Source organism: Lepidochelys kempii, chromosome 6 (assembly GCF_965140285.1).
Source record: "Lepidochelys kempii isolate rLepKem1 chromosome 6, rLepKem1.hap1, whole genome shotgun sequence".
Classification (NCBI taxonomy): Eukaryota; Metazoa; Chordata; order Testudines; family Cheloniidae; genus Lepidochelys; species Lepidochelys kempii.
In genome coordinates, this window is record NC_136385.1 from 105,561,270 (window position 1) to 105,624,437 (window position 63,168).

Sequence of the window (63,168 nt, forward strand, 5' to 3'; positions counted from 1 at the left end):
CCTCCGAAATGTCGCCAAGAAGTGGGAACGCTTTTTGGAGGCATTTCGGCGGGCAGTTCTCCGGTGCGGCGGCATTTCGGCAGCGCAGTGTCCTGCGGGTGCACACAACTGCCCCGGCGGGCGCCATTGTGCCTGCGGGCACCGCGTTGGGGACCCCTGCGTTAATGGCTGCCATCCACTGATTCTTTGATCTGTGGACTATTACATAGGTGGTTGATAGACAAACAGAGAAATGTCCTCAAGTTAAGTGTGAGACCTCACTTCACTCAGGCTGGTCTGCACCAGAGGTGAAAGTAAGCCGGTACGCCCCAGTACGGCGTTCCGGCAAGAGCCCATGCGCCATACCGGGGGTGGATCGGCTTCCCCAGGCGAAATTTAAAGGGCCTGCGGCTCCCAGCAGCGGCTGGAGCCCCCGGCCCTTTAAATTGCTGCCAGAGCACTGCTGCTGGAGCCCTGGGGTAGCGGCGGCCAAACCCTGGGCCCTTTAAATCAACCCCGGAGCCCCACCGCCGCTTCCCCAGGGCTCCGGCAGGCTCCGGGGACGATTTAAAGGGCCTGGGGCGGTAGTGGCAGCCGGAGCCCCGTCCCTGGAGCCCTGCTGCCGGAGCCCTGGGGAAGCGGTGGCGGGGCTCCGGGGACGATTTAAAGGGCCCAGGGCTCCGGCCGCCGCTACCGCCCAGGGCCCTTTAAACCGCTGCCAGAACCCCCGGCTGCGGCTGTTACCCCGGGGAGGGGGAAGGAGGCACTCGCCGGTACAGGGTGGGCCGGGGCTGGCTCTGACCCCCCCAGCCCTGCCCCTTCCGCCCGAGGCCCTGCTCCTTCCGGGGGCCAGAGCCAGCCCCAGCCCAGCCCCGTACCGGTAAGTCCCTAGACTTACTTTGACCCCTGGTCTGCGCTAAAACATTAGGTTGACCCAGCTACATAGCTCAGCGGTGTGAAAAATCCACAGCCTGAGCAACATAGTTCAGCCAACCTAACCCTGGTGTAGACAGTACGAGTTGAGGGAAGATTTCTTCAGCTGACCTAGCTACTGCCTCTCAGCGAGGTGGATTGCCAACACTGACAGGAAAACCACTCCCGTCGGCACAGGTAGTGTCTACACTGACACGCTACACACAGTACTGCCGCCATAGCATGTCAAGCGTAGACAAGCCCTCAGGCTGTGCCTACAGGACAGCTGCCGCTGTGCCACTGGAGTGTACAGTTGCTACCGCAACAGAAGCGATTTTTCCTCACTGTAGTTCATCCACCGTCTTGAGAGGCAGTAGGTTGGCCAACGGAGGAATTCTTCTGTCGACCTAGCAGTGTCTATACTGGGGATTAGGTTGGCTTAACTATTACTATGACTTTGGTCCCTCAGGGGTGTGGACTTTTACACTCCTGAGCAACAGAGTTAAGTCGATCTAAGTTTTAGATGTAGACCAGGCCTCAGTCAGCTGCTGGATTGGATGCAGCCTTCTTCATACCCTCCCTCTAGAGCTAAATCAAGCCAATAAAGATTCTGTTGCTTACTTGCAGCTTAACTTCTCTCTCGTTGCTATTCTTTTTCTTTGGCATTACGGCACTTCTCCAGGTAGGTTTTTCTTTTCTCCAAACCGGCTCACATAAGGGAGCCAGGCTAAACATCCCTGAACATTTATGGCTGCGGCAATGATTAGAAATATTTGACTACAAGAAAGAGTGTTCCTGACCATATTACCATTCCTACCAGGCGCCCCCTTTAGTCTCTGTAAGAGGCACATTCTGTTTTCTGTAACAATAATAAATAGTACATCTCAAAGAGCTTTATGAAGCAGATCAGTATCATCCCCATTTTACAATAAACTGAGGCACAGAGAGGGGCTGTGACTTGCACAAGGTTACCCAGCAAGCCAATTGCAGAGCCAGGAACAGAAGCCAGGTCTGCTGAGTCCCAGTCCGGTGCTCTATCCACAAGGCCTCACTGCCTCTTCTTATCGCTGCCTAAAGCGCTCAGTGCTATGATGAAGATGCCTTCCTCTCCAGTACAAACACGTTCTCTTTGTAAAACACCACTTACTGTAATGTGCAAAAAGTTTTGACCTCCTAAATACAGAGCAGGAAAGCACAAAGTCCCTGGGTCTTCCCTGGGCATGGAGGAGAGTAAGTTGCTGCCCGTCCACACCTCCCTGCTGGGCTGAGCAAGGGCTCCTCAGATTGTGACGGGCTCCAGAGGTGAGAGCAGGGATCGATCACTTGATACTCTTCCCTGTGAATGGATGGGGAGTGGAAGGAGGCTTGGCTCTGCCCCGACTCACTGCCTAGCTTAGCTTGTGGAGACCAAACTGCACCCCAAAAAGGGGCAAGTAACTTACTCCTGTCCCTGAAACAAAGGATGAGCAGGGCAGAAATTGTGCCTGTCTGAGAAAAAATTCCACCCTGCACTTACTCCTTGGCTGGTGCAGCTATTCACTGCCCCCTTCTCTCAGCTGAATCTAATGGCCCTAGCTACCCCTACAATACTACAGGTATAGGAAATGTGCCTTTTGTTATTGCAAATCAGTTGGCCATTGCTACTGTATTGAAACAATTGGGAGGAGATGTAGGACTTCAGGCCTAGATGACATTTCCATTTCCCAGCTGTGGGTAATCATGCTGTGGCAGGGAAGAAAAGAGTGTGTGTCTGATTCCTTGTAGCCTGAGACCAAGCACGCTTGTGTGTGTGTACGTGTATGTGTACAAGTGTGATGACTAATGTAGGCTGTGCAGCAGCAAAGCGAAGAGCATCCACCTTCTGCACAAATGGCTTCTTACGGGTGGGAGGAAAGAAGTGTTATAATGCGGGAGTGAGAGTGGGAGGCTGTGAAAAGAACTGGTGCAGAGAGGAAATGCAAAGAACAAATGTAATGAAGAAGTCTGATCTGTGAAGCCGCAGCGAGAGATGATGGGAGAGAAGGAGTAAAGGGTGGGGAACAAAGAAAAGAGAGAGAGAGAGTTTATGCAGCACAGTATGGACATAGGCAGCAAGAGAGAGATCTATTGCTCTTTTCTGCTAAGCGTGGTGCCTGTGTGCACTTCCACTCTGGCTCTCATGAAGAATGCAATGGAAAGTAACAGTGAGCTGTCAATAAACCAGGAGCTATAGTTGGTGACTCCATGGGTGCTCTGGGGCTGGAGCACCCACAGAAAAAAATAGTGGGTGCTCAGTACCCACTGTCAGCCCCACAGATCAACTCCTGCCCCGCAACCCTCCCGCCCGCCAGCAGGCCTGCCAATCAGCTCCTCCCCCTCCCTCCCAGTGCCTCCTCCCTGCTGCGATCAGCTGTTCAGCTACCTTCAAGAGGCACTGGGAAGGAGGGGGAGGAGTGGGGGCAGGAAGAGGCAGGAGGAGGGGGCAGAATGGGGTGGGAAGAGGCGGAGCAGGGGTGGGAAGAGGCAGGACAGGGTGGGAGTTCTGGGGAAAGGGATGGAGTGGGGGCGGGGATTGCAGCAGAGTGGGGATTAGGCATCCTTCGGGAAGTCGGCGCCTCTTCCAGGAGCTGTTGCCTGATAAAGCAAGTCTGGCAACCTCATTCTCAGGACTCTGTGATCTTGACATTGGCAGGAAATTGACTGATGTGGTGGCATTCCCCCTTTTTCATTTTGTTCTCTGGTGTCACAGTTTGGAAGCCACAAATTAGCCTCTCCTTCCAACGCCTTTGAAACCTTTGTGAGGCACAAAGGGGTTAATTTAGAAAGAAGACCAAGTGGAGGTCTTTTGAGCAAATCGGGGCATCATGTGTCTTGGATCCCAACAACATGATCCAGTCCTGATTGAGGTTGGGTAAGCTTGACCCTACGTCAGTTTGAAAAGTCCTCCTTGACCTGAAGGTTTTTACGATAGCCATCACTGCAAGCGATGTGTGCCCCAAAACATATAAAAAGAGTGGGATCAAAAGGAGATAATCCCATGGAAGCGGTCTCAGCCCTTTCTTTGAGATAACAGTTGGAAGGTGCAGATAGCACCAAGTCTGTTAGGCCTTGACACGTTCATGGCTATACTTAATAGCCCAATGAACACTCATTATACCTCATCCACACTTGCACATCTGACACATTTCCATTCCCATACATCCTCGCAGCATTTCTAAAATAAGAAGTCACATCTTCCCTGCAACCATCACTTCATCCCTCTCCCAACCAGGAGCTGAGAACTAACTCATTATGGATTAACTAGGTGAAGGGTCACATTTTACTAAAAGTAACTTTTAACCTAGAGACAGAAAGCTGCTTTTGGCCTTGTTCATGTAAATCCCATATAAGATAAAGAAAACTGAAAGTTTATACATCCCAAGCCCTACTCACAAGGGCCTATTCCCCTCATGGACGGTTCCTCACACACCTCAGCCCCCTGCCCCCACTTATTACATGCATACAGATAGGGTTTGCTAGGATGTTTATATATATTTTTTCCTTACTGTTCTTTTACAACAATCATCTGTTCCCATCCATATAGAAATCTAGATTCATTCTCATGGAGCAAGCAAGAAAACCCATTAAATGCTCCAGAAGTTCTGGATCCCACCCTTGAATTGGGCTTAAAATTATTAGAGAGCTGTGATATTGTGGATGGAAGAGAGCTTTGGGCCTGATTTTCTTCTCACGTGCCCTGGAGAAAACAAAAAGTCACTCCATTGAAATCCACTGAGCCAGATTCTCAGCTGGTGCAAATTGATATAGCTCCATTGAAGGCTATTGGGCTCTGCTGAACTACCTGGCTGAAGATCTGGCCCAACTGAGGTGCACCTGTGTAAGTGAACAAATAAATCCTGTGTCTCTGTCTGTTGTCTTTTTTTGTGGCCAGGTTTTTAGCAATGAAATATCAATAGCTGAGATGAAACAGGAAGAGACTGGTGATATCAGTGCTACGCAGTAGAGGTTTCTTTCAAAAAGATATGGTGCTTGCGGCATCATGTGGGCTGCTTTACAAATGGTTGCTGTGTATGCCCTAAAGCAAATGATCCTAGCCAGGGTGCCATTCAAACAGATGGGTGTGAGTGCGAGAAAGAGACAACAAGACTGCATAGCATATGTGCATTAATTGTAGGTGTTGCTGGCAAGAATCCTAGTTAGGGAGGTTCATATTTTTTGTCTATCTGTAGGTTACACACCTATAGTTAAGAGAAATAGTGTCAACCTGGAAAAGTGACATTTAACAGCTGTTTCTCAGTTAGCTTTCCTGTTGGGAACATACTCCACGCTCAACCAGCTATACCCCTGTGTTGCGGTTCAGTGATGAGACAGAACACAGCTTTATGCAAGCAAGCAGGCTGGTCAGCGGAGATGTGCTGTTCTGCCCCCCCTGCCTTCCACCTTCTCCTTTTATTATATTTCTCCCCCTAAGCATTACACACTGCTACACAAAGGAATGTATGACGTTGATTCATATGCTTAGTTACCATCCTCTATCTACTACAATCCTGGTTCTCAGGCCTTGAGCCCAGGCTAAAGAAACCTCCCACAGTTGCTGTCCAAACAATCAAGTTCTCAGGGTTCATATCTAGCCCTTGTCCTTGGATAGAGCAATGTGTGCATTGCTCCTAGGAAACAGTCAGGGTGTGCCCCGCCTGCTTCCAGGTGGAATAGCTAGACATTAACCCTTCACCCCTGCACTGACTCATGAGATGGGTGCACCCTTAACAGAGCTGAAGTTCAAATACACACCCAAACTATCCAGGCTTGCTGAATTTACATCTTGTGGGAACAACCTTTTTCATGGTGTAGTATTAGCACTTCCAGTTCCACGTGGAGCTGCACGCTCATTTCAGACCCTAAAGGAAGATTTGGTACCCACTCAGTTCTACTAATGGGCAAAGGCTTGAGGTGGGAGGGAAAAGTTTCTTATGTACTTTTAAAAAAGGTTTGCCAATCCCCAATGGTGACCCTAGTAAAAGGCTAGCCTCCTACTCCCCTTTTCTTCTCTCCTTCCTTTCCCAACCTCCAGCTCTCTTTACTTCCCAGAACAGTGCTATGTCTCCAGCTATGACAGAATGACACCACTTCTCCTCTGTTAGCAAAATTGTTCATCATTTCATCCAAAGAACATTAGCTGACAGCCAGAAATTAAACAAGAAGTTTCTATTGTGATGCAAATCACTATGACTGTGTGCTGGAGAATCTGGAAATCTTACTAAAGTCTCTTCATTCTCAGCTGTCAGAAATGTTTTTTGTTTGCTGTCCTAATTAAAAAAATACTTTTTCTGCCCACATCAGATAACGATGCTGCATAAGCCCAATTTATCTTTTTCAGCACTAGTTGCTACTGGTTCTGATGTTGTGCGAAAGTATTCACTAAGGAAGCAAGTATACTTCTAACCAGTTAATTCAGGTGGCAAAGCTTCTTTATTTAGGAATAGCCATCTGAATTGATAACACTTAAGGCTCAGCAGGGTTATTTATCTTTCCAATGAAGAGTGTGCTGTTGGTAGCTCTATCAAAAATCAGCACCAGGAAGGGAGAGTTGAATTCAATGATGTGAGGAAAAGACATTGGCATTATTTCAATGGCAGTGGCTGCTGCCGCCTCTGTGCCTCTCTCATCGATGTTCAGCACGGCCTTATGGACAACCTGTGGGAGATAAAGCACATATTGCCATTCTGAGCAGAGAACAGTAGCTTGTAAGTAAAGATGAACCTGATGGCTTTTAGAGCTGTTTAGAAAGTCTCCTGGGGAAGAGTGGGCAGATGGACAGGACTGAATGGACACTACAGAAAGAGAGGACATTTTCTTATTCTAGCAATTGTTGCATATCTGAGAAACAAGATCATCAGATCATAGAAATTCAGGGCTGGAAGAGACCTCAAGAGGTCGTCTAGTTCACCCCCTGTGCTGAGGCAGGATTAAGCATACCTAGAGCATGCCTGATATATGTTCACCAACATGTTCTTAAAAGACACCAATGATGGGTATTCCTCAACCTTCCTAGGTAACCTGTTCCAGTGCTTAACCGTCTTTATAGTTAGAAAGTTTTTCCTAATATCTAACCTAAATCTCCCTTGCTGCAAACTAAGCTGATTACTTCTTGGTCTACCCTCGGTAGACATGAAAAACAATTGATCAACGAAAATTTTTTGGTTATAAGTCTATACCTCCTTATAGTTATAACACATTTTTACATATTTGAAGACTATCATCATGTCCCCCGCCATCTTCTCGAGACTAAACATGTCCAATACTTTCAACCTTTCCTCAGGTTTTCTATGCTTCTTTTCATTGTTGTTGTTCTCCTCTGGACTCCAGTTTGTCCACATGTTTCTTGTGTGGAGTGTGGTGCCCAAAACTGGACATGATGGATCTGTTTGACCCTCCCCTCTATGAAGGAGATTTTTCTTTCAGTCTACAAAAAATAGTCTCAATTGCAGATCTCCAAGATCTCTGAAGGGATGGAGAACTGGTTTCTGAGGGATTATGGCTGAAATTCACCTGTGTGCAGAGGACCAGCACAAGGCATAAGTACCTCTTGTGTCCTCTAAGACCAATAAATATGGGAGAAGCATCTAAATTGCTTTCATTAGTCTCTTTATGCCTGGGGGAAAGGAAATGACTGAAAGTATTTGGGCAAACGCATCTAAACAGCTAATATAAATGACATCCAGTTAAATTCCAGAAATCAGTCCAAAAACATAGATGCTTATCTGAAGTGTTTCCCTTAACCCTGAGATCTTCTCTTCCTCCTCTACGACCCACCCCTTCATGATATCCCCACCTTGAGTTGCCATCTTGTGAGGAATGGGATACCCTTTAGTTTCCTATCCACTGCCTGCACCTCCTCCAGACTCACTGGGGTGGCCAGCCTGCAATCCAGTCCTGCTTTCCTGGGGCAGGAGGCTGGGCAGCATCTTCCAAGTACCTTTGGCAGCTTCTGTTGAGAATCAGGCTGCCTGCTCACCATCTCATTCTTCTGGAGGGGAACCTACCCTGATATGCTCTGGAACATCCAGTTGCTCAGTACTGGTTCAAAAAGGGTTAAAGGGCTATTGCAGAAGATGCACCTTAGAGTGCAATGGGCTAAGCTGAAATCCAGGTTGACATTCGGCCAAATTCATCCCTGGTGTAAACCCCCGGATCTGAGCAGAGTTAAGCCAGGGATGGATCTGTCCCATTGTGACTGACAATCAGACGCTCTGCTAAGCAAGGTACATTTTAACATGGCATTTTCAAAAGGAAAAGAGAACCCCCACATTTGCAAACTTACTCTTGAAACCTGCAACTCAGGCTCCCCAGTGATTCCAGACAGATCAGCTTGTTTGGTGAACACATCAGTAATGCCCATTTTGGTGAGATGGTCCTTTAAATCATAGGTAGCAGAGATTGAAAATTTTGGAATGTACAGGATTGCAGAGCTGTCAAAAGAAGAAATACAACAAGATGCTAAAATATTTCACTTAGCTCATACACTGTACTCTGACCTATTTAGCTTCTGTGACTGTTACAAGAAAACCCCAGGGAGTAGGCACACTCCTTTGTGTACAGTACTAACTGTCCCTCTGCTTTCCAGAGCTTTCAAATGGTGATGCAGATAATGGGTCGAACTCATCTCTGATGTAACACCTCTGGCTTTGGTGATATTACACCAGGTCTAAAATTGGCCATTTAGTTCAAGTGGTCTCTCATATTTTTTGTTGCTCTTCAGTGGACTTACACCAATGATGAATTTAGCCCAGGATGCTCCAGAATATGCTGCTGAGAATTGCATGAACTTTTTTTTGTGAGTATCACATTGCCAGCTGCTATCCAATTTACTGCCCGATATCTCTAACTCCACTGTGACGCTTTATATTTCAGTATCCTCAGTAACTTCTGCAACACCTCCCCCTTTAGTATCATCTAGCTAATTAGCACAAGCAAACCAAATTAGTGTGTTTTGTCCATCCTCTTCCAGATTGTTAACCTACTTGTTAAATATGACCAGGACTAACACTGATCTCTGCCTCAATGGACTCCTGGCCCAGCTTGACTTTGGACCTGATCCAAAGCCCACTGACACATATTGAGAGATTCCAATTAACTTCAGTAGGCTTTGGATCAGGCCCATATTGCTCTTTATCAGCACATTTTGATTACACTCCTTCAACCCATGCCCATATTCAAACCAATGTGAACTAATTTATCTAGTATGATTTTATTCGATGTGGCACCAAATGCTTCACAAAACTGCAGCTATTTTAGCAAACACAAGACTTTGTTAAAAGAGAGTTCAGGCAGATGTAGTGAGAACCCTGGGTGCAAATAGGCTTATCTTGATTATTAACAGTGAATCAATGGGGAACTCAGAAGTAGGCTGACTTGACTAATGCAACTTCTCTAACGGTTCTAGCATCTCTTCTCTTGCCAGCAAGTTGCAGCAGTGGAAAGTTGTAGCTGGTGTTGATTCCAGCAGTGGGAGCCAGTAGAACTTCATCAGAACATTATAGCTTGAAAAATAAAATCCTAGAAAATCAGGAAATCCACAAATAACCATAAATCCTGTTGATCATGGAATTCAATGATCCTTGTAATGTATATACAGGTCAAAAGCAAGTTTTTCTAGTATTCTTCGGATTTAGAAAATGAATAAGTAATACATTTTGAGCCTGTCATTTCCCTTTGTCTTCTAGGTGAAAGAGTTTAAGTCATAATTTTCTTCACTTGTTTCAGAGAATAAGGTTCTTGCGGTCTACAACCATGTGATTGAATTCTCTGTTAGTTGTGATTCTGGTTTATGAAAGGTGTTAATACCACTGGCAATTTGTCAAGATATTTCAAAATGCAATTCTATCCTGAAAAATGATTGTGGAAATTGCATCTTCTTGATCAAGCAAACTGATTACATTAGTGACTCAAACACACTTTTACTACTTTTTATTCCTGACAGCCCTGCAGAACCGATGCAGTTCTAAGAAAGAAAGCTGAATTCTATTCCAGCCCATGCACCACTGGCAGAATGATTAAATACATTCCAATTGCAAGATCTTTATTGATGGGAATGCCTGAGCGAAAAAAGAACCCAACTTGACTCTAAAAGCAAAGGGTGAGTTTGCAGGGTTGGCAATTAGGAGAAAAAATTGTTAAACTGAGCAGGTCTGATTAGGAGTCACTGAGAGATATAAACCCCACAGTGTCATTTTCACAGTTTCACTTTTCAAAGTACATCAGCACTTCAGACGTGCCAGGCCCCCATACTTGAATTGGCGACTCCATAATACTTTGAAATGGTACCTGATTGCCAAAAGATTACCTTCGATGGAGTGAGGTTGCCCATCTGGACACAGTTTCTTTCCGCAGAGCATCTTCTACCTGCTTAATTTTTCCTTTATTAGGCAGAATAAAATATGCTGTAGCACTTCCATTGTAATAAAGTTGGACCACTGTGCAAGACAGCTCCACATCGAAGTGGTGGACAAACATGCCCATTCTGCGCATCATAGGAACTTTAACAATTGTTTCCTCATCCACAAAGAAGTCTCTTTCTTTAGTGTCCTCTGGCATAAAAGGTTTTTCCCACTTGCCTAACAGAAGGAAAGAGAATGCGGTTGAATATTCTGGAAAAGAGGAATTACACATACAGTCCAGGTGAACCATGTAAGGTTATGTGTGTATGTAATTCAAAAGCTAATTTTTATTTATAAGGGATTATTGGTTTTGCAACATGTATTTATTTGTAGGCCACAGAAATGCCTAATCATAGTGCAACACCCCAGAAACATTAAAGAATTACAGGTTTCAGAGTAACAGCCATGTTAGTCTGTATTCGCAAAAAGAAAAGGAGTACTTGTGGCACCTTAGAGACTAACCAATTTATTTGAGCATGAGCTTTCGTGAGCTACAGCTCACTTCATCGGACGCATGCCGTGGAAACTGCAGCAGACTTTATTTATACACAGAGAATATGAAAAAATACCTCCTCCCACCCCACTGTCCTGCTGGTAATAGCTTATCTAAAGTGATCATCAGGTGGGCCATTTCCAGCACAAATCCAGGTTTTCTCACCCTCCACCCCCCCACACAAATTCACTCTCCTGCTGGTGATAGCCCATCCAAAGTGACAACTCTTTACACAATGTGCATGATAATCAAGGTGGGCCATTTCCTGCACAAATCCAGGTTCTCTCACCCCCTCACCCCCCTCCCAAAAACCACACACACAAACTCATTATCCTGCTGGTAATAGCTCATCCAAAGTGACCATTCTCCCTACAATGTGCATAATTAAGGTGGGTCATTTCCAGCACAAATCCAAGTTTTCTCACATCCCCCCCCCCCCCCATACACACACAGACTCACTCTCCTGCTGGTAATAGCTCATCCAAACTGACCACTCTCCAAGTTTAAATCCAAGTTAAACCAGAACATCTGGGGTGGGGGGGTGTAGGAAAAAACAAGAGGAAATAGGCTACCTTGCATAATGACTTAGCCACTCCCAGTCTCTATTTAAGCCTAAATTAATAGTATCCAATTTGCAAATGAATTCCAATTCAGCAGTTTCTCACTGGAGTCTCGCTGGAATTCATTTGCAAATTGGATACTATTAATTTAGGCTTAAATAGAGACTGGGAGTGGCTAAGTCATTATGCAAGGTAGCCTATTTCCTCTTGTTTTTTCCTACACCCCCCCCCCAATGTTCTGGTTTAACTTGGATTTAAACTTGGAGAGTGGTCAGTTTGGATGAGCTATTACCAGCAGGAGAGTGAGTTTGTGTGTGTATGGGGGTGGGGGAGATGTGAGAAAACCTGGATTTGTGCTGGAAATGGCCCACCTTAATTATGCACATTGTAGGGAGAATGGTCACTTTGGATGAGCTATTACCAGCAGGATAGTGAGTTTGTGTGTGTGGTTTTTGGGAGGGGGGTGAGGGGGTGAGAGAACCTGGATTTGTGCAGGAAATGGCCCACCTTGATTATCATGCACATTGTGTAAAGAGTTGTCACTTTGGATGGGCTATCACCAGCAGGAGAGTGAATTTGTGTGGGGGGGTAGAGGGTGAGAAAACCTGGATTTGTGCTGGAAATGGCCCACCTGATGATCACTTTAGATAAGCTATTACCAGCAGGACAGTGGGGTGGGAGGAGGTATTTTTTCATATTCTCTGTGTATAAATAAAGTCTGCTGCAGTTTCCACGGCATGCATCCGATGAAGTGAGCTGTAGCTCACGAAAGCTTATGCTCAAATAAATTGGTTAGTCTCTAAGGTGCCACAAGTACTCCTTTTCTTTTTATTAAAGAATTACAATAAGCCTTACAATGCCTAGAGCCTTACCAAATTCACAGTCCATTTTGGTCAATTTCAGTCATGGGATTTTAAAAAATTGTAAATTTCATGATTTCAACTATTTAAATCTGAGATTTCATGGTGTTGTAATGGTAGAGGTCCTGACCCAAAAAGGAGTTGCGTGTGTGTGTGGGGATTGCAAGGTTATTGTAGGGAGGGTTGCAGTACTGCTACCCTTGCTTCTGCGTTGCTGCTTGTGGTACTCCAACTGCCCAGCTCTGAAGGCAGAGCCGTTGCCAGCAGCAGCGCAGGAGTAAGGATGGCAAGGTATGGTATTGCCGCCCTTCCTTCTGTGCTGCTGCCTGCAGAGCTGGGCGGTCAGAGGGCGGCAGCTGCTGACTGAGGGCCCAGCTCTGAAGGCAGCAGCGCAGAAGGAAGGGTGGCGTGGGACGGTATTGCCACCCTTACTCCTGTGCTGCTGCTGGTGGGGTGCTGCCTTCAGAGCTTGGTGCCCAGCCAACAGCCGCCGCTCTCTGGCTGCCCAGCTCTGAAGGCAGCAGTGCAGAAGGAAGGGTGGCAATACCATGACCCCACAAAAATAATCTAGCGACCTCCCTGCAACTTCTTTTTAGGTCAGGACCCCCAATTTGAGAAACTCTGGTCTCCCCGTGAAATCTGTATAGCAGCGGGTAAAAGCACAGAAAAGACCCGATTTCACGGGGGGAGACCTGATTTCATGGTCCGTGCTGCATTTTTCATAGTTGTGAATTTGGTAGAGCCCTAACAATTCCCCACTGAGATAGGGAAGTATTAACATCCCTATTTCATAGACAGGGAGGCACAGAGAGGTTAAAAACCATGGGAACTGGACTCGGACTCCTAATCCTGTGTGCTAATCACAAGACTATTGTTATTCCTTTATTAGAATAATGCAGGGGCATCTCTGTATTGCCCAGACGTATAACTTTGAATGACCGGTTAAATGTTTTTAAACCTGTAGTTTTGAGGAACGAAAAATTACTCTATTTGCGTGGGTTTATGAATAATTGGGGCCAAATTATGTCCTGTCAGGAAAACCAATTGTGTTTTAACTTGCTCATTTTTTCCCTAGACTTGGGACCTGGTTTACTTTCTTTTGAACCCACTTGAATTCAGATAGCACAGGCTCACATTCTGTTGTGGAGAGCACACGTAGTTTCACTGCAAGGTAAATGCAACACTTTACATTTGAAGCCCACTTTAGCTGTGTTGTGGTCAGAGGACCTGATCCAAAACTCATTGACTTCAATGGAAAGACTCCTATTGACTTCAGTGGGCTTTGGATCAGGCCCATAATGGGCATTAAAACTCACTTTACTCTGCTTACACTGACTAGTTCCATTGTACAATACCATATAGTAGCAGCATCAATGTTAATGCTGACAAGGCATGAAGCATGTCTGAAAAATATTTGTCTGCACTAGATTGACCACCCTTGAATATTTGTCTGCAGTAGATTGGCCAACCTTTGAAAGAGACAGATAAGAAGGATCAGGTAGTTGGCTCATCCCTTAATGCTTACAAGCAAAAATGGGAGGAGGTGAGTGGTGCAACATTGTACTTATTACTAACTCTCTCTAAAGAACACTCTAGTTCCAGATGAATGATGCACCTGTGGGGGAATCATATGGGCCTCCCTTTGCCCCAAAATTCAATGATGATGCAAGTTTTCTGTGTGCCTTGTGCTACAGGGTGGGGTTTATGTTCCCTCTGATAGCGGAGTGAACCTGCAGCCACTTTTCACAGCTAGGTGAACAGGGATGTGGGCGTTTGGTTTTCCACCCATTTCTTTCTACATCAACCACACTTATTTGAAATCATAATGGAATGACTTGATAACTGTCAAGATAGGTCAGTTTACAAGATTAACAATCTGTACAGTTCCCTATAGATTGTAAAAAAAAGAACTGTAGTTTTCTTGTCTTAGATTCTAAGACTGATCATACTCAGCCATCTAAAACATATTAAACAGAGATCTGTCTGTATATATCTACTTACCTTTAAAGAAGATATAGCTAACCAAAATCATTGAAGTCTCCGGATCAAGACCCTTGACTAATTCAACAATTTTCCCATGTGTTTTCTTCTCTACATAATCATTGATCTGTTTCTGAGCCTCTGCAGTATTCTTGAAGTTGATACTAAAAGCTTCTGCTTCATACAGGTTTTTTACATCAGCTAAAAACTTCTCTAGTGTTTTCAGTTTTTCTTTTAGGAACAAGGCGTTTCCCATATTGAGTTGCAGCTCACCATCAGGATGGTTTAGAATGCGGATGAGAGCATGGAAACCATGATGTATCTCCTTTTCCTGAACTTCTGTCAGATTAAAGGCAAGTCCTTCCAGAATCTGAGTCAGAGTGGCTGATTTAGCACCTAGGGCCAGCATTGCAAAGGCAGTGGAGATGCTAACAGGAGAGAAGAAAATGTTCTTCTTAGGGGCTTCTGAGGTAATCTGCTTGTAGAGTCTAAATGCAAAATCAGCATTGCTGGGAGCTAGTTTGAGGCAGTCACCTTCATGCTGATGTTCCTCATGGTGTTCCTCACGAGCTATATCTTTATGGTGGTCATGTCCATTGTGGTGATCAGGCCTGTGATTGCAATGGACAACAGCATGAAGCCCAGCAAGTAACAAACACAGATAGAGGACGGGCTTCATCTTCCAGTGGAACTACTGTGTGTGGCAAAAATGAATTGGTTAGTAAGTGGAAAATAAATAAATAAACCTAGTAGTGAAAATTACTCTCTCATCCCCATATAATAGGTGATCCTGTGATTATCTCTTCAGTGATTAAATTTTTGTGTGGCCTAACTCGGTTCTTAATGGTGTGCTTAACCTTCCTGCAATTCTCCTACATGATCCTCCTCTGCTCCACATCCCTCATCCCCATGACTACCCAGTGTTATTGCAGAAAAAGCAAGGGTAGCTCATTGAAGGTGCTGTGTATTTAATTTAGGCCAAAGGACATAGAGGGGAGACTATGCAGTGGATGCTACTTTACTCGTATGGACACATGTGCCTGTCTAAAGTATGGCAACTCTTGTGAGCCAAAATACTGCAATGCTGGAGATTGCTTTTGACTCTAAGGCTCTAAGATTGTTCACAACAGGAGGACCACTGGGTTAGGAGATCCAGATATCTTCTGAGCCAAGAAAAGGGGAAGAGTTAGGCAGGAATCGCTATCCAAAGCTGAATACAAGTTGAGGGGATATGTCTGGACTGGTTCTTATTGCCTCTGAGCTGATTCCTCTATCCCTGCTTTTAAATACCCTAATTATTGTCAGGTGTCCAAGATGCTGCATTTCAACGAAGGATGCCTGGCTTTTTATAGCAAACCCCAAAACTCTTACACTCTTTGTAACAGTGAGATGCCTCAGTGAAAAACCTCTTCTAGAAAGAGTGTGAAATAATGTTCTTTCCTTCAGAAACCAGTAAACCCACTGGAATGGGTTCATTTTTTTCAACACTACAAAAAGTGTTTTTTTTTCACACTCAGGGACATTTTAGAAAGTTAATTTCCTTTTACAGGCCTCTTTAACTTCAGCAGGTGCTCTCTTGGTTAAGAATAATATTTCAGTTCCCAACATACCATAGAGATGATAACTAGGGTTGCCAGCTATCCTGGTTTTCTTGGAGTCATCCCTTTTTTTAGGTAGCTGTCCCAGGAAATCCATAAGTCTTCTCAGGACATGAAAAGTCCCATTGTTGTCAGTCACACCCCTGCAGGCTCCCTCAGGCCCTAGAGGCTATGTGGGGGGGGGGGGGAGCCAGGGGGCACCAGTGCCTGCACAGAGTAGCTTTGGCTCCAGAGTGTCTGGGAACTGCAGGGATGGGTTGGCTTGGGACCCGCAAGCAGAACAGGAAGAGCTTGGGTCCAGGAGTGGACAGCTACCACCATGCAGGTACTGTCTGTGGGGTTGACCGCGGCTGTGCCCTGCTAGGTGAGGTCAGTAGCCATGGCAACCCCAGGAGCAGAAGTTCCTGGAGGCTGTGCCATCTCCCATGGGTGGGATGGGCAGGTAGTACCCAGGGTGTATGTGGTAGGATGGGGGGAGAGGGGGAGGGCAGAAAGATGTCCTGGTATTTCATACCTCAAAGGGCAGATGTCCCAGGACAACACGGGTGAACATAATCCAAAGCTCATTGAAGACAATGACATTATTTTCTGTTGACTTCAATGGGTTTAAGATCAGATCCATAGGAGTCAACCCATTTCTGTTTGCCTTCTTTCCTTCTGGTTGCAGGAAGTACATTACTTTGTCCACTAATGACTGTATAAACCCATCATCAAGTGAGTTTGGAATCAGAGCTGAACTCCTTTCTAAACATCAATTTACCTGCAGCTGGACCAAACAAATGGCATGAGGGTTGTGAATTGGTTTGAGAAATACTAGGCCACATTCACTAAAGTTCACTCAGGAAGGTGTAAATTGAAGGTCCCTGCACCAACAATGGCCTTGCATCCCAGCAGGGACTCAACTCCAAAGAGTATTATCAAGGGTATTTGCTCACTGCTGTCTCTTGGCTCTCTCACTGCAGGGAGCAGGTTTATTTTGCCCCATTAATATCCACTTTCCATGATGTTACATTCCACAAATAGAAAAACATTTCAGCCAGGACTGGGCAAATATTGCAAAAATATTTTCAGTGAATAATCACTCAAATTTTTAAAGGAATATGCTTCACTTTGTGTTTGTATCTTTTTATTGTCTTTCTGCAAATATCTGATCCTTTGGGTTTTAGAAGCGTGAATATTTGTAAAAACCGGACGTCTGTTTGCAAATATTGCAGAAAAGCAGAACATCTGCAAGTGTTCATAGCAACCAAGTTTAAAATTCACATACATATTATTTAAGATGGCTATTCTTGTGTTCTCAACCAGTCAAGACACAGAAACAATACCTCATGACTTATCTGACTAGTTTTACAAAGCTCCTAATTTGAATATTTGGCACAAATGCTCTCCAGACAATATGAATAAAACCATTTGAAAATAAATCAACTCTCATAACACATGAACCAGAGCTAAGCCTAATCTGCTCACAGATTCTCTGCAAGCCTACGCTGTGGATACATTTGGATAAATTATTCATTGTGAACTATTTATTCAGCTCTAGTCACAATTTATCTAGTTATCATAGATACCAATGAATATTTCATTTCACATCAAAGCCACCACCATTCTTTGTTCTCATCTCTTTTAGTGCCTAACACTAAACATACAATATTGTTGGAATTTTACATGGGCAGATTTATTAGCCAATTCATATTTCCTTGGAATGTGAGATACATATTGAGTTTGAATGTCCCTGTTCAAGAAGCCATTTTAGTAGCTCAGACAAGATGTTTCAATTACCGCTGTATTTCTATATGAATTCCAGTTTTCTGTATTGTTTTAGTGCATATTGTTTTAAATTTTTGATTAGTTTGTTTTGTACTACACAATTATAATAGGTATTTTTTCTTGGCTTGGTTGTTTTTGTGGCAGACTGATTAACTTTCATAGAGTTAATCATGTTGCATTTCAATTTTCAATTCATAGTCAGAATCTAATATAATATGGGCCTGATTCTGGGCTAGAGATTTACTTTTTTTAAAAAATTGAAATCTGAGATTCTCACATATTCATAGAAATGTAGGGTCAGAAGGAACCCTGAGAGGTCATCAAGTCCAGCCCCCTGAGCTGAGGAAGGACCAAGTAAATCTAGACCATTGCTGATAGGTGTTTGTCCAACCTGTTCTTAAACACCTGCAATGATGGGGATTCCACAACCTTCCTTGGAAGCCTGTTCCAGAGGTTAACTATCCTTGTAGTTAAAAAGTGTTTCCTAATATCTAACCTAGCCTCCCATGCACACAGATTAATCTCATACCTTCACCTGACTCCAGGAGCTTGGACTTTAAGAAACATACCAATTATTGCAAGACTCACAATAAAATCATGCAAGATGCCAACACTGGTTACTCTAGCTTCAGGCTAGTGTGGCTGTATTCTAGTCAGTGAAATTATACCAGAATGAAACTGGTGTAACACAGTAGAGTCCCAGGCTGTCTATATCAGAATTGTAAAGGACAAGGCAAGTGGGGGCCTGACTGTGCAATGAACTCTCTTGAGGAGTGAGCCCTGTGTTTGAATGGAGTGCATGACAAAACTGAGGCCCAAAGAATTACAAATTAGGGCATTTTTCAAGCATTCATTATAAATTTTAAGGACCTGATGGTGCAAAGTGCTCAATTCCATTGATTTCAGTAAAAAGAACATGAGTACTTGTTGCACCTTAGAGACTAACAAATTTATTAAAGCATAAGCTTTCGTGAGCTACAGCTCACTCCATCGGATGCATAGAATGGAACATATAGTAATATATATATATATATATTATATATACATACAGATAAGTTGGCAGTTATCATACAAACTGTGAGAGGCTAATTAGTTAAGATGAGCTATTATTAGCAGGAGAAAAAATACTTTTGTAGTGATAATCAAGATGGCCCATTTAGACAGTTGACAAGATGGTGTGAAGATACTTAACTTAAGGAAATAGATTCAATATATGTAATGACCCAGTCACTCCCAGTCTCTATTCAAACCCAAGTTAATGGTATCTAGTTTGCATATTAATTCAAGCTCAGCAGTTTCTCATTGGAGTCTGTTTTTGAAGCTTTTCTCTTGCAAAATTGCCACCTTTAAATCTTTTACTGAGTGGCCAGAGAGGTTGAAGTGTTCTCCTACAGGTTTTTGAATGGTTTCAGAGTAGCAGCCATTTTAGTCTGTATTCGCAAAAAGAAAAGGAGGACTTGTGGCACCTTAGAGACTAATAAATTTATTTGAGCATAAGCTTCCATGAGCTACAGCTCACTTCATCAGATGCACGAAAGCTTATGCTCAAATAAATCTGTTAGTCTCTAAGGTGCCACAAGTCCTCCTTTTCTTTTTGTGGTTTTTGAACGTTATGATTCCTGATATCAGATTTGTGTCCATTTATTCTTTTGCATAGAGACTGTCCGGTTTGGCCAATGTACATGGCAGAGGGGCATTGCTGGCACATGATGGCATATATCATATTGGTAGATGTGCACGTGAACGAGCCCCTGCACATCTTCAGCCCCCAACTAAAACCTCTCCAGTGTGTCATCAAAGATTTACAACCTATCCTGAAAAATGATCTCTCACTCTCACAGATCCTGGGAGACAGACCAGTCCTTGGTTACAGACAGCCCCCCAACCTGAAGCAAATACTCATCAGCAACTACACACCACACAGCAAAAACACTAACCCAGGAACCTATCCTTGCAACAAAGCCTGATGCCAACTCTGTCCACATATTTATTCAAGTGACACTGTCATAGGACCTAATCACATTAGCCACGCCACCAGGGGCTTTGTTCACCTGCACATCTACCAATGTGATATATACCATCATGTGTCAGCAATGCCCCTCTGCCATATACATTGGCCAAACCGGACAGTGTCTACGCAAAAGAATAAATGGACACAAATCTGACATCAGGAATCATAACATTCACTACAAAAGTTTTTTTCCTCCTGCTGATAATAGCTCATCTTAACTAATTAGCCTCTCACAGTTTGTATGGTAACTTCCAACTTATCTGTATGTTTATATATATATATATATATCTTACTATATGTTCCATTCTATGCATCTGATGAAGTGAGCTGTAGCTCATGAAAGCTAATGCTCTAATACATTTGTTAGTCTCTAGGTGCCACAAGTACTCCTGTTCTTTTTGCGGATACAGACTAACATGGCTGCTACTCTGAAACCTGTCACTAATTTCAGTGGATGACATGGGACATTTAGTACCTTGCAGAATCAGGCTCTTGTGTGAAAGCATTGGATAAGTATAACAGCAGAATGTGTGTTCTTAACTATGCTAGAAATACTCTTGAATACTCTTAAACAGAAGACCCAGGTCAGTCTGCTATTTCTGTTTTAGGGCTGGTCAAAAATTTTCCATCAAAACTGTATTTCCATGAAAATGGGTTTAGATTAAACAATTTATTTTCAAAAGATGCCTGCTTTTCCCCCAATAATTTTTTTCATTGAATAAACAAAATATTTTAGCTAATAATCAATATTTTTTCTGCCAAAAACTGTTTATCCCATCAATATGGAGTTCAATTCAGTTTCCTCATATCCACATTCTCTCTTATGGGCCTGGCTCCCCAGCCTGACTACATGTCACATGATGTACAAAGGCTAAGAACTCTTATAATGCAACCACCTTCCCTCACCTTGAGGGGAGACCATGGTGCATCATGGGAGATGTAGTCTGATCAGAGAATCTGGCCTATAGAGGAGAATGGGAGAGTGAAGCCGTCAAACTAGAACTCCCATAATGCACAGTGGTAGCCTTTCCAAATAGAAATATTTCTGCTTTTGAATAAAATATGTTGGTTTTCAGACAAAATGTTTGGGGAAGAATAACTTTTTTTCTTAAAAAAAAATTGTTGAAATTCTCCACACAACTTTTTCCAGTTATAATCTGTTTTCTCATTTGGGAGAAGTTATTCTTATGTTGTCGAGTGCCACCTATTGGAAATAGTTATGCAGATGGCTGATGAGCATGGTCAAATACACACTTCAGGCAAGTTAAACAGACATGCATATATTTTGTATTATGGCATTAGTTCCTGTAGGCCAATGAATGGTGCAAGCTTTGCCTGAACTATTAGTGATTATGTTATGAGTGGGATCTTCTCAAACACTTTCAGATACTAGATTTAAATTTTTATGCTCATTTAATTTTACAATTATTTTAAAATGTAGGGTTTGGCATTCCTTCGAAAGTCCTGCAGTTTGGAAACCTGGACTGATCTTTAGGGGTAGAAAGAGAAATTCAAATATAATTGTTTGGACTATAATTTAGTTTTTCAATATTATGGGCCTAATTCTGCACTAAGATACACTGTCTCTGATTCTCTATTAGTCTATCATTGAGCTGAGACAAGAACAGAGGTGGGGGCAAAGATGGCTATTGATTTCAATGAAAAAAAAATAATTTAGAATCTGAGAGACACAAGATGGGTGAGGTAATATCTTTTACTGGACCAAATTCTGTTGATAAAATAGACAAGCTTTTGAGCTGCATAGAGCTCATCTTCAGGTTTGCAAAAGGTGATTAGAGTGTCACAGCTAAATCCAAGGTGCAACAGATTATTAAGCATAAAGAGTTAACACATGTTGCAAGAGATCATTGAAGATAAAGTCGGCAATTAACACCTCTGCAGTCATTTAAAATCTGACATTTTGTCCCATAAAAGAAGGATAGTTCCAAGGATATATATTGATTGAAAAGGGATTTTATTTAAGGCGTATACAGTGTGAGAAGCAAGCCACTTAATGCATTCAGGAATATGATTTGAAAGCTCCATGGATTAAGGGAATATCCAATGAAATAGTCTTTGTAATAGAAGCTTTGCCCTGCAAGCTTTGAGTATTTTCGCCTCACCCCCACCCCCAGTAAGACTGGGAGCCATTGCTTTGGACTTCATATTTGATGTGGTTGCTGTATTTGCCTTTCACAATTTGCAAGGAGATCAGATAATTATAATTAGCAAGAGACACTGTTTAAATCCGAATCTGTTATAAAGCACAAACTACAATATCCTACACATACTTTATGACTCTGGGTTTCTGTTACCAAAGACAATTCCTTACAATTTCTTAAAATGCAAATACAATGCAACCTGCACAAAATTAGAATAATATTTCACTATTTTATAGTGCTTTTCATCAGTAGATCTCAGTCTAGTTTAGCCTGGATATAAACACAGGATTCAAAGTCAGGTGTGCCTGAGTTCTTGTCCCAGGTCTGCACTGACTTGCTGTGTAGCCTTAGAGAAATCACTTCACCCCTCTCTTCCTCAGTTTCCCTCGTGTTCTGTGTTAAGCATCGACAAAGTGCTGGGGGTTGTAGGAGATGTGGCTCTTGCCATGCAAAACTTTCTGTTGAAACGGGCAAATGACACAAGAACATGCTGAGACTCAGAGGATGGCGGTGCTTAGGGCAATTTGCTTTGAATGGACCTTGGCAATCATGTTTGACTGACCTAAATCAGCATTTGTCCTGTCACGCTGATCTTACAACTGAGAATGGCAGCTCTTGCTTCCCCAGCGGCGTGCTGGAGAAAACCCTGGGACTAGCTGGAGCCACCTTATTAAAATCTCACCAGCAAACTGAGAGGAGGGCTGGGGTAAATGCCATGTCTCTGGTGGAACTTGTTCCCTGTCTGGATACCACTATCTTACCTGTGCTAGAGATGGTTTTATCTCTGTGATTCAGAAACAGACATCCCTGAATACAATCTTCTGTAGAATAGTTTAGGTACTGGCTACTTAAAAAGTCCTGCATTGTAGAGCACACGTCCTGCATCCTTTACAAGTTCTCCAGAATTCCCAGCTCAAACTACACAAGATGAAAACTGCTGTACTAGTAATATGCTAAGGCACAAAGGAGATACACCTCCATCAAATGCATAATCTTATTCACCAGATGGTGCTGCTTCCCATCCTTCATTCTGGTTATAAGATAGCAATTTCTAAGCAGGGAAAAACAAAGGAGCAGATTTCCTAGTTCCTGAATGCTCCATTCTTTGAGCACTTCCCCCTCCCCAAGACATGAGATTAATTTCTGCCCTCATTAAAATCAGTGGCAGCTTTTCCCTGACTTCAGTGTGATCAGGATTTCACTCATAGAGATCAGCACTGCCTACAAGGGACATTTTTGTGTTAAATCCCTGTTAAATTACTGTCACCCTATAACTGCTTACCCAACTGCTGTGAAAATTCGTCAATTAGTGCTTTTACAGCGCTCTGATCAGGTAAAGCGCTACGTGCATTTTAAATATCATCATGGTTATTGCACCCTGAAATGGTTGCTTAAGACACATTTCTTTGTACCAGCCATCACAAAAGGCACCACCATGTGAATCAAATGGCATAACATAAACTGCATGCAACACTGGTTATACACATTTGAAGTCCCCATGGTAAAATGATTACTTACCTCAGATTCCAAGGATCCTGTGGTGTTCACCAGGCTTGTGCAGCACTTTGCTTTGCTATTTATGCTGCTAAAAAGCATTGTGAAAGCAAGGTGTCCTCTAGTAAAGATTAACAGGTCAGCTAAGGGTCAGTACTTTAGTGATTGTACAGAGCAAACAGTGATGACTTAGTTTTATGGTGCACCCAATTTTGCTGTGTGTGCATTCCCTAAATATGGATTTGTGCACAATGGACATAGGCATCTGTCATAAACATACAGCTAAGGGTAGCATAAAATCCCTCCTTTACCTGTAAAGGGCTAAGATGCTCAGCTAACCTGGTTGGCACCTGACCAAAAGGACCAATAAGGGGAGAAGATACTTTCAAATCTGTGGGGGAAGGTTTTTGTTTTGTGTTTCTTTGTGTTCTCTCCCAGTCAGCGAGGAACCAGGGCATGGAAAATACATCTCCTAAAGCCATACCTGAACTAAGCATCTAAGATTACAAATTGTAAGGAAATGTGTTAGATTATCTATTGTTTTAGCTTGTGAATTTTCCCTGTGCTAAGAGGAAGGTTTATCCCTGTTTTTTTCAAAAAGAAAAGGAGTACTTGTGGCACCTTAGAGACTAACCAATTTAATAGAGCATAAGCTTTGCCTAGAGGGGAATCCTCTATGTTTTAAATCTTATTACCCTGTAAAATTACCTTCCATCCTGATTTTACAGAGGTGTTTCTTTTATTTTTTTCCCTTTATAATAAAGTTCTGTTTTTTAAGAATCTGATTGGTTTTTAGTGTCCTAAAAACCCAAGGGTCTGGTTTGTGCTCACCTTGTTTACCTATCTGGTTGGTAGATTATTCTCAAGCCTCCCCAGGAAAGGGGGTGAAGAGGTTTGGGGGAATATTTTGGGGAAACAGGAGCTCCAAATGGTCCTTTTCCTGAATCTTTGTCTAACTCACTTGGTGGCAGCATGCCTCAGTCCAAGGACAGGGAAGGATTTGTGCTTTGGGGAAGTTTTTAACCTAAGATGGTAGAAATAAGCTTAGGGGGTCTTTCATGAGGGTCCCCACATCTGTACCCCAGAGTTCAGAGTGGGGAGGGAACCCTGACAGCATCCACCTCATTTCTGTTTATGTTACAGTGAGGAACACTAAAGCCTCAGTCTTGCAACTACTGACATGCATGAGTAACTTTACTAATTTCAATAATCCCATTGGTTTCAAGTGAGTAAAATTACATGTGTATAGTACTGGCTTGGGGCCTAATGGCAAACCTCAGGTAGCTAAGTACTGCAGGCAGATCTCTTCTTAATAGTTCAAAATGAGATTCCTTGTTTCCATCCCAGAAAACTTTTAGTAGCTCTTATACTGTGTATGTAATGCATATAAAACTAACCACCTATTACTTAGATACAGTCCCATTGACAAAGCAAGTAACTGGGACCATCCCCCCACAATTAAATAAAAAGGCCTCATTGGCCTGTGATGGGATATTAGATGGGGTGGGATCTGAGTTACCCAGGAAAGAATTTTCTGTAGTATCTGGCTGGTGAATCTTGCCCATATGCTCAGGGTTTAGCTGATCGCCATATTTGGGGTCGGGAAGGAATTTTCCTCCAGGGCAGATTGGAAGAGGCCCTGGAGGTTTTTCGCCTTCCTCTGTAGCATGGGGCACGGGTCACTTGCTGGAGGATTCTCTGCTCCTTGAAGTCTTTAAACCACGATCTGAGGACTTCAATAGCTCAGACATAGGTGAGAGGTTTTTTGCAGGAGTGGTGGGTGAAATTCTGTGGCTTGCGTTGTGTAGGGGGTCAGACTAGATGATCATAATGGTCCCTTCTGACCTAAATATCTATGAATCATTTATGTTTGTAGTGACTATAGGTTGCTATAGTGACTGGCAAATTCCACTGTGTTTGCTATATTGAATAAAAATGATTAGAACATGCGCTGGTAAATGCAATGTTTAAGTATGTTCCAGTTTTTTGTAATCTCACACAGGAATCAAGGACAAAACCCAGGATACCAGCAGTCTGTTTAACTTATAAAATGATAATCGTTTAAATAAAACTATAGGTTTGCCAGTGTATTTTTGTGATCTCCTTTTTAATGCAAATACTGTGATTTTAATTCAGAACTGGCTGAGTACTGTCTGCTAAGGATGGATTTCAGCTCTCAAGTTATTTACAGGCTGGGTACTGATGAGGATGGGAAAACCAACTTATTCACAGATGTTGTGTGTTGTTTGCCATTCTTTAGTCAGTATTTATCTGTCATTACTGCACAGTGGACTTGATTTACCCTTCCCTAGCACCCAGTGTAGTCATTGGCACCTGGTCACAGTGCTACCATTCTGATTTGACAGTGTCTTTCACTCACCTTATACAGGTGTCAGTGACTGCACAAGTTGCAAATGGGAGAATCAGGCCCAGTTTATCTCATGTCCCCAGATTCACACATGAAGGTGGCCCCAAGGTGTGTAGATCTCCTCTCTCCAACATGAGGCGGCGGGGCAGTTGTCTCTTCAGACTTGTTCCTTCTTTGCCCCCTCCCTTTTACTCTGGGCTCCACATTGTCACTCTGTCGGTCTGGGGAGCTACCTGTGGGGAAAGTAGCAGAGGCTAGATGGGCTTAGGAGTGGAGTAAGTGGGCTTGGTGGCCCTCTCTGGCCCAAATGGGCTAACCTAGCAAAGATAGCATAGCCTGGAAGAGCCTGGTATCACAGAGAACATTTATAGTTCAAGTGAGTCTCTGGGTCAACTGTGTGACTGAACACTTACTCCCTCAACTGAGAGCCACTTGGAGAGTGGATGATGGGAGAGGCAGGAGTCACCAGCAGGCTGTTGCGGAAGAGAGGGCTGCTCAGTACTATGAGCAGTTCTGGTTGCCCCATCTCAAAAAAGATATATTCAAATTGGAAAAGGTATAGAGAAGGGCAACATAAAAGATTAGGGTTCTGGAACAGCTTTCATATGAGGAGAGATAAAAAGAAGACAGACTGTTCAGTTTGGAAAAGAGACAACTAAGGGGGGATATGACAGAGGTCTATAAAATCATGGATGGTGTGGAGAAAGTGATTAAGGAAGTATTATTTACTCCTTCACATAACACAAGAACCTGGGATCACTCGAAATTAATAGGCAGCAAGTTTAAAACAAACAAAAAGAAGTATTTTTTCATACAATGCAAAGTTAACCTGTGGAACTCATTACCAGAGGATGCTGTGAAGGCCAAAAGTATAACTGGGTTCAAAAAAGAATAAGATAAGTTCATGGAGGATGGGTCTATCAATGGCTATCAGACAAAATCTTTAGGGTTGCAACTGCATGCTCTGAGTGTCTCTAAGCCTCTAAATGCCAGATTCTAGGACTGGATGACAGGGGATGGATCACTCGATAATTGCCCTGTTCTGTTCATTCCCTCTGAATCATTGGCATTGCCAGAATCAGGGTCAGGCATCAAGCCAAGGGTCAGAACCAGAGTCGATAGACAGGGGTGGGGCACAGAAGCAGGGATCAGGAAGAAGGCAGATGATCAGGAGGCAGGTTAAAAGGCAGGGTCCAACATAGCAGCCAGCCAGAGATTCACCTAGTTGTTTGGGCAACTTTCTGTGCCTCCTTTTGGCTTAAATAGTGAGTCTGAGCCAATCAGAGGAGCTGGACATCTCCTCCAGTTGGGAGCTTCCTGGGTGGTGCCTATCCTGAGCTAAGGTCCACTAGCTTACACTCCCTGCAGGTACCTGTGAGCTGCTGGGTTGTGATCTAAGGACTGTATAGGACCTGGATTTGAGACCTATGATCCCACACCATTTGATGCCAATACGTCCTTTCCCACAGCTGTGTGAACTCTAATGGAATTTTGCTTCCTTCCCCTAGCGTATTTTGTCCTCTCTGCTCCTATCTCTGTTCATTCATTTGGCTGATAGAGGTTAGAAAGGCGTTTTAATAATAATTTTGATCCAGATCGCCATAATATGTTTTGAATTATTTACCAGTGGATTTAATAGTATGCATTTACACAGTGTGAGTATTTCTTTATACAGCTACATACACATCCATAATGACTTTCACTGAAATGATAATACAGTGATTGGAAATACAGGGAAAAAGAAAAGCAATCTTTCAAGTTACAGAGCCTCAAATGGCACACACATACATATTGGCATTTACCCATCAAGAGAGAAGTAAGTATACAATGAAAGAAAGAAAAAACAGAGAAAACCCACAAATTAAATACATGAGGCATGAGAGGAAAATTCCATCAGACTTTACACAGCCCTTTCAAGAACACTTCAGCATCTTAACTCAAATAACCCCCTCTACATGTTGCCATTTGAGCATAAATACACAATGGAAAAGGGAGGAGACTTTTTTACATGAGTCTCTATTTATATCCTCAATGGCAAACCCTATTTTTTTGCATACAAAGCAGCTTCATCCATTTATGAAAACCACTTCAGAACTCCGGATATCTCATAAGTGTTTAAATTCAATGTCTTGTAATTGGACATTTGGCACCTAAACATAAAAACATAAGCACGGCCATACTGCGTCCGACCAATAAGCCCAGTGTCCTGTTTTCCAACAGTGGCTAATTCCAGATGCTTTAGAGGGAATGAACAGAACAGGGCAATTATTGAGTGATCCATCCCCTGTCATCCACTCCCAACTTCTGGCAGTCAGAGGCCATCCTCCATGAACTTATTTAATTCTTTTTTAAACCCAGTTATATACTTTTGACCTTTACAACATCCCTAGGCAACAAGTTCCACAGGTTGTCTTGCATTGTTTGAAGAAGTACTTCTTTATGTTTGTTTTAAACCCGATGCCTATTAATTTCATCAGGTGACTCCGGGTTCTTATGGTATGTGAAGGAGTAAATAATACTTCCTCATTCACTTTCTCCACAGTATTCATGACTTTATAGATTTCCATCGTGTCCCCCCTTAATCATCTCTTTTCCAAACCGAACAGTCTTTTTTTCCCCATCTCTCCCCATACGAAAGCTGTTCCATACCCCTAATTTTTTGTGCTGCTCCTCTCTGTGCCTTTTCCAATTTTAATATATCTTTTTTGAGATGGGGCTCCCAAAATTGTACACAGTATTGAAGGTGTGTACATACCATGGATTTATACAGCAATGCTATGATACTTACAGTCTTATTATCCGTCCCTTTCCTAATGAAAAGGAGTACACAAGTACTCCTTTTCTTTTTGCGAATACAGACTAACACGGCAGCTACTCTGAACCCTTTCCTAATGGTTTCTAACATTCTGTTAGCTTTTTTGACCACCACTGAACATCGAACAGATTGTTTTGGAGAACTGACATCTGCTGGGAGAGCAATACAGCAGTGCACAGACTATCCAGGAAGTTTTTGGAAAGTGTTGGGGACAACTTCCTCGTGCAAGTGCTGGAGGAACCAACTAGGGGCCATGCTCCTCTTGACCTGCTGCTCATAAATAGGGAAGAATTAGTAGGGGAAGTAGAAGTGGGTGGCAATCTGGGCAGCAGTGACCATGATATGGTCGAGTTCAGGATCCTGACAAAAGGAAGAAAGGAGAGCAGCAGACTGGGCCTTGGACTTCAGAAAAGCAGACTTATGACTCCTTCAGGGAACTGTTGGGCAGGATCCCCTGGGAGGCTAATAATGATGGGGAAAGGAGAGCTGGCTGTATTTTAAAGAAGCCTTATTGAGGGCACAGGAACAAAACATCCCAATGTGCAAAAAGAATAGCAAATATGGCAGGCGACCAGGTTGGCTTAACAGAGAAATCTTCAGTGAACTTAAACACAAAAAGGAAGCTTACAAGAAATGGAAACTTGGACGGATGACTAGGGAGGAGTATAAAGATATTGCTCGAGTATGCAGGGGTGTAATCAGGAAAGCCAAAGCACAATTGGAGTTGCAGCTAGCATGGCACGTGAACGGTAACAAGAAGGGTGTCTACAGGTATGTTAGCAAGAAGAAGAAGGTCAGGGAAAGTGTGGGACCCTTACTGAATGGAGAGGTAACCTAGTGACAGATGATGTGGAAAAAGCTGAAGTACTCAATGCTTTTTTTGCCTTGGTCTTCACAGACAAGGTCAGCTCTCAAATTACTGTACTGGGCAGCACAGTATGGGGAGGAGGTGAACAGTCCTCAGTGGTAAAAGAAGGGGTTAAGGATTATTTAGAAAAGCTGGACATGCACAAGTCCATCGGTCCAGATGCATTGCATTGGAGGGTGCTGAGGGAATTGGCTGAAGTGATTGCAGAACCATTGGCCATTATCTTTGAAAACTCATGGTGATTGAGGGAGGTCCCAGACGATTGGAAAAAGGCAAATATAGTGCCCATCTTTTAAAAAGGGAAGAAGGAGAATCCAGGGAAATACAGACTGGTCAGCCTCACCTCAGTCCCCAGAAAAATCAAGGAGTAGGTCCTCAAGGAATCCATTTTGAAGCACTTGGAGGAGAGGAAGGTGATCAGGAACAGTCAACATGGATTCACTGAGGGCCAGTCATGCCTGGCCAACCCAATTGCCTTCTGTGATGAGATAACTGGCTCCGTGGATATGGGGAAAGTGGTGGACGTGATATACTTTGACTTTAGCAAAGCTTGTGATACGGTCTCCCACAGTATTCTTGCCAGCAAGTTAAAAAGGTGTGGATTCAATGAATGCACTATAAGGTAGATAGAAAGCTGGCTAGATCATCGGGCTCAATGGGTAGTGATCAACAGCTTGATGTCTAGTTGGCAACCGGTATCAAGTGGAGTACCCCAGGCGTCTGTCCTGGAGCATGTTTTGTTCAACATTTTCATTAATGATCTGGATGATGGGATGGATTACACCCTCAGCAAGTTCGCTGATGACGTTAAGCTGGGGGGAGTGGTAGATACGCTGGAGGGTAGGGATAGGACCCAGAGTGACCTAGACCAATTGGAGGACTGGGACAAAAAAATCTGATGAGGTTCAACAAGGACAAGTGCAGAGTCCTGCACTTAGGACGGAAGAATCCCATGCACTGCTACACGCTGGGGACTGACAGACAAAGCAGCAGTTCTGCAGAAAAGGATCTGAGGATTACAGTGGACGAGAAGCTGGATATGAGTCAGTGTGCCCTTGTTGCCAAGAAGGCTAATGGCATATTGGGCTGCACTAGTAGGAGCATAGCCAGCAGATTGAGGGAAGTGATTATTTCCCTCTATTTGGCATTTGTGAGGCCACATCTGGAGTATTGCATCCAGTTTTGCCCCCCCCCCCCATCACAGAAAGGATGTGGTCAAATTGGAGAGAGTCCAGCAGAGGGCAATAAAAATTATTAGGGGGCTGGGGCACATGACTTCTGAGGAGAGGGTGAGGGAACTGGGGTTATTTAATCTGCAGAAGAGAAGAGTGAGGGGGGGATTTGATAGCAGCCTTCAACTACCTGAAGGGGGTTCCAAAGAGCCAAAGAGCTCAGCTGTTCAGTGGTGGCAGATGACAGAACAAGGAGTAATGGTCTCAAGTTGTAGTGGGGGAGGTTTAGGTTGGATATTAGGAAAATCTATTTCACTAGGAGGGTGATGAAGCACTGGAATGGGTTACCTAGGGAGGTGGTGGAAGCTCCATCCTTAGAGGTTTTTAAGGCCTGGCTTGACAAAGGCTTGACTGGTATGATTTAGTTGGGGTTGGTCCTGCTTTAAGCAGGGGGTTGGACTAGATGACCTCCTGAGGTCTCTTCCAACACTAATCTTCTATGATTCTATGAACTCTCTACAATGGCACCAAGATCTCATTCTTGAGTGGTGTGATGGGTTGCTCTACTCACTGCTGGATGGCGCCACCTTCTGGTGGTTCTGGGGATTAGCTTGGTCAAGGCAACACCCCTTCCAGCAAGTACACCCCATGAGTTTCTCATCTGCAGCCCCACTTTCACTTCCAGAAACTGCAACATCCTTTTTGTAACTCAGCCAGGTTACTACTATGGCTTCCCCTGCCGGGAGGGAAGTGTATCAATGTTCCTGCTCTCCCACAGTCTCAGGCTGTACGGGGAGACTTTGGCAAACCAGTAAAGTGCCTGAAACCACTATGGCTTATTGCTAAAAGCCGCCAAGTCAGCAGGCTGTAAATTGGCCAGGACAGCAGGCTTAGCTTAACCAAGGCCGGGGGGGGGGGGGGGGGGTTAGGCTGCTGCAGAGAGGGCAGCTTGACCCCACATCCTTCCTGATAAGAATTGCGTTGAAGTGGCTGCATTTTAGAAGAACAGGATGTGCCCCAGGAATGTCTATTGGGGCCTCAAGGCTGCAAACTCTGGAAAAACCCACACCTGGTTAATCAATAATCAGAAGAAATCATAGAATATCAGAGTTGGAAGGGACCTCTGGAGGTCAACTAGTCCAACCCCCTGCCCAGAGCAGGACCAAACCCCAGCTGAATCATCCCAGCCAAGGCTTTGTCAAGCCTGACCTTAAAAACGTCTAAGTAAGGGGATTCCACCACCTCCCTAGGTAACGCATTCCAGTGTTTCACCACCTTCCTAGTGAAAAAAGTTTTTCCTAATATCCAACCTAAATCTCCCCCACTGCAACTTGAGACCATTACTCCTTGTCCTGTCATCTGCTATCACTGAGAATAGTCTAGATCCATCCTCTTTGGATCCACCTTTCAGGTAATTAAAAGCAGCTATCAAATCCCCCCTCATTCTTCCCTTCCGTAGACTAAACAATCCCATTTCCCTCAGCCTCTCCTCATATGCCATGTGTTCCAGACCCCTAATCATTTTTGTTGCCCTTTGCGGGACTCTTTCCAATTTCTCCACATCCTTCTTGTAGCGTGGGGCCCAAAACTGGACACAGTACTCCAGATGAGGCCTCACCAATGTCGAATACAGGGGAACAATCACGTCCCTAGATCTGCTGGCAATGCCCCTACTTATACATCCCAAAATGCCATTGGCCTTCTTGGCAACAAGGGCACACTGTTGACTCATATCCAGCTTCTCGTCCACTGTCACCCCTAGGTCCTTCTCTGCAGAACTGCTGCCGAGCCGTTCAGTCCCTAGTCTGTAGCAGTGCATTGGATTCTTCCGTCCTAAGTGCAGGACTCTGCACTTGTCCTTGTTGAACCTCATCAGATTTCTTTTGGCCCAATCCTCTAATTTGTCTAGGTCCCTCTGTATCCTATCCCTACCCTCCAGCGTATCTACCACTCCTCCCAGTTTAGTGTCATCCACAAACTTGCTGAGGGTGCAATCCACACCATCCTCCATATCATTAATGAAGATATTGAACAAAACCGGACCCAGGACTGACCCTTGGGGCACTCCACTAGATACCGGCTGCCAACTAGACATGGAGCCATTGATCACTACCCATTGAGCCTGACAATCTAGCCAACTTTCTACCCACCTTGTAGTGCATCCATCCAGCCCATATTTCTTTAACTTGCTGACAAGAATACTGTGGGAGACCGTATCAAAAGCTTTGCTAAAGTCAAGGAATAACACGTTCACTGCTTTCCCTTCATCCACAGAACCAGTTATCTCATCACAGAAGGCAATTAGATTAGTCAGGCATGACTTTCCCTTGGTGAATCCATGCTGACTGTTCCTGATCACTTTCCTCTCCTCTAAGTGCTTCAGAATTGATTCCTTGAGGACATGCTCCATGATTTTTCCAGGGACTGAGGTGAGGTTGACTGGCCTGTAGTTCTCAGGATCCTCCTTTTTCCCTTTTTTAAAGATTGGCACTACATTAGCCTTTTTCCAGTCTTCCAGGGCTTCCCCCGATCGCCATGAGTTTTCAAAGATAATGGCCAATGGCTCTGCAATCACATCCGCCAATTTCTTTAGCACTCTCGGATGCAACACATCCGGCCCCATGGACTTGTGCACGTCCAGTTTTTCTAAATAGTCCTGAACCACTTCTTTCTTCACAGAGGGCTGGCCACCTCCTCCCCATGCTGTGCTGCCCAGTGCAGTAGTCTGGGAGCTGACCTCGTTCGTGAGGACAGAGGCAAAAAAAGCATTGAGTACATTAGCTTTTTCCACATCCTCTGTCACTAGGTTGCCTCCCTCATTCAGTAAGGGGCCCACACTTTCCTTGGCTTTCTTCTTGTTGCCAACATACCTGAAGAAACCCTTCTTGTTACTCTTAACATCTCTCACTAGCTGCAACTCCAGGTGTGATTTAGCCTTCCTGATTTCATTCCTACATGCCCGAGCAATAGTTTTATACTCATCCCTAGTCATTTGTCCAATCTTCCACTGGAACCTTTCACTGGACCACTGAAACTGTTTGTAACAAGTTTTCTTTAAGGGACACGTCTAATGAATAAATAAGGGGAAAAAGTTTGAGTTAGTTGGACTCTCCTTCCGGATACATCTTGCAGTCCCCACCAGCAGATGGAAGATTTGGCCACCCGAAGCCTGCCGCTGTGTCACTTGAGAGCCACCCTCAGCTTTGGTAATTATCAAGGGTTGGGGTGTTTTACTAACCTTTTGCAGATGTGTGTAAGTGCTTGAGACTAAGTAAGGTTTAGCTTTAAGTGAAAGCACTCCTGTGTTGTCCTGTTTGTGCCAGTCATCTATCGGTCGGATGGCCGTGTCTCCCCTGATTTATTTCCTGACACCACCTCTCACAGAGTGAAAGTTACCAAGGTCTTTGGGTTGAAAGAACCACAGGTAACAAGGCCATCTTCTGCTTCACTACTTCACAGTGCTACTCCCACAGTGGCTGACAGGGGAACCTGGGCCCACCCTCTACTCCAGGTTCCTGCTCAGGGATCCTCTACACAGTAGTCCGTTCTCTGCACCTTGCTGCCTTTCTCTGAGCTGCTTCCATACCTCCTGAACCTGCCCCACTCTTCTGGGTTTGCCATTCTCTTCACTCCCTCCTCCAAGAGGGTAACTTTAAGCAACTCATCTCTGTGGCTCCTCAAACACACCTCCCGTCTTCCAGGAAGTGACTGCAGCCTTTCTTCCCTGCAGTCCCCTCTGCTTTCAATTTCCTGTCTTTTGTAGACCCTGTCCAGTCCCTCACAGGTGATCTTCTCTCTGATTCGCTGCCTCCAGCCTAAAGCTGCCCCATTTGCAGTCTAATTAGCTGATTGGACCCACCTGGTCCATTTCAGTTCTTGTAGGGTCAGTGTGGAGAGCACACCCCATCAGAAGTGGTAACAGCTAATTTAGATCCCATCATTTTGTAAGTAGAATTGGGATTATGTTTTCCAGTGTGCATTATTTTGCACTTACCAATACTGAACTTCATCTGCCGTTTTGTTGTTCAGTCATCCAATTTTGTGAGATCCTTTTGTAACCCTTCGCAGTCTGCTTTGGACTTAACTACCTTTAGTAATTTTGTATCTCCTGTAAACTTTGCCATTTCACTGTTTACCCCTCTGTCTAGTTAATTTATGACTATGTTGAAGATCACAGGTCCTGGTACAGATCTTTTGGGGGACTCTGCTATTTACCTCACACTATTCTGAAAACTGACCATTTATTCCTACCCTTTGTTTCCTGCCTTTTAACCAGTTACCAGTCCATGAGAGGAGCTTCCCTCTTATTCACGATTGCTTACTTTGCTTAGAGCCTTTGGTGTGGGACCTGGTAAAAGGCTTTCTGAAAGTCCAAGTACACTATATCCACTGGATCACCCTTTTCCACATGTTTGTTGTCCCACTCAAAGAATTCTAAGAGGTTCGTGAGGCATGAGTTCCCTTTAGAAAAGCTCTGTTGACTCTTCCCCAACAAATTGGGTTAATCTATGTCCATACTGAGCTGTTCAAAGTTTAAAGAAAATTATCAGTGAGGATGTTTGATCCTTGTTTGCTGTACAAAATTTCTGGACTCACCTTACCAGCAGACTCTACAGTTCATTAATAGTAGTATTAATTTATTGCTTTAGAATAATAAGAACCTCAAAGAGGCTTTGACACTGAAAATTTTAATGTTGCCAATATCTTAAAATGGCATTAATTGATTAAAAGTTACTGAAAAATGATACAACACAAAAGCAAAAAAATTAGACTCAGGCAGGTTCCACACTCAAAATTTCAGGTCCTAATGTTTCTTTAGTCAGTAACAGTCGCAATAATGCTACATACCACCGTTAATAGAGCTACAATTTCATATTTGAGTTTCTTCAGAACTCTTGTGTGAACACCATCTGGTCCTGGTGACTGACTATTTGTATGTCTTTTCCATCGGAGAAGTAATACATCAGTATGTCTGAAGTTCTGAAGGATGGCTGGCTATCTATGGTATTCATGGGGATATTTTCATTGGCATCTGTGGGCTTTGGATCAAGCCCATAACGTCAAAGACTAGGCATCTGTCACTCATTGCTGGAACCCCCTGAGTTTTATTGCAAAACCATGAAGGACATAAATCCACACCATTTAGAGGTCAAGCACAGGAGTTTATTACGTATAGCGCTGACGGAGTGTCACCTTGCTTACTAGGCTCAGAGACACTGTCAATCAATTGATTACAATGGAATATATGGATTTTCCATGGGCAGGGGAAAGTGATGGGGTAGGCAGTCCCACACCCCCGGATAGGTTTAGCTGCAAAACATGATAGCACAATAGCCAATGGTCAAAGATTACATAATGTCTCCACCCATGGTCTCAAGTTAACAAATTAACATTTAACATTTAATTAGTACTTTAATAAATGTATTAGTATAAAATATATATGTTGAATTCAATTTGGGGTCCATAGGAAGGAAGTAGCTCCTTTGATTGTCCAACAGATACATATCTAGGGGTAAAAGCAAAGAAACAGTGAAAGTATATGGCAATAGAGATTGTCTTTCAAGTTGTTCATTTGTGTTTTAAGGCAGGCATTGGTCACTGGGAAAGGGAGGTGGGAGAAGGCCATATCTTATACTGACATGCTTGAACCTTTCATAAACTCAAGGTTGGATGTGTGGGAAGAACATCTCCCTGCAGAAGAAACTATCAGAACAGAAACAGGGCTTCTTTGTTCTATTTGCAACTTTGAATAAGACACAGTTATTGCTCCCAATATCTGGAGTTGTGCTGACCAGGCATATCTTAGCAAAAGCAAGGTTATCTTTGGTAATTCTGCTTTCTCTTACCTAATCCCTATTTGCTAGGCCTCTGACCTCTTGACCTGGACTTTGGGCTGTACACAAATACACATACCAGGTTATTACATCAGCAATGGATTTTAACGCTTCAAACCATAATATGTGATTATCTCACCTTTAGGAAACTGACAATGCGAGCAAAGGCATTTCCTTTGAATTTGTGCATGAATTTCCTGTAAAACAGTGTGGCTGGAGGTAAAAATAAATAAATAAATAAATAAATAAATAAATCAAGGGATAATTCTAAATTAGAAAAATTGAAGGCCTGATTCTCTAGGAGAGCACTGAGAAACTGACAGCCTTTCTTCCCTCCTCTCCCCCCTTCACATTTCATTATCCTTTCCAATATTTAACTAATTACTCCCAAGGCCATTTAACAATAGTCTAGAACATTATTGTTCTGATAATGCCCTGTGGAGTGCAAGGACTACCTCCTACAGTATCTCTGAGATGAAATGTCAAACAGGTGTTCGGGTGGGCTTTGTTGTTCTCTCTAATGTTGGGCTTTGTCTAATCTGCGGAGAGCTCTATCTATCCTTGTGTCGCAAGCAGAAATGTATTCATGGTTGCATAAGTGGTTTGGAAATTACTCAGTGAAGCAAGTTATTAGCAGAGCCAATATAACGATATCAAGTGTCTATTATAACCGGTCAGTTATTCTACAAACCTAAAGTATCAAATATTTTTCTGGGCTTCACTCTCTCCCTAACATCAGGTATAGTGGACCTGGTAAGTCACAGCTGTGAGGCTGATGCTGCCTCTCGCTTAGTCAGCAAGGTTGCAACTATGGTTGAGTCTGCCAAAAGTTTTTCCCATTGTGCTGCACCTGGAACTTTGCCAGGCACAGGAATGGAACTTTTAATTCAGCTCAAATGGGAGGAAAAATGTAATGAGAGCTCTGCAACTGACCTCAGTGGACATAGGATCTGGCCCCATCTGAATTTCTATCCCCTGCTATGTTGATTTGTGAATGGAATGTTTTAGTTGATTTTCTGTGTTAAAATATGTGAAAAATTGACAAAAATAGAAGAAAATGTATCTTCTTTCCTGGCTGCTGAGAGTTCTGCTGTCTTTCAAGCTTTCTTTCCCACTGATTTGTTAAAATGGCATCAGACTGACAGAACATAATTGAGAAATAAGGGGACTTTACTCTAGCCCCAGTGACTTTAATGAGAATAGCTGTGTAAGGTGAGGACTCAAAGGGTTGAGATTTTCCAAAATGATCAGAGTCGGCCAAACTCTGCTCCCAGTGGAGTCAACAACAAAACGCTGATTGTACAACATGAGCCTCTGTCAGCAGCTGCCTCTCTGTTCCCAGAGCAATGAGTGGCTTACTTCCTGCTGTGACCATTTGGCCCTCCTCTCCCAGTGGTATGGCTTGAGCCTTCCCTCTCCCAGGCCAAGTGCTTTTTAGCCCCTGCTGTACTGTAATTTAGAGGGGAAAGAGGAAAATTGAAACGAAAAACAAAAAGAAAAATTGAAAATTGAAAAAAGGAGCAGGTTGACCCAGAGTCAGATGTAAGTACTGGCTTTTTTATTGCGATACTTGTTCCCCTGGACCCAATTGTCCAGTAAGCCCTGAATTAGCTACAGCACATTCTTTTTGTTTGTTAGTATGTACACGCCTACATCCATTACAACACCCCCAAGCCCCTTATTAAGTGATAAAAACACCCATTTTGTTAGTAAACCCACCCCATTTATTGTGCACAGCATTACACATATTACACAGGCATTTTACCTTGAAAATATATTTCTTTTCAACAATTGGTTGCCACAAATCTCCCTGGTCATCAATTCTCAGGGGAGGGAGGAAGGGGCCATAAGTCAGGGCTTGTTTATGTAGCTGGGAAAGGAAGGGAGGAGGAGATAACACTGCTTTACCCAAAAGGTATCCTTTAGATCCCCACATTTCTTACGCAGCTGCAACACATATCAATTCTTACAAGCAACAGGGAAGGGCAAAATATGGCAACTTATTTCTTAAATAAAGAACTACAGCCTTCTTACGCCTTTGTCCCCTAATGCCATGTCAGCTCATTAGGAGCTTCCCAGGTCTTTATTTAACCAATATATATCCCAACACCTCTGATATGTCATTTTGGATAAGTTGTCTCTGCCTTTTGTTTTGTTTGCTCCTGGCTGCACTTTCAGGGTTTATAGCCAACACATGCTCAGCCTTATTTAGTCTTTCTTGGAGGTAAAAAGAAAAGGAGTACTTGTGGCACCTTAGAGACTAACCAATTTATTTGAGAATGAGCTTTCGTGTAGCTCTAAGGTGCCACAAGTACTCCTTTTCTTTTTGCGAAGACAGACTAACACGGCTGTTACTCTGAAACCTTTCTTGGAGGTGTAGCTGGAATAGGCCTGACCCTCAGCTGGCATGAATCAGTACAGCCCAACTGACTTCTATAGCGGGACAACAGATTTATGCCAACTGAGAACCTGTCCCAGTATTTTTTTGAATGCCTAGCTGTAATTTAAAACCAACCCAACCCAACCCCCTCCACCTTGCCCATTCAGAGAATCTCCTCTATTAAACAAACAGTAATGGAAATACCTGTCATCTCTAAGCAGTTGTTGGATAAAAGCCCCAATCTTTTGTTCAATTAATTCTGAAAATGTTTCTTTAGATTCACTTCAAAGACCTTATTACAGGTGGCTCTGTGGTTGGATTTCATTCACTCCCCTGTATCTGGCTTAGGGACAAAAAGCTCTTCAAAGGATTACTTTGTGTTGTTCCTGGAAGAGAATGAAGCAGCAGGTAAATTCACCTCCTTCTCCAGATTCAAATAGCCTCTTTGATTCTTGACAATACTCCTTTGCATAGAAGAAGAGAGGGCTTGGAAAATACCCAAAATATATGCTAATTTATACTTGGTACATTTCTCTTTTTTTGTTATCTGGGTAGGTTAATAAGTCTTCCTGTGTCACAAAGGTGTACGTTGTCTTATTTGTTCCTGTGTGTGATTGGTCTCAGTTATTGCCTTCTGTGAACTGTAAGATGGCAGGGAGTGTTCAGTGATTCTGTTGCTGCTTCAGTCTTGAACGAGGTGCTTTAAACATATTCTTGGGGTTATATTTTTATTTTGATCTCCACTGGTTCTTTCACTAGTCTGGTTGAAGGAAAGCCATGTTGTTCTGGGGGTTTTAAATTTCTCTGTTCCCCCTTTGCTTCCCCTCCCCCAACAAAGGAGCTGTATTATCAACAAGAGACATGCAAGGGGAGTGCAAACTCTGACACCCTTACCATTCCCAAATAAAACATTGTCCTCTTTCAACTTCCTCCTGCAAGCTCACCTCTGCCATGGGGCTCGGAAGTTCCATCTAGTGGAATTCACAACTAGTGGAACTAGTGCCCTTCCATCGAGTCAAAAGAAAAGGAGTACTAGTGGCATCTTAGAGACTAACAAATTTATTTGAGCATAAGCTTTCATGAGCTACAGCCAATGAAGTGAGCTGTAGCTCATGAAAGCTCATGCTCAAATAAATTTGTTAGTCCCTAAGGTGCCACAAGTCCTCCTTTTCTTTTTGCGAATACAGACTAACACGGCTGCTACTCTGAAACCTTCCTTCTAGTGGAATTCAGAACCCTGAATTAGGCAACCAGGCTACCTCTGCAATGCCTGGGGAGAGTTAGGTACCTCAAAGAAAGGGGTCACAAAAATCAGCAAGCCAGTCAGAAATGCTGAGGTGACGGTGTAGCCTAAGACCCCCACCTCACGGGGAGTTAGGAGCCTAAATCCAAGCTGGAGGGAGGCACCTGTCTGATGGGGCTATAGAATTTAAACTTGGGTTTCCCATCTCCTAGGTAAATGCCCTAGCTGCTAGGCTATGTGGTATGCTGGTATGAAGCTTTCTCAGTCTCTCTTGTTGAAGCTGTGTATAAATAAATAGCCATTAAAGCAGGAAGACAGCTCATGATAGAACGACTCTGCAGGTCAGTGACTTGGATATTCTCTTGGGATGGGAGAGATTCAACTTCCACACCTTCCACACGAATCAGCTTCCACACCCCTGTGCTAATGGCTGTTTAATTTCTTTGCTGCCTTTTTTGTTTGTTTGTTTGTTTTCTTGGGAGGAAGGTGGTGTGGCCTTTTAAGGAAGTAAACTGGTGTTCTGGGGGCCTTACCTTAGCTTCAGTGTCCCTTACTTTCCTGTCCTCACTCCTTGTTGCAGCCTGGACTCACCCTAGCAGTTCTCTGTGGCCGTATCAGTTCCCATGATGCCAGACCATGTTTTTCCTTTGTTTGCAAACTGCCTTTCCCACTTCTTTAGTGCATGGTCCAGTATCACCACAGATGGTTGGGTACTGAGCATGATAGAAGTGGAATATGCCCTTTAGTTTATTTTTACTCCTCCTTCTCACCCTCCCTCCCCGTCCATCTTCAGGGATCTCTTTCACAAAGAACTTCTGGTCTGGGAGGTTCAATCTCTCCTTCTGGTGGAAGCCATGGAAGAGGTTCCACAGAATTTAAGAGGGAAGGGATTCTCTTTCCGTTATTTCCTAATCCCAAAAGTCAAAGGACGTCACAGACTGATTTTAGACCTATGTCAGCTCAAAAACTATCTCAAGAAAATAAAGTTCTGCATCCATTATTCCCTCCTTGGATCTTAGTGATTGGTATGCTGCCCTCGATTTAAGAGATGCCTATTTTCATATATCGATATACCAAGGTCACAGAAGGTTCCTCAGATTTGTAATAAACCATCTATACTACCAACTCACGATCCATCCCTTCGTCCTGTCTGCAGCTCCGTGGGTGTTCACAACATGTATGGCAGTAGTGGCAGCTTTCCTGAGGAGGTTAGGGGTGCAGGTCTACCCTTATTTAGATGACTGGCTAGTCAAGGTCCAGTCCAGGTTTTAAGTAGTGTCCAATGTTTGACTCATCCAGTTGAAGTTCAAGGCCCTAGGCCTTCTGATAAATGCAGAAAAGTCTACCATTGATCCAATGCAGACAATAGAGTTCATTGGGGCAGTGTTTGACTCAGGCCAGGGCCTACTTCCCAGAGGTACATTTCCAATCAATCAGATCCCTGACAACACACCTCAAAGGTCATCCAATCACAACAGCCCAAAATTGTGAGACTTTTAGGTCACATGACCTCATGCACATATGTGGTACAACACCCAAGGCTGCACTTCAGACCCCTCCAGATGTGGCTGGCCTCAGTGTACTCACCAAACCACCACCATCTAGACACTCAGGGTACCTCCACTGATTCTTGTCTCCCTCAATTGGTGGTTGGATCCTCTCATGGTTTGTGAGGGCATTCCCCTTTATATGCCCTCAACCATATGACACTGGTCTCAGATGTGTCAGCACTAGGGTGGGGAGCTCATCTGAGGCCCCTCAGAACTCAGGGTCTTTGATCTGTGGCAGAACTTTCACTCCACATCAACATCAGGGAACTCAGAGCAGTTTGCCTGGCCCGTCAGGCCTTCCTGTCCCACATTACAGGCAGAAACTTGTTTGCTCTCATGGACACTTCAGACATGTTTTACGTCAACAGGAAAGGAGAAGCTGTCTCTTCCCTCCTTTGTCAAGAAGCAATGCAGCTATGGGAGTTTTGCATAGCCCACTCCATCATCAAGGTCTCTTATCTTCTGGCAGCTGGCAGGTGACATCAGCACGTCTTTCACCAGTCACCACAAGTAGTCCCTTTGCCCAGATGTGGCAAGAGATGTTTTCCAGCAGTTGGAAACTCCCCCAATAGACCTACTTGCAAAGAGGTACAACAGACAGTATCACCAGTTCTGCTCCCTAGGAGGCCACAATCTGGATTCTATCATGGACGCTTTTCTACTTCCCTTGGATGGGACATTTTTATTATGCCTTTGCCGCCTTCACAGTTGAGCACAGAGTGCTGCTAAAGATCATGCCAGACCAGGGCCAGATTATTCTGATAGCCCCAGTAAGAGAACCTGTTCCCGCCAGGACCTGAACTTGGTCTTTTCGAAGCATATGAGACCTCTGTATGAACCTTTGGCAGCTTGCTCCTTATTATACGTCTCCTGGAAAGTGGTTTTCTTAGTGGCCATCACTTCGGCCAGATGGGTCTCAGAACTGCATGCCCGCACATCAGAGCTGCTGTAGACAGTCTTCTTTAAAGATAAAGTGTATTTATGTCCTCGCCCAAGTTTTCTCCCGAAAGTGGTTTAGCAGTTTCATAACAATCAGGCAATCTACCTACCTCTCTTTTATCTGAAGCCGTGTGCAACTAGGAGTGAACAATGCCTTCACTCACTGGATGTTAGACAAGCCCTAGCTTTCTACATAGAAAGAACTAAACCTTTCCATAGGTCCACCCTACTGTTCGTAGCTGGGGCTGACAGGATGAAAGGTCTCCTAATCTCTTCACACAGTTTCCTCCTGGATCACATCATGTATTCACACTTGTTACAATCAGGCAGGTGTTTTGCTACCAGCTAATCTGACTGCTTATTCCACATAAGCATCCTCAGCAGCATTCTTAGCGCAGATCCCTATTCAGGACATTTGTAAAGCAGTGACCTGATCATATGTTCTTCTCCCAGTACACCATCACTCAGCATTCCAGAGATGATGTCAAATTTGGTCGCGCTGTTCTGCAGTCTGTGTGTCCATGAACTCTGATCCCTCTACCTTTTCAACTGCTTGGGAGTCACCTAGAGTGGAATGCATTCACTCCAAGAATAAAAATGGTTACTAACCTTCCGTAACTGTTGTTCTTTGAGATGTGTTGCATGTGTCCATTCCAGGACCCACCCTCCTGCTCCTCTACCTCGGAATTTTCCAGAAAAAAGGAACTGAGGGGTGCGGGATTGGCTGGATGCTTTATACCAGCGCTATTGGCAGGTGTCAGCAAAGGGTGTTTGAGCTGTGGGTACTACTGAGGGAAAAATTTCCGGCGACTGCTTGGGGCACGTACGCAGTGAGAGTGGAATGGACATGTGCAACACATCTCGAAGAACAGTTATGGAAGGCTAGTAACCATTTTATGCCTTGCACTGTTAATACAATAAGCTGGTGCTAGGCTTTTAATGCATAACAGAGACAAATTTTGAAAATATTACCTTTTTATGTGTGCATGAGCTCTGTGTATTATCATTGGGGTACAGATATGATAGAGTTTTTAAAAACAGAGCTTGCTTTTACTAAATTTTAACTTGATTGCCAAGAAGGCTAATGGCATTTTGGGATGTATAAGTAGGGGCATTGCCAGCAGATCGAGGGACGTGATCGTTCCCCTCTATTCAACATTGGTGAGGCCTCATCTGGAGTACTGTGTCCAGTTTTGGGCCCCACACTACAAGAAGGATGTGGAAAAATTGGAAAGAGTCCAGCGGAGGGCAACAAAAATGATTAGGGGACTGGAACACATGACTTATGAGGAGAGGCTGAGGGAACTGGAGATGTTTAGTTTTCAGAAGAGAAGAATGAGGGGGGATTTGATAGCTGCTTTCAACTACCTGAAAGGGGATTCCAAAGAGGATGGCTCTAGACTGTTCTCAGTGGTAGCACATGACAGAACAAGGAGTAATGGTCTCAAGTTGCAGTGGGGGTGATTTAGGTTGGATATTAGGAAAAACTTTTTCACTAAGAGGGTGGTGAAACACTGGAATGCGTTACCTAGGGAGGTGGTGGAATCCCCTTCCTTAGACGTTTTTAAGGTCAGGCTTGACAAAGCCCTGGCTGGGATGATTCAGTTGGGGTTTGGTCCTGCTCTGGGCAGGGGGTTGGACTAGATGACCTCCAGAGGTCCCTTCCAACTCTGATATTCTATGATTTCTTCTGATTATTGATTAACCAGGTGTGGGTTTTTCCAGAGTTTGCAGCCTTGAGGCCCCAATAGACATTCCTGGGGCACATCCTGTTCTTCTAAAATGCAGCCACTTCAACGCAATTCTTATCAGGAAGGATGTGGGGTTGAATATTAGGAAAAACTTTTTCACTAGGAGGGTGGTGAAACACTGGAATGTGTTACCTAGGGAGGTGGTGGAATCTCCTTCCCTAGAAGTTTTTAAGGTTAGGCTTGACAAAGCCCTGGCTGGGATGATTTAGTCGGGGATCGGTCCTGCTTTGAGCAGGGGGTTGGACTAGATGACCTCCTGAGGTCCCTTCCAACCCTGATATTCTATGATTCTATGATTTTCATTTCAAAATAGGGATTGCATATATGAATTCTATCACACACAAGAAAGGGGCCACTCCCATAGAAACCAATGTGAGTTCAACCATTGACTTCAATGGAAGAGGGTCTGGCCTCTTACATGTCAAAACTGTATGCACAAACTTATGCATGTACTAGTGGCAATTGTGGAAAAGCAGGTTTGAAAACTTGGCCCTTAATGAAAAGGAGTACTTGTGGCACCTTAGAGACTAACCAATTTATTTGAGCATGAGCTTTCGTGAGCTACAGCTCACTTCATTGGATGCATACTGTGGAAACTGCAGAAGACATTATATACACAGAGACAATGAAACAATACCTCCTCCCACCCCACTCTCCTGCTGGTAATAGCTTATCTAAAGTGATCATCAAGTTGGGCCATTTCCAGCACAAATCCAGGTTTTCTCACCCTCCGCCCCCCCCCCCCCCCACACACACACACAAACACACTCTCCTGCTGGTAATAGCCCATCCAAAGTGACCACTCTCTTTAAAATGTGTATGATAATCAAGGTGGGCCATTTCCAGCAAAAATCCAGGTTTTCTCACCCCACCCCCACCCCTCTACAAAAACCACACACACAAATTCACTCTCCTGCTGGTAATAGCTTATCCAAAGTGACCACTTTCCTCACAATGTGTATGAAAATCAAGGTGGGCCATTTCCAGCACAAATCCAGGTTTTCTCACCCCCCCCCCCCACCCAAACTCACACACAAACTCACTCTCCTGCTGGCAATAGCTCATCCAAACTGACCACTCTCCCTACAATGTGCATGATAATCAAGGTGGGCCATTTCCAGCATAAATCCAAGTTTAACCAGAATGTCGGGGGGGAGGGGGTAGAAAAAAACAAGGGGAAATAGGCAACCTTGCATAATGATTTAGCCACTCCCAGTCTCTATTTAAGCCTAAATTAATAGTATCCAATTTGCAAATGAATTCCAATTCAGCAGTTTCTCGCTGGAGTCTGGATTTGAAGTTTTTTTGTTGTAAGATAGCGACCTTCATGTCTGTGATTGCGTGACCAGAGAGATTGAAGTGTTCTCTGACTGGTTTATGAATGTTATAATTCTTGACATCTGATTTGTGTCCATTTATTCTTTTACGTAGAGACTGTCCAGTTTGACCAATGTACATGGCAGAGGGGCATTGCTGGCACATGATGGCATATATCACATTGGTGGATGTGCAGATGAACGAGCCTCTGATAGTGTGGCTGATGTTATTAGACCCTTTGATGGTGTCCCCTGAATAGATATGTGGGCACAGTTGGCAACAGGCTTTGTTGCAAGGATAGGTTCCTGGGTTAGTGGTTCTGTTGTGTGGTATGTGGTTGCTGGTGAGTATTTGCTTCAGGTTGGGGGGCTGTCTGTAGGCAAGGACTGGCCTGTCTCCCAAGATTTGTGAGAGTGTTGGGTCATCCTTCAGGATAGGTTGTAGATCCTTAATAATGCGTTGGAGGGGTTTTAGTTGGGGGCTGAAGGTGACAGCTAGTGGCGTTCTGTTATTTTCTTTGTTAGGCCTGTCCTGTAGTAGGTGACTTCTGGGAACTCTTCTGGCTCTATCAATCTGTTTCTTCACTTCCGCAGGCGGGTATTGTAGTTGTAAGAATGCTTGATAGAGATCTTGTAGGTGTTTGTCTCTGTCTGAGGGGTTGGAGCAAATGCGGTTGTATCGCAGAGCTTGGCTGTAGACGATGGATCGTGTGGTGTGGTCAGGGTGAAAGCTGGAGGCATGTAGGTAGGAATAGCGGTCAGTAGGTTTCCGGTATAGGGTGGTGTTTATGTGACCATCGTTTATTAGCACTGTAGTGTCCAGGAAGTGGATCTGTTGTGTGGACTGGACCAGGCTGAGGTTGATGGTGGGATGGAAATTGTTGAAATCATGGTGGAATTCCTCAAGGGCTTCTTTTCCATGGGTCCAGATAATGAAGATGTCATCAATATAGCGCAAGTAGAGTAGGGGCGTTAGGGGACGAGAGCTGAGGAAGCATTGTTCTAAGTCAGCCATAAAAATGTTGGCATACTGTGGGGCCATTCGGGTACCCATAGCAGTGCCGCTGATCTGAAGGTATACATTGTCCCCAAATGTAAAATAGTTATGGGTAAGGACAAAGTCACAAAGTTCAGCCACCAGGTTAGCCGTGACATTATCGGGGATAGTGTTCTTGACGGCTTGTAGTCCATCTTTGTGTGGAATGTTGGTGTAGAGGGCTTCTACATCCATAGTGGCCAAGATGGTGTTATCAGGAAGATCACCGATGGATTGTAGTTTCCTCAGGAAGTCAGTGGTGTCTCGAAGGTAGCTGGAAGTGCTGGTAGCGTAGGGCCTGAAGAGGGAGTCTACATAGCCAGACAATCCTGCTGTCAGGGTGCCAATGCCTGAGATGATGGGGCACCCAGGATTTCCTGGTTTATGGATCTTGGGTAGTAGATAGAATATCCCAGGTCGGGGTTCCAGGGGTGTGTCTGTGCGGATTTGATCTTGTGCTTTTTCAGGAAGTTTCTTAAGCAAATGCTGTAGTTGCTTTTGATAACTCTCAGTGGGATCATAGGGTAATGGCTTGTAGAAAGTGGTGTTGGAGAGCTGCCGAGCAGCCTCTTGTTCATATTCCAACCTATTCATGATGACAACAGCTCCTCCTTTTGTCAGCCTTTTTGATTATGATGCCAGAGTTGTTTCTGAGGCTGTGGATGGCATTGTGTTCTGCATGGCTGAGGTCATGGGGGCAAGTGATGCTGCTTTTCCACAATTTCAGCCCGTGCACGTCGGCGGAAGCAGTCTATGTAGAAGTCCAGTCTGCTGTTTCGACCTTCAGGAGGAGTCCACCTAGAATCCTTCTTTTTGTAATGTTGGTAGGGAGGCCTCTGTGGATTAGTATGTTGTTCAGAGGTATTTTGGAAATATTCCTTGAGTCGGAGATGTCGAAAATAGGATTCTAGGTCACCACAGAACTGTATCATGTTCGTGGGGGTGGAGGGGCAGAAGGAGAGGCCCCGAGATAGGACAGCTGCTTCTGCTGGGCTGAGAGTATAGTTGGATAGGTTAACAATATTGCTGGGTGGGTTGAGGGAACCATTGCTGTGGCCCCTTGTAGCATGTAGTAGTTTAGAAAGTTTAGTGTCCTTTTTCTTTCGTAGAGAAGCAAAGTGTGCTTTGTAAATGGCTTGTCTAGTTTTAGTAAAATCCAGCCACGAGGAAGTTTGTGTGGAAGGTTGTTTTTTTATGAGAGTATCCATTTTTGAGAGCTCATTCTTAATCTTTCCCTGTTTGCTGTAGAGGATGTTGATCAGGTGATTCTGCAGTTTCTTTGAGAGCGTGTGGCACAAGCTGTCAGCATCGTCTGTGTTGTATGTAGATTGTAATGGATTTTTTACCTTCAGTCCTTTTGGTACAATGTCCATCTGTTTGCATTTGGAAAGGAAGATGATGTCTGTCTGTATCTGTACAAGTTTTTTCATGCAGCTGATAGATTTCCACTCCATACGGCTAAATGCAGTGCCTTGCATAATGACAGGTTTCAGAGTAACAGCCGTGTTAGTCTGTATTCGCAAAAAGAAAAGGAGTACTTGTGGCACCTTAGAGACTAACCAATTTATTTGAGCATGAGCTTTCGTGAGCTACAGCTCACTCCATCGGATGCATACTGTGGAAACTGCAGAAGACATTATATACACAGAGACCATGAAACAATACCTCCTCCCACCCCACTCTCCTGCTGGTAATAGCTTATCTAAAGTGATCATGAAGTTGGGCCACAACGTTCTGGTTAAACTTGGATTTATGCTGGAAATGGCCCACCTTGATTATCATACACATTTTAAAGACAGTGGCCACTTTGGATGGGCTATTACCAGCAGGAGAGTGAGTTTGTGTGTGGGGGGGCGGAGGGTGAGAAAACCTGGATTTGTGCTGGAAATGGCCCAACCTGATGATCACTTTAGATAAGCTATTACCAGCAGGAGAGTGGGGTGGGAGGAGGTATTGTTTCATGGTCTCTGTGTATATAATGTCTTCTGCAGTTTCCACAGTATGCATCCGATGAAGTGAGCTGTAGCTCACGAAAGCTCATGCTCAAATAAATTGGTTAGTCTCTAAGGTGCCACAAGTACTCCTTTTCTTTTTGCGAATACAGACTAACACGGCTGTTACTCTGAAACTTGGCCCTTAATGTCTTATCTCTGTGGAAATATACATTAATTGTAGTTAGTAGCATTGTCTTCTATATGTGAACATGCTTTACTTTGACTAATTGGACATACCAAAGAGTCTGATAAATTAAACTCAGACAAACAATTCTTAGCCCCTTCCCAGACCACTGCAGACTCTTCTCCACTTCCTGGACTCTGGAGGATCGTCCTCTTACTCTTGTGCAGAGTGACGCCTCATAGGGCTTTCTCCCTGGGGAGGCCTGACTCCAATCCCAATAGTTCTTCTCTCGCTTGGTCAGGGTGTTTCTACACCACCTTTTCTGGGAGACCAGTAGGGGAACCCAGGCCCTCCCACTCCACCACATTTGAGTCCAGGGACTCTAGGATAAGAGCCCAAGTCCACTCCATTACATCCCTTGTTGATGTCTCCCTGGCCTCCTTCCTAGCACAGGCTTTTCTTGAGGCCTTTCCCCCAGCCCCTTCTGGGGCTTTGTCCCCAACACGAGTCTTTCTGTTCTCCTCAGTCTTGCCACATTCTATTATCAACAGAGTGACTGCAAAGTTCTTTTCTCTCTCCCTGCAACTCTCTTCTTTTTCTTTCTTTCTTTTTTCCTCATGGTGAAGTAGACTTGACTGAATGGCCATCATCAACTGTACTTCCTAAATACTTAGCAGTTTATATTCTCTCACTCTGCCTTGTATCCTTCAGATAATATAAAAACACCTTTCTAATACTACCCCATTTCCTTGACATTTTTACTAAATAACATAATGTAACTTTTGTTACCTTAAGACATTTGAATCCCTCAGAAAGCTTTCCCCTTTCTTTATCAAGGCCCTTACATACTCATCAAAGATGCTCAATTTTTTCTTCCACCTTACAGAGTGGACATAGTCCACCTTTGTGTCCATTTATTTGAAAAAGATTTTTGTTCAAGCCACAATGGCCAGTTCGTACTCTAAACAAAATCACTTCATTTTTCCTACCAGTACCAACCCCTGAAGTACATCCTTATCCTCAGCTCTAGGGCACAATTCAAAAAAATATTCTTCCCCTTTTTTTGTTTATCCAATTTTTTTTTGCCATCTTTCTTTTTCTTCTGCTCTAGACTTGCTTTCTTTATAGCAACTACTCAGCTCCTCCCCAGCTGGGTCTCATTTGTTTTTAGGCCTGTCAGGTGTTACCTCGTATCTTAATGAAGCTCTCTAGCCCACATAAACACTTTCCTCACCTACGTGGACCTATATGGGCCTATCAGAGAGCACCAATAGAAATCTGTGCCTAGGAACAGCTACACTACCCAATGCGTCTCTTACAGAGACTAACAGTTGCAAAAACCCCTCAGGTTGACTGCTGTTTGGACCAGCACTAAGTCCGACCAGAGTGTGTGGACATGGTGGGGGAGCGAATGGCAGCACAGCACTGGAGTTGTCCACAGTGCCATAGGTGAAGAATGGGCCATGGACTCTTCAAAGAGAGACTCTTTATGTCTGATTGGAGATCCAGGAGGCTGAGGCTAGATTTCAGGCATGGATTTTGTGGTTTCTGCATATGGCCCTGTTGATGTTAGACCCAAGAGTCAATCTTTTGTTAGCATGGCTGGAAGGTGGATTACTGATTTCCTTTACACTCAACCTCTAACCCTGGACCTCTTGATTTTATATCAAAACAACCACATGCTGCCCAATTATCAAAGTCTCTATACTGTTCACAAGGGAGAAATCACATGGTGCCAATAGGAATATAATCTAAATAAATAAATTAAAAGCCTGATTTCCCTCCCTGCCCTTTAAGTAAGAATTTGCAGGCTTCAAAATCACGACTATAGACTAAGGGGCAACTGCATTGGAAATATTCTGACTGCATCTCATCACCTACCTGTGATAATGGGATTGCTTGGCTTTTGAATGACCAGATAACAGGTTATCCCATTAGATGGCATCTTTACTGTGTGTTGGACTTGGTCTACTTGATTGTGGAGACCCAGTAGATGGAGGAGGAGCAGCTAGCCAGCTACCAGGAGGAGTGGGCTGAGACACTGAGTGTGTATGGTTGGTTGGAACATCAGATCCAGAAGATACAATACATATGCCTCCCTCCCACCCCTCTAATCACAGCCTATCCTTAGTGACCATATACCAGTGTAAAGAGTCTAGTCCAGAACTACTCAAGTGAGACACTGCATCTTAAACAAAGATCTCACAGAAGCCTTTTGGAATCTTCTGTTCCAGGGGAGTTTGCGTGACTTATGAGTTGCCTGAATTACAACATTGAGAAAAAGTGAAAGTGACTCTGTCTGCCAGGGGTGGCAGGACATAAATGGCTAAAGGAGCTAAACTCCACTAATGATGCCACAGTTGTGAGCTATATTGTGTTGTATGGCTGAAGTACTGCAGGAAGCAGTAACACTTCTTGTCACAGGGATTTCTATGAGGCTGGATTTCACCTAGCAGCCTTAGGATCTAGGTTCCAGTTCATCTAGCTGCTCTCTGCAATGCTTCTTGCAAACTCCAGCTTCTAGAGATCCTGCGTGTAGCTCATGGGCTACAAGCAATAGAGGGAGAGGACAGAAGAGGATTTCCAGGCTTCTGTGAAGTTTATTCAGAGTAAAGGGTTCCCTACAGCCACAGTCCCTCCCTGCTGCCTCTGCTCCTGTTTTTCTGTATCCAGCAACAAGAGTGAGTTGAGGGCGGAGGTTCTGGGCATGGAGGTGGGAGTTAGAGTTGTGGAGAAAAGGGGATTGTGAGCCTGGTGGTGGCTGTCAGGTTGGAGGGGGAAGGACTATGACCTCTGGGAAAGGTCTCCAAGGGTTTTTTATATTTTTGTGTTTTGACCCAGGTGGTGTTAGTTGGGAGAGGGTTTCAGAGCAGAAAGGGGTTGCTGTGAGCTTGGGAGGGGTTGTAGGAGGAAGGGACAGGTGGGTACAGTGGGTGTTCCTGCGCTGGGGCTGGGTTAGAGGGAGCTGAGCAGATCCCATGAGTGGGATGGCCTAGGCAGGCAAGGTTGAGTGTAAGGGACAATGGAATCAGTTGGTGAATTGGTGGGGTTGGTGGGCATGATGTAGTGGGGAAGACTAAATTGGAGGTAGAGAGTTTGGGACTAGGAGAGAACCAGAAGGGGTCACAGAGAGAGAAATTCAGTCTTCTTCCATTCTGCTGTTTAGCTGTGAAATGCCCCAGTTTTTATTCTGAAAAGGGGAAGGGGTAGGACAGCAGAGAGGACTGAGCAGCTTTTTTTACTTCTGACATCTCCACCAACCTCCCTTATGCTTACAAACCAGCTCCCTGTGACCTCCCACTTCCACACCTCAGTGTCCCTTTTGTCAGTTAGAAAATATGATTAACGCACAGGGGCACGGAATGGAGGAAGCTAGGCTAGACTGTACTCTGCAGCCCCCACTCGTTATCAGCATTGCCTACAAGTAGTGTGACCAGATGTTCCGATTTTATAGGAACCGTCCCAATTTTGGGGTCTTTTTCTTATTTAGGTGCCGATTCCCCGCACCCCCATTCTGATTTTTCACATTTACTATCTGGTCACCTAGTTATAAAGGCTTTCTCTCCCATTTACCTGAGATGTTTACGAATACATGCCCAATTCACAGAAATACCAGGCTGTTTGTTTGCAGGCAAAGAGTTACCCCACACTCATGTTTTATTTGCTTGGAATTTAGGTCAACTGCAATTTAGTTACAATCACTGGCACCAAGTGGTCTGTGGTACGTGCACATACTCCTGGGAATTTAAAAACAACTCCTTTGAAGCACTGGGACATGTACAGTGAGAGTACAATTATTTTTTAGTAGGATTTACAATTTTCCCCATGAAGAGGATGCTCTGGGTATTTTTATCAACAATTATCATCAGGAAAGGCCGGTTAAACTTAATGGTAAGAGGTTGAGGGAAGGGAAGAGACGTGTATGCAATTTCCACGATAGTGACTGCTGCAGCCTCAGTACCATTCTCATGGACATCCACCACGGCCTTGTGAACAGCCTATAAGGAAATGAAGTAGAGATCACAGTGTGAGCATAAAACAGGGAGCAACAGCTGGAGATGAACTTGCTCCTATTTAAACCACAGCTATTAAGAAAGAAGAACAGAATGAGTACAGGACTGACAGCACAAAACATAACCCAACCCTACATTCCCAATCCAGGCAAAACTATCGTTGATTTCGATAGGAGTTTTGCCTATGAATCTTCGGAAGGGTCAGGCACAACAATATGAATAGATTAAATTGCATGTGTCAAATCCCTTGTTCACTCATCCACAAAGAGGGGGACTCCCTTAATTAATTGTTTAACATTACTGAAGAATTGTCTCATCATCACAAACAACTCTAGTGCCTTTATGCATCAGAGAGTTACTTTGCAGCAGAAAATAGAAGACAATTCAAGATAAATGGTGACAAGCAACATAGGAGGGAAAGAAGCTAGGTAGCTGACCTTCCTGGTGTACCGTTGCCTAATACATTTCTCTCTTGGGTACAGTGAATTGGTATTTTACAGTGCAAATGTGAACCTCTCTCTTTTACTCTTTGGAGCTACACTAAGAACTAACTCTCACTTTGTTCTCCTTAATGCAACTCAAATTAGTATTTCCTTACATTGTTTGCAGTTTGCAGTTGTAGCTGTGTTCCTCCCAGGGTATGAGAGAGACAAAGCAGGTGAGAGGTTTCAGAGTGGTAGCTGTGTTAGTCTGTATCAGCAAAAACAACAAGGAGTCCTTGTGGCACCTTAGAGACTAACAAATGTATTTGGGCATAAGCTTTCATGGGCTAAAACCCACTTCATCAGATGCATATAGTGAAAAATACAGTAAGCAGTATATATATTACAGCACATGAAAAGATGGGAGTCTTTACGGACAGTCTCTATGCATAAGAACATAAGAATGGCCACACTGGGTCAGACCAAAAATCCAGGCAGGCCAGTATCCTGTCTGCCGACAATGGCCAATGCCAGGTGCCCCAGAGGGAGTAAATCTAACAGGTAATGATCAAGTGATCTCTCTCCTGCCATCCATCTGCACCCTCTGACAAACACAGGCTAGGGGCACCACTAGGGACACTATGCAAAAGAATAAATGGACACAAATCAGACATCGAGAATTGTAACATTCAAAAACCAGTAGGAGAGCACTTCAATCTCTCTGGTCACTCAATAATAGACTTAAAAGTGGCAATTCTTCAACAAAAAATCTTCAAAAACAGACTTCAATGAGAAACTGCAGAACTGGAATTAATTTGCAAACTGGACTCTATCAAATTAGGCCTGAATAAAGACTGGGAGTGGTTGGGTTACTACAAAAAGTAATTTTCCCTCTATTGATACTCACATGTTCTTGTCAACTGTTGGGAATGGGCGATGTCCACAGTGATTGAATTGGCCTCGTTAGCACTACAAAAAGTAATTTTCCCTCTGTTGATATTCACCCCTTCTTGTCAACTGTTGAGAATAGGCCACTTCCACCTTGATTGAATTGGCCTTGTTAGCACTGAGCCCCCACTTGGTAAGGCAACTCCCATATTTTCATGTGCTGTAATCTATATACTGCTTATTGAATTTTTCACCCTATGCATCTGATGAAGTGGGTTTTAGCCCAAAAAAGCTTATGCCCAAATAAATTTGTTAGTCTCTAAGGTGCCACAAGGACTCCTCATTGTTAAGGCAGGTGAGGTAATAGCTTTTATTGGACCAACTTCTGCTGGTAGAAGGGACGAGCTTTTGAACTCCACCGAGCTCTTTGTCAGATCTGGAGAAGGTAACCAGAGTGTCACAGCCAAATACAAGGTAGGAGAGATTGTTAAGCATAAAGGGTTCACACATGCTCTAGCAGACCACTTAGAATGAAGTGGGCAATTAAGGGGAAGCAAGCAGCAGGGTATGTTCAAAGTGTTACATTGATTTTATTGCTCAATTCATCTGTAAGTCCATAGTTCTTTGTATCCAGCAAAGTTATGAATTTAGTTTACCAGGCTTGTCTTTTAAAGGTGTTGTACAGGTTTCCTTTGAGCATGAGGGCTGAGAGATCAGATATGGAGTGATCCCTTTGTGTTTGCCCACAGGTGAAAAGGTGTTTTTGTAATTTTTTTTTATAATTTCAAGATCCATGTCTATCGCAATATGTAGTATTGTCTCATTACAATGATTTCTAACACACCCTGTTCCTTGCTAACCCTTAATTACTCGCTTCATTTTAAGTAGTCTCCTACAGCATGTGTATATCCTTATGCTTAATTTATCCCACCCTGAATTTGTCCAACCTTGTCTGGACCTTATCCAGACCTGAGGCAGAGCTGCATCAAACCTGAAAACTTTCCTCCTTTACCAGCAGAAGTTGGTTCAATAAAAGACATTACCTCATCAACCTTCTCTCTCTTATTTCCTTCTACTGATTCATGGCAAAATTCTGATACTTACTCTGTGACATCATAGTCCATGGTCAATCTGCCAACTTATTGTATAAGGCACTACTCAGTAAGTGTAAAAGTATTGGGAAGGATGGTGCCATAGACCTCCTGTGTGCCCTGGAGCAAGTCACTGAGCCTTCCTGTACTTCATTTCTCATCTGTAAATCCCTACTTCACAGGGATATTGTGGGGATAAATAATTAAAATTTATGAGATGCTTAGCTACTACAGTAAGGAGGGGTCATATAAATACTTATCATAGAATAAGATTCCGTATTTGCAAACTCTTGCCATACCATTTTACATATTAATTATTTTATGTTAACAATAGTTACAATTGCATTTTTCCCTGTCCTTTTCCCTCCCTGATGGTACTGACTTTACAGGACATTCCAGAAGGTCAAGTAAGCTCACAGAGCCTGTGTATTCATTATAATAAGCAAATTAATGCTTAATTTGAGGAAAGACTAAGTGCTAATCTGTGGGTCTGTCCTCCTTATGCTACAGCTCTGTCTCGCCTGTCCTTGCTGGCTAAGCATTTTACCAGTGACCTGACTGGATGCTGGAATTGGTCATTTCAAAAGAAAACAAGAGACAATTCCATTTAGCACCATCTGTATTTTACAAACTTACTTTTGACACCTTCAGGTTAGAGTGCCCAGTGATTCCAGACAGATCAGCTTTGTCAGTGAACACATCGACCACACCCATTTTCTCAAACAGCTCTTTGACATCATAGGTACCAGATACAGAGAATGCTGGAATGTATAGGTTGATTTCTCTGTTCAAAAAGAAACACAAAACTCTGGTGAATTATTGTCAAATGGCTGGATACTTAAATATTTACAGCTGGATAATGTAGAGCACTCAAGGATCTCAGCTGCCAATGAATTTGCCTCACAATGCCCCAATCTGGGAAGTAAATATTATTGTCCCATTTTACAGCAAATGGACAGCAAAATTACAATCCCATGAGTTTTATTTTTGTTTAACTACATGTGACTACTGTGCTGGTTTTAGAAAACTATCGTTTGGATTATTTGATCCGATATAGAGACTAGTAAAGTGCATTACCTTATATAGGGCTGGTTTGTCCCTACCTATAATACAGCTGCTCAAGTGAATGCAGGAGAAGTAGGGATGTCCCCACCTTGTGTGGCATAACCGGGGTACACCCATAAGAGTTCCCAGGGGATTGCATGGGCTACACTGGATTCTTTCACTGGCTCCCTGAAACAATTGGACTGGGAGAGTAACACATTCCAGGGTGCAATTCAGACCAGTGAGGGGCTCTGTTACCACCTGCCCTGCAATCTTGGATGCCTCACAGTGCTCTGTTGTTGTAGCTTCCATCCTGGGTCTCTCACAGTCAGTCTGGCAGCATGAGTGTCTGTGTAGAGCCACAGCCCTGGTCCAGCTGGTCCAACTCCAGCAGCCTGTCAGCAGCACAGCAGACACACTCTGGCTTCCAGCAGCCTTGCTTACTACTTGCAGAGTGACCTTCACACACTTCTAGTCCTCAATTTTCCACCAAAAATGTGTGTTCTGCACTGCCCACCCTGCTCCTGGACAGTTCAGATATATTAGGTCTGTTGCTGCTGTAAGGAAATAATCTCCAACAATTTGCTACTCTAAATGGAGTTACCCAAATAATTCAGTTTGAATGCAACACTGGGTTAGTTTTTATTAAAGAATGAAACCACTTTATTTAACTACAAAGAGAGATTTTAAGTGAGTACAAGAATAAGGCCTTAAAGTCGGAAATGGTTACAAGAGAAATAAAGAGAAAACTCTTTCTAGTAACTAAACTTAACAAACATGGTTCCAGGTAAAATTCTTGCCACATTTTCCCAGCAACATCGCTGACCAAATACTTAAGTCAGGATCTGCCCCCAAAGTCCAAACAGCTGGTTTCTTTTGTCTTCTTAGGTGAAAGAGTGAGAGATGAAAAGGGAGAGAGAAAGAATCCCTGGTTTTTGCCCCCCACTTCTATAGTCTAGTCTCTCTTTGAAGTAGATTCTTCTGAGGCTTACCCCTCACAGCAAAGTTTATTTAAACAGTAAAGAAAGCCATGGGAGTTTGGGGGTGTGAGTGAAGGTGTCCCCATACTCTTTTTACTCCCCCGTGTATGTTGAAATGCAGGTTTGCCTTGTCTCTCTCTTGCTGTCTCAAGGACCTTATGTACTAGTTATATGTAAATTGAGGTAAACCCACATTCCTTTATTTAAGATAGACTTGCTTAGCCACTCCTGCCTCATAGGGCTATGCGGGTATGAACATGTGATACCAACGTCATTCAGGGGAAATTCATAACTTTACATAGAATCTTGTATGTAGATTTAACAGTGATATAACTTACAGAAAGTCATTCGTTTTCAAATGATACTTCACAAGGCATGTTTTGTACAAAGATTATTACAATAGTGTGTAAGGTGTGAACACTGGTGCATTCCGTCATAGAGGGGTGCTGAAAGGGCAGAGGGATGGCTTTGTGCCCATGTTCCAGCCAGCTCTCTAGCCAAAAGAGCTGAAGCAAGAGGGGCAATCTGGGAGGCATTATACTTCAGAGGTGTCTGTCTGAGGCACTAGTTCTTCCAGTGCTCTCCCTTAGGGCAGTATGCAATGCATTGCCCAGTCTTAGGGCTGTATCTACAGCCACAGCCTAGCCCTGAATGGAATGTTTTCTCTTCATTTCCAATTCTAGCCGATTTTACAGCAAATATACCTAGGCGTAGTAGCAGTTAAACGGTTACCTTTGTTGAAGTGATTTTGTCCATTTAGTCACAGTTTTTTTCAACAGCGCCTCCTCCACCTGCTCCATTTTCCCTTCATCGGGCAGAATAAATACTGCAGCAGCATTTCCTTTGTATGGGATTTCAACCACCCAGCAAGACAGCTCCTCATCATGGTATGTGTTATACCTTTTGTTACTGTTCATCATGTTAACTTTGACAGATGTTTCTGCATCCACAAAAAAGTCATCTTCCTTGGTGAACAAACTATTGAAAGGATTTTCCCAACGAGCTGATGAGAAAAAGAAAGAATGCAGTTGAAAATACTGGGAAAGAGAAATTTCAAACACATATCAGACTAATTTAAATGTAACAAGTCTATATTTGAAGTTTAAGTCAACTGCATGCTCGTTTGAAAAACGGGACATTTGCCCTGCGGCCAGCTAGCCAGACAATTTCAATAGCAAGTAGTCCTGATGAAAGCCAAACAAGTGAAATGAACTAATACTGTGGTTTTCTTTAAATCTGTAGCTTTGAGAAAAGAATAGTGACCAAGTATTATAACTTTCTGTGCTGTTAAACTGAGGCCCCTCAATCTGATAGAGCTCCAGATTAATTAATAAATTTAACTGCTTTTTCATTTTACCTAAATTTCTTCTACTCACGCCTCGCAGTATAAATCTCGAGACATGGGTCTGTAAGAGGGAGCTAAATTGAAATTTTGTTTATATTTAATTTCCTTTCCTTCTCCTTGGGGAGGATGGATAGCTCAGTGGTTTGAGCATTGGCCTGCTAAACCCAGGGTTGTGAGTTCAATCCTTGAGGGGGGGCCATTTAGGGACCCAGGGCAAAAATTGGGGATTGGCCCTGCTTTGAGTATGGGGTTGGACTAGATGACCTCCTGAGGCCCCCTCCAACCCAGATATTCTATGATTCTCTGTTTCTTGTAAAATGTTAGCACAGATGATGCAGCTTACTAGCCACAAATGGGAAAGCACATGCTTTCCAAGCTGCTGAAAAGGATGTGTTTTTATAGAGTTGACTGAAATTAACCAAAGTTTAAAATGTTACCGTAGGACCTACCCCACAATTCTGCTAGTTCCAGCCTGCTCCTATGCATTATAAGCCTGACCTGCACCACTCTAGTCAGTGGTATGGCACCCACTGACTTCTATGGCACAGGATCAGTGCCTATTGCCTTTCTTATACACTGCCTCACCAGAGTACCACATGACCACTTTCTCCTCAGTTAAATAGCTATCCATTTTGGCAAGAAATTTTCCTGGTCTCAAATACACCCTTTCATGGCTCCTGGGTACCACTGGTAGAATATATTGCCTTCAGTTATAATACTTAAATGAGTATCAGGCAAATAAATGTGCAAAGATCAACCATTGTCCATTCTGGGAACATCCCAGGGACAACAAAACATCAGTGAAAAAAATAGAATTCTGGATTCTTTCCTTTTTTATCTCTGTATTTAGGTAGTACGATTAAACTGGCCTGCATTACAGGGGTGAGGAGAACCTGTAACTCCCATTCACTTCCAAGCAATAGTTGCTTGGCATGCCTAATAACATAGTTATAATCTTGTTCGGGTGACTAAATATGGATTTAGGTGAACTGGGGGGACATGGAGCCTGTCCACCCAACTTTTGAAAGTGGGAGAGCCATGCCCCTCACTTTTTAATGTGGGCATAGTTTGGGGGGAAGCAGTGCCGGTAGGGGCTGTGTTTTGTCAGGGGAGCTGATCACGGTGCTGTAGGTGCCAGACAGTAGCTGGTGGAAAGGACAGAAGGAGCATGGGCTGTGCGACTGGTTCCCATTGACCTACATGCAGCCACAGGAGGTAGGAGATTGGCAGGATCAAGTGCTAGAGGCCCTGGGGGTGCTATGTGAGGAGGGGACTAGGGCCATGAGGGAGTGCAGGATTAGGGGAGAAGGGCCACAGGAATCCATTTTGGCTTTTGCTCCCCTCCCCCTTCTACAAAGATTCCAGTGCCCTTGATTTAGGTGCCTAATTATAACCAAAATTTCCAATTAGGATGACTATAAGTTTCCTGGAAATGCTTAAAAAAGTTGACAAGGCATGAGTCTCAAGTTGGGTAATCTCATAGACATAATAAGCAGTTGACAAAAAAGCAGTTTATTTGTCTTAGACCACTATTGGAATTCCATAGCTTGTATGTGCAACATGTACTGATCTGTAGAACATCTTACCTTTAAAGAAAATATAGTTGATAAGAATCATTACAGTGAGTGGATCAAGATCCTTGATTAAATTGGCAATTTTCCCATGGGTTTTATTCTCTATGTAATCATTGATCTGTTTCTCAGCCTCGGCACAATTTTGGAAGTTAATAGGAAAAGTTTCAGACTCATACAGAGTTTTGACATCTTCCAAAAACTTCTCTAGTAGTTTCAGTTGATCATCTATAAAAAGGGCATTTCCCATATTCAGCTGGATCTCACTGTCAGGATGGTTTAACATCTGGAGGAGGTGATGAAAACCTTCATGTATCTCCCTCTCCTCAATCTCTGTCAGATTAAAGGAGAGTCCTTGGAGAATTTGACTTAGAGTGGTTGACTTGGCACCTAACGTCAGCATTGCAAAGGCAGTGGAGATGCTCAGAGGAGAGAAGAAAATGTTCTTGTCAGCTGCTTCTGATTTAATCTGCTTGTAGAATCTAAATGCGAAGTCAGCATTGCTAGGAGTTACTTGGAGAAAGGTCATATTTTCAGTTACACCATTGCTTCCAACTGAGCTAAGCTGCTGTGGGGGATTAATATCTGTCTGACTATCCTGGTCATTGTGGTGGTCAGGTACATGATGAGACAAGACAACAGCATGAAGCCCAGCAAGTAACACACACAGACAGAGGATGGACTTCATTTTCCTTTGGAACTATTCCTTTAAAAACAAAAGAATGGAATAGTCATTAGTCATGGAAATGTTCCCCCCTTCCCTGTGCTATTTGTGATCCAACGGTTATTTTTCTCTCTCCCCTCATGGCAAGTCCTCCTCCCTCCAGTCAATTGGGAGATTATGGGGGGAAAGAGAGTGGGGTTGACGGTAGAGTCTCTGAGGTTGAGAGTGCAGGCCAGGTTGGGAATCAGAGAAAGGGAAAAGGGAGGTGTGGTAGGAGGAGACTCTGGGCTGGATTCTTCAGTTAGCATCATCCACTTTGTGCCACTCAGACATCCTAGAGTAGCGGTGTTTTGTAGTGTGAGAGTGTATGAAAGGGACTCAGGTGAGTGTAGGCTGGGAGAGACTTTAGCAGAATGGAGCTCCACTGTGATGATCGTCCACTGCATCCCTAGGATAAATTAGGGACCTTGTGCCAGTGGCACAAATTGGAGCTGGACTTTTGCAGCTCTAACTTCTGCTAGCACCCCACCACCACCACCACCACCACCCACATTTCCCTGTATGGCAGTATAATCTGGATTCAACTGAGAATCGGGTCCACTGTTAAAGCTGAACAAACATTATAGGGAAGTGCCCTATCTGGAATGTCAAAACTAAGTCACCTATCCCTGACTTTAAGTACTGTAATTTTGATGAACTTTAGCAAAAGGGAATAACAAATGGTGCTGAGCTTTCTGTAGCATCATAACTACAGGAATAAATCAAATAAAGAAATCTAAAGGCTCTTTACATGTCAGTAACTGATAGACTTGCCCTTTTTGTTTTTTATGCTTATCTGTCTCTTTCTATCTATTAGGCTACAACTCTACCAGCTTGTATGTACTAAAGAATAACCTGCTTTGTTAAGGCTAGAGTTTTAAAACATGTAAGAATGTGTTTGCTAAAGTTGCTCAGCTGGAACACTTTTCTGCCACAAACTGCTGATTCAGCAAAATAGAAAAATTCCAAAGGATTATGTCAACTCTAATGAAGTTTTATTTAGAAAAAAATCAAGTGATTTTATATTTCTTTTCTCTTTTGCTCTTAAAGTTATTTTGTATATTTATATGTTCATATTTTATAAAATATGAATATAAAAACAATATAAAATAAACTAATACCAAAAAGTCAAAACAGAAACATGATCTTTTAATGTTATCAAAATTAAACACTTCAGTTTACTGAAAAGAATTTTTGGGGGAGAAGGAGAATTTTGTTTCAAAGGAAAATTCAAACTTAATTTTTTGTTCTGATTCAGAATGATTTCTTTAAATGTCAGAATATTCCACAGAATGGAAAGTCCTACTTTCAAACTAGAGACTAACCAATTTATTTGAGCATAAGTTTCGTGAGCTACAGCTCACTTCATCGGATGCATAAAGTGGGAAGTACAGTGAGGAGATTTTATATACAGACAGACCATGAAAAAATACACATTGTAAGGAGAGTGATCACTTAAGATGAGCTATCACCAGCAGGAGAGTGGGGTGGGGGGAGAGAAAACCTTTTGAAGTGATAATCAAGGTGGGCCATTTCCAGCACATTTCCAGGAATTAACAAGAAAGTCTGAGGAACGGAGGTGGGGGGGGGGGGGAAGGAGAGGAATAAACAAGGGGAAATAGTTTTACTTAGTATAATGACTCAACCACTCCCAGTCTCTATTCAAGCCTAAGTTAATTGTGTCCAATTTGCAAATGAATTCCAATTCAGCAGTCTCTCATTGGAGTCTGTTTTCGAAGTTTTTTTGTTGAAGGATAGTCACTTTGAGGTCAGAAATCGAGTGACCAGAGATATTGAAGTGTTCTCCGACTGGTTTATGAATGTTATAATTCTTGACATCTGATTTGTGTCCATTTATTCTTTTACGTAGAGACAGTCCAGTTTGCCCAATGTACATGGCAGAGGGCACTGCTGGCACATGATGGCATATATCACATTGGTAGATGTGCAGGTGAATGAGCCTCTGATAGTGTGGCTGATGTGATTAGGCCCTATGATGGTGTCCCCTGAATAGATATGTGGGCACAGCTGGCAACAGGCTTTGTTGCAAGGATAGGTTCCTGGGTCAGTGGTTCTGTTGTGTGGTGTGTGGTTGCTGGTGAGTATTTGTTTCAGGTTGGGGGACTATCTGTAGGCAAGGACTGGCCTGTCTCCCAAGATTTGTGAGAGTGATGGGTTGTCCTTCAGGATAGGTTGTAGATCCTTGATAATGCGATGGAGAGGTTTTAGTTGGGGGCTGAAGGTGACGGCTAGTGGCGTTCTGTTATTTTCTCTGTTGGGCCTGTCCTGTAGTAGGTGACTTCTGGGTACTCTTCTGGCTCTGTCAATCTGTTTTTTCACTTCAGCAGACGGGTATTGTAGTTGTAAGAATGCTTGATAGAGATCTTGTAGGTGTTTGTCTCTGTCTGAGAGGTTGGAGCAAATGTGGTTGTATCGTAGAGCTTGGCTGTAGACAATGGATTGTGTGGTGTGGTCTGGGTGAGGTTATG

The 63,168-nt window shown here is 43.5% G+C and overlaps 2 protein-coding genes across 2 annotated transcripts; both read right to left on the minus strand.

The window, feature by feature from the left end:
• Positions 1–6,372: 6,372 nt before the first annotated feature.
• LOC140913341 (alpha-1-antitrypsin) lies at positions 6,373–14,879 on the minus strand. The gene is made up of 4 exons (XM_073349560.1): positions 14,222–14,879; positions 10,214–10,484; positions 8,192–8,339; positions 6,373–6,564 (listed from the first exon to the last, which is right to left on the minus strand). The coding sequence occupies exons 1-4, from the start codon at positions 14,877–14,879 to the stop codon at positions 6,373–6,375; spliced, it is 1,269 nt and encodes a 422-aa protein (XP_073205661.1).
• A 37,537-nt stretch (positions 14,880–52,416) lies between these two features.
• LOC140913902 (alpha-1-antitrypsin) lies at positions 52,417–60,664 on the minus strand. Its single transcript, XM_073350709.2, has 4 exons — positions 59,992–60,664; positions 57,793–58,063; positions 55,673–55,820; positions 52,417–52,620 (listed from the first exon to the last, which is right to left on the minus strand). The coding sequence occupies exons 1-4, from the start codon at positions 60,662–60,664 to the stop codon at positions 52,417–52,419; spliced, it is 1,296 nt and encodes a 431-aa protein (XP_073206810.1).
• Positions 60,665–63,168: the final 2,504 nt, after the last annotated feature.

Bases quoted from the DNA above. Each gene is read 5' to 3' on its own strand.
- LOC140913341 (XM_073349560.1), bottom strand. From the start codon at position 14,879: ATGAAGCCCGTCCTCTATCTGTGTTTGTTACTTGCTGGGCTTCATGCT. The intron at 10,485-14,221 runs GTAAGTAGATAT...TCCTTCTGTTAG, and splicing joins TAGCTATATCTTCTTTAAAG to GCAAGTGGGAAAAACCTTTT. The intron at 8,340-10,213 runs GTAATCTTTTGG...TTCTTTTGACAG, and splicing joins GCAACCTCACTCCATCGAAG to CTCTGCAATCCTGTACATTC.
- LOC140913902 (XM_073350709.2), bottom strand. From the start codon at position 60,664: ATGAAGTCCATCCTCTGTCTGTGTGTGTTACTTGCTGGGCTTCATGCT. The intron at 58,064-59,991 runs GTAAGATGTTCT...TTTTCTCATCAG, and splicing joins CAACTATATTTTCTTTAAAG to CTCGTTGGGAAAATCCTTTC. The intron at 52,621-55,672 runs GTAAGTTTGTAA...ATTTCCTTATAG, and splicing joins CTAACCTGAAGGTGTCAAAA to GCTGTTCACAAGGCCGTGGT.